Below are 72,089 nucleotides of genomic sequence, written 5' to 3'. Positions count from 1 at the left end.
ATGCCTTCTCTGAACTGCTTGTATTTCTATTTTTTTTTTTTGGTTTATTTTTCTCCATCTTATTAGGATTAGTTGTCAGAGTCTAGTAGGGTAAGTGTTAGTGTGAGGTATTCAGTATTTTGAAAGGAAAATTGGAAAATGAATCCAATGTGTATGTAAATATGTGGTACACAAAAATCTTCCCACTCTCATCCAGAACAATGCCTTGACATTACAATCACACAGAGTAAGACACAATTAGAAGAGAAGAGTTAGAAAATCTGTGAATAAATATCTGGAATGGAATATGCTCAGGAGTTCACAACCTTGGAGTAGGTAGAGGAGATTCCAAAAGTAAGGGACAGTGTAATCATTCCAAAAACATGGAGCTCTGCTGGCGTAAATACTTCTTGAGAAACTGCCTCTGAGGGTGGGCACTTGAAATATATGTTGTTGTCGGGAGCTTCAGCTTCGTTTGTAGTGAGACCATCAAATCAGCGTCTTCATCTATGTGACCTGGAGGACATGGTTTCTTATTTTCCCTGAACATGTGTCAGCAGTGCTGAATACTCTCTTTGTAGGTAAACTGTGGACACGAGGGGCTAAGTGTATCCACATGGGCCTGTGAAGCTATTTGGTCATTCTCCACTTTTCGTGGTGTTTCTTGCTGCTGTACTGGGATTTTGGTATTTGCTTCACGAAATACAAAGAATTCAACTGTTACTCTGTGCGTGAGGGGTTTCTATCACGTGTGGTGGGTCAGGGTCTGCAGGAGAATGCACCTAACAGGCTTATATCCCACATAGTTGCCCCCTTGACCATAGCAACCTGATTCTAAATATTTCCCTAAAACCTCTGCATATAACAAGATGCCTTTACATTGAAGGGACTGCTGGCTGCACCACATCAGTCACAAGCCATTTGGAAGCCAAAGGCAGATCCACATGACCACACCGCAGATGTTTTATCACACACCTGCCCACCAATACTCTAGGCCCACTCCTCAGCAGGCTCCAACTTCCTGGCATCACTGTTCTGCACAATTTTTATGAAAACCAGTCAATCAAGGCACTGACTGTTATTCTTATGATCGGCCACAGGATATCCAAAGAATCTCCAGTGCCAACTTGTCATGGGAATTTTAAAAATTTCATGATATATTGACCTAGCCATTTTTCAAGGATGAAGTTGGAGGCATTTTGGAACTATTAAATGGTGAGGAAGCTCATTTCAATGAAATATCTGGAGATCTCTCACAGGAAAGACTTCCCAAAGAGTGGCCAAAAGGTCACATGAATCCAGGAACATTGAGGTCTACAATGTGAGGTCCATGTGTGTTTTGACTCTCAACAATGGTTGCCAAGTTTTTCAAACAAAATCATGTGATATCCTGGCTGAGATTTCCAGTGCTCTGTGAATAACTACCCTGGGCCTAGATCTCAGTTTCCAAGGGCGACTCTAATGCGTGGCCTCCTAAAATTCCAACACTATTCATGGCAATACTTCTCTGAGTTCAGTAAGAGAACTCAGTCTTTATGCAGAATCCCACCAAAGTTCAAGCCAAGGTGGACCATGTAATCTCTACTAACCGCCACAAAAATGACTACAATTAAAACCAAAACACTCCCACATGGCCCTCATTTTCTTCCATACAGACACTCATCATAACCTCTGGCTGGAGGTTTCCGTGAGGGGTGCAGCCCAAGACAGTGTCCAAGATAAGCTTCCTTGCCCCTCATTTGCCTAAAGTCAGGGTGGCCTGGACACCCTTCCTGTGAACTAAGAGTGATCAAATAGGCCTGCCGTTTATTTTGCTCTGCTTCTTAAATTTGAGGCCTACTGATGGTGGGATTTAGATTCTTCATGTGAATTAGAGTCATGAGAAAACCCATTCACCTATGGGCTAGAATCTTCAGGGCTTTGAAGAACTTATTTGACCCAAAGGAGGCCTATTCTCACTTAATGGAGGTCAGGAACCTTACCAAGGAAGGAGAGAGACTTCATCCACAATGATTGCTCTTTTGGACATTTTGCTTTTGGATGCATACATGGGATCTCTCTTTAGATCCATCAGGTGCAGAGAATCTAAGCCACAGAATTACACAAGGCCAAGAGGCTGATTAAGACATATCCCTTTCCAAAGCAATTAAGCAAAGAGCCACAGTTGATGCCCCTTCATTTGCAGTTGAAAACTTTTCTTCAGGCTTCAAAAAGGGTGGCCTGAGGCAAAGACTTTCCTGACATTCAGGGCAACAGAACATTAGGTAAGGAAAAGGCCCAAAGCATGGTTTCTCCACTGAGTCTTTACTGGTCACACTGATATCTGAGTTTTCTGAGATGCTCGCCATGCCCTTCATTTAACCAATACATGGCCGTGTCACAGAGCTTGGAGTTGGTACATATCTTGGACACAAAACCATGAGCCGATTCTGGAGAGTGGCCAGAATTCAGGAAGCAAACAGTAACTTAGGAAGATAGCAGGTGTTGCCGATCCATAAGGCAAGCCGCAGTCCATTCATAAATTGGGAAGGATGAATGCTGGGAAGCTTTCTACTAGACAAGACTCATCCATTGATGCATTCTCTTTGCTAATGTCTACAACCACTGACACAGTGAGATACACAGACATAGAAACACTCGCCTTTTCATACGACTTTCTGGAAACACTGCACTCCAAACCAAACAAACAGCCTTTCAGACATATTCTCAGAGCATGAGAAAAAAACCTCAAACCCACACCCCCAGCCAGATAAGCAACTCCTTCCTCCAAGTAGGTTTGTGACTATCCGGAGTGTCCTCTGATTGATAGGCCATACTATGTTCCCCCGAAATGGCCTCTCCTATCTCACATCTGGTGTCCATGGCCAATTCTGTGAAGTTGTCAGGAGCCAGCAGTTAGCCACTGCCTTCTTTCTCAGGAAAGGCCCCTCTTAAGAGCTTTCCTGTCATTTGTCCATTCTCACATCAGTAGATACCAAGAAAGACTGACTCTGTCCTTGTTATATCAAATAAGTGAGACCACTAGGTCTGGGACTGAGACAGGCTCTAGGTGCCTGGCTTCCTGGATCCCAAGTTCAGAAAGTGCCATCAACAAAAAAGTGAGGTGAGGTAACTTCTTTCAGGAACTGAATGAGGTTACTGCCTTGGCAACCAGTTTGTCCTAACACATGCATCCAAGTGTCCCATGACATGTAGGCTGACCGTATTTCTGTGACACTTTCACAAGTTAGAATGGTATATCAACCATAGGCACCTGGGAACAGCTCTCCACACAGGCCTCATTTGGTCCATCTTCTCTAGATTAAGAAGAGAGAGGCTGATTCAGACAAAAGCCTTCATCCTGACCAGGTTGTTTGGCATGGAAGATGACTTTTGATCTCTCAGGACCTTCATACCTGCCTACATCTTCTCCAGGGATCAATTCTGCATGGACCTTTGAGGTTCTCAGCAGGTGGACAATCCCCTACTTTCCTGTATTGTAAGACCAACTCTGTCCCTGCTCTTTTGTAAATGTAGATTGAGGGAACAGTTTATGGTTAGGGTTAATTACATGTTTGTTTTGGGTTAGGAATCATTTTGCTGGATGAATAATGGTATTGGGAATCTGTGATATATATAAGAACATAGAGTTGAAAAATATGTATGAAAACAGAAAAGTAGTAAGATTTAAAGTCCATATTGGCATTGGGCCTTTGATTTGGATACTTAGCTTTGAATTACGTTCTGCAGTGATGTCTCAGATAAATTGATTATCAATGACATAGGACCTTGTACCTTGGATGATAGATTGTAGAAAAGAACATCCACTCAAACAGGGATAGTCCATAGGATTAGGAAGATAGTTGGTAGGTTTTGCAAGAAGTGTGAGTACAGGATATGGACCAAAAGTTCTTTATCAATAGGGTTTCGGTAATAGAATGAATGTCAATGTCAGCACATGTGAAGAGTCAGTCACATAGGTAAACTGGGGAAAATATGTAGGAAAGGAAACATCAATAGAGACAGTAGGAAATCAGGCAAAGTATAAAGTGAGTGATAGGATTAGACATTTTAACAGGGTTGATGTTGACTATATAATCTTCGAAGAAACAAATATGTAGTCACCAATAGGATGGACATTTGAGAGAATTAGGCAACCTAGACATCAATGTTTTTAGTAATCCATGCTCCCATTCAATTTAGGCTTTTGTACAAACATATGTGTGATCTTTGCATTTTGTATCCAAAATAGTACTGTGATAAAATGTATACGTAGATCAGGTGACATAAGTATTTTTTCCACCATTTCAGGGAGCAATATTTTGAAGATGTATAAATTAGTATTGCGGGTACAAAGAGGTGTACCCTGTGTCTATGAATATAGAGATAATGCATGAATAGATGATACTGTGAATAAATAATATAACTGATTCCACTTTAAATAATGGATTAAATTGATATCTTAAAATATATAAGAAATCTTATATTGATACACAGTCATTCATTCCTATCAGTTATACATCTAATGGTAATATGAGGGTTATGGTTTGTCATTAAGGGTGTGTGAGTTTTGCTTCAAAAGTAATTATGGAAATCGAAAATAATGTGTTTGTAAAGAAGTCTCATGAAGAGACTAGTCAAGAAACATGGAGGAATATATGTGTTCTGAAGCAGGAAGTGATTGAAAGTGAAACAAATTGATATAAATTAGCGAACTTGTTGATGGAATATATATCCCATGATGTGCATAAACTGAAGAAATAGTAATGTACCAGTGTTGAATACAAATGAACGTCAAAATACATATCATGTCCCATAGGAATCTACTTGCATTGATGTTAAACTTGGTCAGTAACTGTAGAAATATTAGGATTTGTATGCATCATTCACTGAAGTTAGTTTTCAGTACTAGGAAACAAATATGTATTTCAGGTGGATGAATATTTCTGAGAATAATCTTGTGAAAAGTTGATAATAAATCCACATACATGAACATGAATAAATTTTGGGAGTGTATAATAAGACACATATATTTCATATTTTCAAAAATCTGGAGAGAGTGTATATATATATAGATATATATATAGATATAGATATAGATATAGATATATATAGATATATAGATATATAGATATATATATAGATACATATATATACATATGCCTATATATATACACACACACACACTCACACAGACATTAAAAAGTAGCAATATATATGCCAATTGAAATTTATTATGAAATATATATAATCCACACATCCCAAAATATACTTTTTACTGAACATGGATTTATATATAATTTTGTTCAGCTAGAAAGGTCACCAATAGTTTGAATTTTCAGTTCCAACAGCATTAAGAGGAGTGATCTCTTCTCACAATTTGCATCTGCCAAGTCAGCAACCTCTCAAGTATATACATGTGATACCAGGTAGGATTCTATATGTGCATATAAAAACACATGTGCTGAATAGGCCACAGAGAAAGGGAGAGAGGAATTCACATATTTGTTAACTTTAAAAACACATGGAGAACTGTTTTAATTAAAAATTGAGTAGATTTATAATTCCTACCCTATATAATGCAAAAGGCAAGTCCAATTATACAACATGACTCCTCTGAACTGCTTGTATTTCTATTCTGTTTTGGTTATTATTCTCCATCATGTTAGGATTAGTAGTCAGAGTCTAGTGGGGTATGTGTTAGTGTCCAAAATAAGCTCTCTTACCCCTCATTTGCCTAAAGTCATAGGGGCCTGGACACCCTGCATTTGAACCAGGAGTGATAAAATAGGACTGCAGTTAATACTGCTCTGCTTCTCCATTTTGAAGCCTACTGCCTGTCAGGTATAGATTCTTTATGTGATTTGGAATAATGAGAAAACCAAGCACTTCTTTAGGGCTTTGAAGATTTCATTTGAACCAAATGATCCCTATTCTCACTTGATGTAGGTCAGGAACATAACAAAGGAAGGCAAGACACTTCATCCACCATAACTGATCTTTTTGCCATTTTGGTTTGGATGCACACATGGGATCTTTCTTTAGATCCATCAGGTGCTGAGAATCTAAGCCACAACCTCACACAGGTCCAAGAGGCTGATTAAGACACATCCATTTCCAAAGAAATTAAGCAAAGAGCCACAGGTGATGACCATTCATTTTCATTTGAAAACTGTTTTCTTCAGGCTTCACAAAGGGGTGGCCTGAGGCAAAGACCTTCCTGACATTCAGGGCAACGGAAACATAGGTAAGAGAATGGCCCAAAGCAGGGTTTCTCCACTGAGAATTTCCTGGTCACACTGATATCTGAGTTTTCTGAGATGCTCGCCATTCCTTACCGCTATCCAGTACATGGCCATGTAACAGAGCTTGGAGGTGGTACATATCTTGGACACAAAAATATGAGCCTATTCTGCAGAGTTGCCAGAATTCAGGAAGAAAACAGGAACTTAGGAAGATAGTAGGTGTTGTCCCTCCATAAGGCAAGCTGCAGTTCATTCATAAATTGGGCAGGATGAATGCTGGGAAGCTTTCTACAAGACAGGACATATCCATTGATGCATTCTCTTTTCTAATGTCTACAACCACGGACACAGTGGGATACACAGGCATAGAATCACTCACCTTGTCAAAAGACTTACTAGAAACAGTCCATTCCAAACCAAACAAACTGTCTTTCCTACCTATTCTCAGAACATGAGACAAAACCACAAACTGACAATCACACTCACAAAGGCATCTCCTTCCCGCAAGTATGTCTCTGACTATCTGGAGTGTCCTCTGTCTGTTGGGCCGTATTATGTTCCAATGAAATGTCCTGTCCTGTCTCAGATCTGTCTCCTTTGCAAACTCTGTGAAGTTCTCAGGAGCCAGCGGTGAGCCACTACCTGCTTTCTCAGGAAAGGCCCCTCTTCAGATCTGTCCTGGCATTTGGCAATCCTCACATCAGTAGATACCAAGAAATACTGACTCTGTCCTTGGTACATCCAAACAAGTGAGCCCACTGGGATTGGGACTGGGACTGGCTCTGGCAGCCTGGCATCTTGGATCCCAAGTTCAGAGAGTTACATCACCAAGGAAGTGAGGTAGGTCACTTTCTTCAGGAAATGTATGAGGTCACTACCTTGGCAATCACTTTGTTTTAACATTTGCTTCCAAGGGTCCCATGAGATAGAGGCTGCCCCTACTTTCGGTGACAATTTCACAAGATAGAATGGTATAACAAACATAGGCGCCTGGGAACATCTCCCCACACAGGACTGGTTTAGTCCATCTTCTCTACATTTAGATAGAGAGACTGATTCAGACACATCCCTTCATCCTGACAAGGGGGTTTGCCATGCAAGATGACTTTTGCTCTCTCAACTCCTTCATAGCTGCCGACGTCTTCTTCAGGGATCATTTCTGCATGGACCTTTGAGGATCTCAGCAGGTTTAAGAACCCCTACATTCCTGTATTGTAAAAGCAACTCTGTCCCTGCTCTTCTGTAAAGTTTGATTCAGGGAAGAGTGTATGGTTACGGTTAATAAAAGTTCAATTTGGGTTAAGAAACATTCTACGGCATGAATAATGGTATTGGGAACCCGTAATATTTACAAGAATGTAAAAGTGAAATATAAGAATGAAAACAGAAATCTAGGTAAGATTTGAAGCCCAGAAGGGCATTGGGCCCTTGATTGGGATACTTAGCTTTGAATTATGTTCTGCAGAAATGTCTCAGATAAATCGATGTTCAATGGCATAGGACTTTGTACCTTGAATGATGGAATGTCAAAGAGAACTTCTAGTCAAAAAGGGATAGTCGGTATTATTAGAAAGATAGTCTGTAGGTTTAGAACTAAGAGTGAGTATAGGATTTGGACCAAAAGTTCTTTTGCAATAGGGTTTCTGGTAGAGATTGAATGTAAATGTGAGCACATGTGAAGAGTCAGTCACAATGATAATCTGGAGAAAATATGTAGGAAAGCAGATATCAATAGAGACATTAGGAAATCAGGCAAATGAAAAAGTGAGTGATAAGATTAGACATTTTCAACAGGCTTGAGGTTGAATATATAATCTTAGGAAGAAACAAATATGTAGTCAAGAATAGGATTCACATTTGAGAGCATTAGGCAAACTGGACATGGAAGTTTTTAGTAATCCATGTTCACTTTCCATTTAGGTTTGGTAAAATCATAAGTGTCACCTTTGCGTTTTGTGTCCAGAATATTACTGTGGTAAAATGTATATGTAAATCAGGTGACATGTGCATTTCTTCCACCATTTCTGGGAGCAATATTTTGAAGACGTATAAATTAGTATTGGGGGTACAAAGAGGTGTATCCTGTGTCTATGAATATAGAGATAATGCATGAAAAGACCATACTGTGAATAAATAATATAACTGGTTCCACTTTAAATAATGGATTTAATTGATATCTGAAACTAAGTAAGAAATCTTATATTGATATACAATCATTCATTCCAGCTAGTTGTACATCTAATGGTAATATTAGGGTTTGGTTTATCATGACGGGTGTGTGAGTTTTGCTTCAAATGTGATAATGGAAATCGAAAATAATGAGTTTGGAAAGAAGTCTCATGAAAAGAGCAGTCAAGAAACATAGAGAAATACATGTGTTCTGAAGCAGGAAGTGACTGAAAGTGAAACAAATGCGTATAAATTAGCGAACTTGTGGATGAAATATATATCCTATGATGTGCATAAACTGAAGAAACAGTAATGTTCCAGTGTTGAATAAAAATGAATGTCAAAATACACATCATGTCCCATAGGAATCTACTAGCCTTGATATTAAACTGGGTCAGTTACTATAGAAATATTAGATTTTTTTTGGTGTTATAATAGAATTTATTTTACCACTAGCATGCCACAGAATGTTGAGGAAAGAGCAATGGATTTTTAGTTATCGCACTAATAATCTAACATTTAATGACTCTTTTGGATAGTCTAGAAATTACATAAGGCTATGTAACATATTTTTTTTAATTTAACATTCATAAAAGCTTGGAGTTTTGGTAATATTTCTACTTTTTTATTTTTAATTTTTTCAGTTGTGATTGACCTTCATTTTGTTTATTTGTATGTGGTGCTTAGAATAGAACCCAGTGTCCCACACATGCTAGAAAAGCATATTACCACTGAAACACAAACCCAGCCCCTCCACTTTTATCTTTACATCGAACATGCCTCTCCCTCATCTTTACTTACTTTCTTCCTCATTTTCCCCCTTCTCTCTCTTGCTTTTTCGTTTTCCTTTCATATCTGTTTTTCTCTCATGTCATTACAAACAGTAGTATGCTATGAAATTTAAATTTAAGACTGTTTTTTATAGTCATTGTTCTTTTCTTGAGAAAATTTAATAATTATAATCACCTGATAGATATATTAAAATAAATTTTTATACATATGTATCTATATTCATGCATATGCATTACATATTATGTATATATATATATACATACATATACATTTAAAAGTACTTTGAATAGCCTGTTAAAAATAATATAGACCAAAACTTTCTTAATTCTCAAGCCTTCCAGAATTAACATCTTACAGTGAAAATCAAATAAACATATTTAAATAAACAGGTATCATTCTTTTTATCAATACTGATAATTTAAGGTTTTATATCACATTAAGCTATAATACGGCATATTAAATCTTATGAATTAGAAAAAGTTTTTTGAATAACCTATTATTTAAGGACCATATGCACTGACATTTTAAAGGCTTTCTTGTGATTTCAATTTCTATCAATTGTGTATTAATTGCCAAATGCTTATTTTAGTACTTTTCATATTCATAATTGATATAAAGTCAATTGTTTAATTCTTCTTGTAAGTAATTACTTATTATATTAGGGACATTATTAATAATTCTAAATCTGTATAAGAAAATAGTACAAAGATATTTTCATGCAAAATTAAGAATAATTGTGTGCTCTAAATGTCTGATTGTTGATACATATAACAAAGAGCTTTTGATGAGTCTCTTCCCCAGTAAAACATAAAATGCAAAGATATTGTTGGGTATATATGTGCAAATAAAGATAAAGAAAATACACATTATCAGCTAGAAACTATTAAATAAAAGGTGAAAACAACAATCCAACACATTGTACGAATTTGTCAGATGAGGTAGTATTCTGGAAGAATAGCCTAAGACTAGACCTGGTCCATGACAAAATATTCACGAAAAAAATGAAATATGAAAAATATAGAAAATGCTATGAATTTTTCATGAAGGTAGGTGAATTATCCTTTAATCTCAATTTATGTGCATTTTCAAAAGCCAATTTCCTGGTAAAATAAATTTGTGATAGTTACAACTAAACGAAACAAAGTTTCTGCTTAGCAAAATGAATGCATCTCAACCCATTTTTTGCTGATTTCTTCTCACTCAATTTTAAACCGTTATTTATTTATTTATTTCCATTGGTTGTTCCAAACATTACAAAGCTCATGATATATCATCTTTGATACATTTGACTCAAATGGGTTATGAACTCCCATTTTTTCCACAAATATGAATTTCAGAATCACATTGGTTACACATTCACATTTTTGAATAATAGCATATTAGTGACTGTTGTATTCTGCGACCTTTCCTATCCCCCACTATCCCCCCTCCCCTCCCCTCCCATCTTCCCTCTCTACCTCATCTGCTGTTGTTCAATTCTCTCCATTGTTTCCCCCCCATTTCCCCTCAAATCCTCTTATATGTAATTTTGTGTAACATTGAGGGTCTCCTACTATTTCCATATGCTTTCCCTTCTCTCTCCCTTTCTCTCCCCCAACTCGTCTTTGTTTAATGATAAACTTTTCCTCATGCTCTTCCTCGATGTTCTGTTCTTAGTTGCTCTTTTAATATCAAAGAAGACATTTGGCATTTGTTTTTTTAAGGATTGGCTAGCTTCGCCTAGCATAATCTGCTCTAATGACATCCATTTCCATGCAAATTCTATGATTTTGTCATTTTTTAATGAAGAGTAATACTCCATTTTGTATAAAAGCCACATTTTTTTATCCATTCATTTATTGAAGGGCATCTAGGTTGGTTCCACAGTCTAGCTATTGTGAATTGTGCAGCTATGTCATTGATGTGGCAGTATCTCTACAGTACGCTCTTTTAAGATCCTCAGGAAATAGTCCGAGAAGGGTGATAGCTGGGTCAAATGGTGGATCCATTCCCAGCTTTCCCAGGTATCACCATAGTACTTTCCAAATTGGCCTCACCAATTTGCAGTCCCACCAGCAGTGTACAAGTGTACCCTTTTCCCCACATTCTCACCAACACTTATTTTGTTTGACTTCATAATGGCTGCCGATCTTACTGGAGTGAGATGGTATCATAGGGTGGTTTTGATTTGCATTTCTCTGACTGCTAGAGATAGTGAGCATTTTTTCATGTACTTGTTCATTGATTGAATGTCCTCCTCTGTGAAGTGTCTGTTCAGGTCCTTGGCCCATTTGTTGATTGGGTTATTTGTTATCTTATTGTTTAATTTTTTTGAGTTCTTTGTATATTCTGGATATTAGGGCTCTATCTGAAGTGTGAGGGGTAAAAATTTGTTCCCAGGATGTAGGCTCTCTATTTACCTCTCTTATTGTTTCTCTTGCTGAGAAAAAAAAAATTAGTTTAAGTGAGTCCCATTTGTTTATTCTTGTTATTAACTCTTTGGCTATGGGCATCCTATTAAAGAATGTGGAGCCCGACCCCACAGTATGTAGATCGTAGCCAACTTTTTCTTCTATTAGACGCAGTGTCTCTGATTTGATATCTAGCTCCTGGATCCATTTTGAGTTAACTTTTGTGCATGGTGAGAGAAAGGGATTCAGTTTCATTTTGTTGCATATGGATTTCCAATTTTCCCACCACCATTTGTTGAAGATGCTATCTTTCCTCCATTGCATGTTTTTAGCCCCTTTATCAAATATAAGAAAGTTGTAATTTTGTGGATTGGTTTCTGTGTCCTCTATTCTATACCATTGGTCCAGCTGCCTGTTTTGGTACCAGTACCACGATGTTTTTATTACTATTGCTTTGTAGTACAGTTTGAACTCTTGTATCGCTATACCTCCAGATTCACACTTCCTGCTTAGAATTGCTTTTGGTATTCAGGGTCTTTTGTTTTTCCATATGAATTTCATGATTGCTTTATCATTTCTACAATAAATGCCGTTGGGATTTTTATTGGCACCGATTTAAACCTGTAGAGAACTTTGGGTAATATCAACATTTTGATGATGTTAGTTCTGTCTATCCATGAACAAAGTACATTTTTCCATCTTCTAAGATCTTTTTCTATCTCTCTCTTTAGGGTTCTGTAGTTTTCATTATATAAATCTTTCACCTCTTTCGTTAGGATGATTCTCAAGTATCTTATATTCTTTGTGGATATAGTGAATGGAGTGGTTTTCCTCATTTCCATTTCAGAAGTTTTTCTGCTGATATACAGGAATGCCTTTGATTAATGCGTGTTGACTTTATATCTTGCCACTTTGCTGAATTCATTTATTAACTCTAGCAGTTTTTTGTAGACCCTTTTGAGTCTGTTAAATATATTATCATGTCATCTGCAAATAGCGATAATTTAATTCTTCTTTTCCTATTTTCATGTCTTTAATTTCTTTTGTCTGTCTAATTGCTCTGGCTAGTATTTCAAGAACTAAATCGAATAGAAGTGGTGATAGAGGGCATCCCTGTCTTGTTCCAGATTTTAGAGGGAATGCCTTCAGTTTTTCTCCATTTACGATGATGCTAGCCTGAGGTTTAGCATATATAGCTTTTACAATGTTGAGGTAAGTTCCTGTTATCCCTAGTTTTTCTAGTGTTTTGAACATAAAGGGAGGCTGAACTTTGTCGAATGTTTTTTCTGCATCTATCAAGATGATCATATGGTTCTTGTCTTTAAGTCTATTGATGTGGTGAATAGCATTTATGGATTTCCGTATATTGAACTAGCCTTGCATCCCTGGGATGAATCCTACTTGATCATGGTGCACAATTTTTTGATATGCTTTTGTATTACATTCACCAGGATTTTATTGAGAATTTTTGCATTCTAGTTTATTAGAGATATTGGTCTGTAGTTTTCTTTCTTTGAAGTGTTTTTGTCTGGTTTCGGGATCAGGGTGATTTTGGCCTCATAGAATGAATTTGAAAGAGCACCTTCATTTTCTATTTCTTGAAATAGCTTGAAAAGTATTGGTATTAATTCTTCTTTTAAGGTTTTGTAGAGCTCCGCTCTATACCCATCCGCTCCAGGGCTTTTTTTGGTTCGTAGTCTTTTGATGGCTTCTTGTATTTCTTCCTTTGTTATTGGTCTGTTTAAATTGTGTGTGTCTTCCTGACTCAATCTTGGCACATCGTATGACTTAAGAAATTTATTGATATCTTCACTATCTTCTATTTCATTTGAATATAGGGTTTCAAAATACTTTCTAATTATCTTCTGTATTTCTGTAGTGTCTGTTGTGATAATGCCTTTTTCATGCCGTATGTTAGTAATTTGAGTTCTCATTCTTCTTCTCTTTGTTAGCATGGCTAAGGGCCTGTCGATCTTATTTATGTTTTCAAAGAACCAACTTTTAGTTTTATCAATTTTTTCAATGTTTTTTTTGTTTCAATTTCGTTGATTTCTGCTCTAATTTTAATTATTTCTTGTCTTCTACTACATTTGCTGTTGTTTTTCTTTTCTTTTTCTAGGTTTTTGAGGTGTAGTGTGAGTTCATTTATTTTATTTTATTTTATTTTTTTGAGGAAAGAACTACAAGAAATGAATTTCCCTCTTAAAACTGCTTTCATTGTGTCCCATAGATTCCAGTATGTTGTGTCTGTATTGTCATTTGTCTATAAGAATTTTTTATATCCTCCTCTATGTCTTCTGTAACCCATTGATCATTCAGTAGAATATTGTTCATTTTTCCATATGATGTAGGATTTTTCCTTCCTTCTTTTATCATTTATTTCCAGTTTCATTCCAATATGATCAGATATGGTGCATGGTATTATCTCCAAGCCTTTATATTTACTAAGGGTTGCCCTATGGCATAATATATGAACTATCTTTGAGTAGGATCCTTGTGCTGCTGAGAAGAACGTGTATCCACTTGAGGATGGTTGATATATTCTATATATGTTGGTTAAGCCTAGGTTATTTATTGTGCTGTTGAATTCCATATTTTCTTTATTCAGTTTTTGTCTAGAGGATCTTTCTAATGGCGAGATCAGTGTGTTGAAGTCACCCGTAGTTATTGTGTTGTAGTCTATTTGACTCTTGAACTTGAGGAGAGTTTGTTTCATGAGCGTTGCAGCTCAATTGTTTGGTGCATACAAATTGATAATTGTTATGTCTTGTTGGTTGATGGTTCCTTTTAACAGTACATAGTGTCCTTCGTTATCCCTTTTTATCAGCGTAGGTTTGTAATTGATTTTATTTGATATGAGTATGGCTACTCCTGCTTGCTTCCGAGGGCCATGTGAGTGGTATGATTTATCCCAAACTTTTACTTTCAGCCTGTGTATGTCTTTACCTATCATATGAGTCTCCTGAAGGCAGCAGACTGTAGGATTTGTTTTTTTGATTCAGGTTACTAACCTATGTCTCTTGATTGGTGAGTTTATGCCATTAACATTTAAGGTTACAATTGAAATATGATTTTTACTTTCATTCATGTTTATTTATTTATTTATTTTTAGTTTGGCTAGTTTTTACTTTTTGGTTATTTTCCTCCCCCTTTACTGAGATACCTCCTGCTGTTAGTTTGGGGCACTATTTTTCAATTCCTCTTCTTCTATTATTTTGCTCAAATGCTTTGCAGTGCTGGTGTTCTTTCTGCAAATTCTTTTAGCTTTTGTTTATCGTGAAAGACACTAATTTCATTGTCAAATCCCAAACTTAATTTTGATGGATACAGTACTCTTGGTTGGAATCCATTATTTTTCAGCGTTTGAAATACATTGTTCCAGGATCTACTCGTTTTCAAAGTTTGTGATGAAAAATCAGTCGTTAACCTAATTGGTTTACCCCAGAATGTAATCTGCCTCATTTCTCTTTTAGCTTTTAATATTCTCTCCTTGTTCTGTATGTTAGCTATCTTGATAATTCTATGTCTTGGAGTTGGTCTATTATGGTTTTGAATGTTTGAGGTCATGTAGGCTTCAAGGATTTGGCAATCCATTCCATCTTTTATCTCTGGGAAATTTTCTAGAATTATTTCATTTAATATGTTGTCCATTCCTTTGGTTTGAATCTCTATGCCTTCTTCTATCCTGATGACTCTCAAATTTGTTTTTCTATGACATCCCATATCTCTTAAATAAATTGCTCATGGGATATAAGCATCTTTTCTGTGTTGACTATATTCTATTCAAGTTGATAAACTTTGTCTTCATTATCTGATCTTCTGACTTCTACTTAATCTAGTCTATTTACAATATTCTCGTTTGAGTTTTTAATGTGGTTTATATTTTTCTGCATTCCTAGGATTACTGTTTGATTTTTTTAAGAACTCTGTCTTTTGGTAAAGCTTGTTCTTTGCCATTTGAATTTGTTTGTTTAATTCATTTTCAAAATATTCTTTTATTGCTTGGACTTGCTGCCTCATGTCTTCTCTAATATTTCTTTCCATCTGAGTTAGGGATCCATTGAGTTTTTTCCCTATCCCTGTTTCTGATGATTCTAGGTCCTCCTGTAGAATTAAGTTGTCCGGCATTATTTGTACACCTTTTTCCCTTGTTTTTTCATGAAGTTCACATTACTTTCCAGCTCGGTTTGATTGCTGTGTTTCTGCTCTCTTCTATATATTTGTTTTGGTTTTATATATCTCTATTGTAGCTCCTTTGTGTTGGTAGACTGTGCATGCTAAAGTGGATTCCACTGGGAAGGAATTCCGACAGCCGAGCTCCAGTGATGTCACCTCTCTGCTATGGTGGGCCCCAGGCTCTTTGCCCGGGTGTTCGCATGGGGGTGTGGGACTGTACTGTCTCTGTTTGTTTTCAGCTCCTGGTCGCGGGTGTGCAGGCGGTCACAAGCTGTCCAGTCACGCAGTCAGCGGGTGGGCTGTCATTGGCGGTTGTGCGATCTCTAGCCACCCATTAGGGCGGGCATATGGCAGGTGATTGGTCGCTGGTGGGCAGGCGGTCTCCAGCGGTCCAGTCGCACCTGCAGCGGGCCGGCTGTTGCCGGCGGGCGAGCGTTCTCCAGGCGCCCAGTCACGCGGGCCTGGCCTCTAGTCCCCTGGTTTCTCGTGCTAGTCCTGGTTTCTCCTGCTACACCAGTTTTCCCCTGAGTAATGCCCTCGGCAGCTCAAACTGTACTCTGGCCTGCCGTTTATTGGGTGTGGATTGTGTCTATTGGGAACCCCAGCACTCTATTGTTTTTTTTTTTCCGTTTGCCCCTTCCCCATCGCTGGCTAGACAGATTTTGTTTTCACCACTGATGGGAGGGGGAGTTGAAGGTCAGGTGCCTCTAGTTTCCCCCCCCCATCTCTATTCAGGCTCTCTCTGATAATCCCTCCCCTGGAAAGCTTAGGAAAGATTTTATGCAAATATCCTACTGTATGGGAGATGAGCGGAAAACACACAACTGTTTTATTGTTGCAATCTGTCGGAGAGTGGCGGTGGTTACTTCAGCTCTCCAAGATGGTTGCCGTTGGTTTCCTTGATGGAGTTTCCGTTGTGGGGGATAGAACTGTAGCGCTTCCTTCCCTGACTGAGATCCCGAACTCCGCCTGGGGCTCAGTGGGGGGTCAGCCGGCAGGATTCCACAGAATCAGCAGCAACGTTTCTCCCTGGATGCTAGTCGCTTCTCGGTGGTGCCCCGACGTAGGTAGCCACGGGGCGGGCCGCACGGATCAGTAAGCCCAGATCTCCGGTTGCATATTTGGCTCGCGTTTGAGACTCAATTACCGGACCTCGTTGGTGGAAATCATTCTTTTAGGTTTCGGTGCACACCCATTTTTCTGTAAGATCCTAACAAGATAGTCTTTTGTCATTCTAACTCGTTATTCACCTGCAATGTGGCGTGGTTCACTGGGTGTGATGCACTCTATTCGCGGCCAACTTGCAATGTCGAAATATTAGGTTTTGTATGCACCATTTACTGAAGATAGTTTTCAGTACTAGGCAACCAATATGTATTTCAGGTTGATGAATATTTCTGAGAATTATCTTTTGAAAAGTTGATTATAAATCCACATTCATGATATGAATGAATTTGGGGAGTGCACAATAAGGCACATATATTTCATATTTTGAAAAATCTTGAGAGTATATATATATATATATATATATATATATATATATATATACACAGAGAGACATTACAATGTAGCATTATGTATGCCAACCGAAATTTATTGTGAAATACATATCATCCAGAGATCCAAAAATATTAATCTTACTGAACATGGATTTATGTATAATGTTGTTCAAATAGGAGGCTCAGCCATAGGTTGAATTTTCAGTTTCAACAGCGTTTAGGAGGAGTGATATCTTCTCACAATTTGTATCTGCCAAGTCAGCCACCTCACAAAAATGTACTTGTGATACTAGGTAGGATTCATTATATGCATATAAAAATACATTTGCTGACTAGGCTACAGAGAAAGGGAGACATAAATTCACATGTTTGTTAACTTTAAAAACACATGGAGAACTATTTCAACAAAAAAATTGACAAGATTTATAACTCCTACCCTATATAATGCAAAAGGCAAGTCCAAGAATACAAACATGCCTCCTCTTAACTGCTTGTATTTCTATTCTGATTGGGTTATTATTTTCCATGATATTACGATTAGTAGTCAGAGTCTAGTAGGGTAGGGGTTAGTGTCAGGGATTCAGTATTTCAAATGGAAAATTGGAAAATGAATCCAATGTGTATGCAAATATGTGCTACACAAAAATGTTCCCACTCTCATCAAGAACTATGGCTTGACATTACTTTTGCCCCAAGTAAGACACAATTAGAGGAGAAGTGTTAGAAAATCTGTAAATACATATCTGGAATGGAATATGCTCAGTAGTTCACAACACTGGAGGTGGTAGAGGAGTTCCCAAAAGTAAGGGATAGGGTAAACACTCCACAAACATGGAGCTCTGCAGGCCTAAAGACTTCTTGAAGAACTGCCTCTGAGGTTGGGCACCTGAAAAATATGTTGTTTTCTGGAGCTTTAGCTTCATTTGTAGTGAGACCATCAAAGCTGGGTCTACATCTATGTGACCTGGAGGACATGGTTTCTTATTTTCCAGTGAAGATGAGGCAGCAGTGCTGAATTTGCTCTTTGTAGGTAAACTGTGACCACTGGGGACTAAGTGTCTCCCCATGTGGACTGTGAAGCCATTTGGTCATCCTCCACTTTTGGTGGTGTTTCTTGCTGCTGCACTGGGAGTTTGCTATTTGATTCAAAAATACAAGGAGTTCTAGTGGGTCACAGTGCTGGAGGGAGTTCTGTCACATGTGGTGGGTCAGTTTCTGCAGGAGAATGCACCAAACATACTTCTAGCCCACATATATTGCCCCATTGACCATAGCAACTTGATTCTGAACATTGCCCTGAAATCTCTCAGTATTACAAGATGCCTTTATATAGAAGGGACTGCTTGCTGCACCATGTCAGTCACAAGCCATTTGGAAGCCAATGGAAGATCCACAGGCCCCACCACAGATGTTTTATCACACACCTGACCACCACGGCTCTAGGCCCACTACTCAGCAGGCTCCAACTTATTGGCATCTCTGTTCTACACGATTTTCATGAAACCGAGTCAATCAAAGCACTGTCTGGTATACTCATGATCAGCAACAGGACATCCAAAGGTCCTCCATTGCCACCTGGTCATGGGAATTTCAAAAATTTTATGGTATTTTTGTAGCCATTTTTCAATGATGATGTTGGAGGCACTGTGGGTTAAAATTCACTCCAGAACCATTAAATGTAGAGGAAGCACATTTCAATGAAAGCTTTGGAGAATTCTCACAGGCAAGGCTTCTCAAAAAGTGGCCAAATGGTCACATGAAGCCAGTCCCATTGAGGTCTACAATGAGGTCCATGTGTGTTTCGACTCTCAAATATGTCTGACAAGTCTTTCAGAATAAAATCACGTGATATCTTGGCTGTGATTCCCAGTGCTCTGTTGAAAGCCACCCTGCACATAGATCTCAGTTTTCAAGGGGGACTCTCATGCATGGCCTCTGAAAATCCCAACACAATTCATGGCAATAATTCTCTGAGTTCAGTTCCAGAACTCAGTCTCTAAGGGGGATCACACCAGACTTCATGTAAAGGTGGACCCAGTCATCTCTTCCAAACACCAAACAAATGGCCACAATTAAAACCAAAACACTCCCACATGGCCCTCATGATCTTTCATATAGACACTCATCATAACCTCTGGCTGGATGTTTCCATGAGGGGCGAAACCCAAGACAGTCTCCAAAATAATCTCCCTTGCCCCTTAATCGCCTAAAATCAGGGTTGCCTGGACACACTTCCTGTGAACTAGGAGTGATCAAATAGGCCTGCTGTTAATACTTCTCTGCTTCTCCAATTTGAGGCCTACTGACTGTGGGGTTTATTTTTTTATGTGAATTGGAGTCATTATAAAACCCAAGCAAATATCGGCTAGCTTCTGCAGGGCTTTGAAGAAATCATTTGACCCAAATTATCCCTATTCTCACTTGATGGAGGTCAGGAACCTAAAAGAGGAAGGGGAGAGACTTCATCCACAATGACTGCTCTTTTGGCCATTTTGGTTTTGAATGCACACATGGGATCATTCTTAAGATACATCAGGTGGTGAGAATCTAAGCCATTGCCTCAAACAGGGCCAAGAGGCTGATTCAGACACATCCCTTTTCAAAGCAATTAACTAAAGAGCCACAGGTGATGCCCATTCATTTCCATTTGAAACCTGTTTTCTTCAGGCTTCACAAAGCGGTGGCCTGAAACAAAGACCTTCCTGACATTCAGGGCAACAGAACAATAGGTAAGCAAAGCAGGGTTTCTCCACTGAGACTTTATTGGTCACACTGATATCTGAGTTTTCTGAGATGCTCGCCATTCCCTTCAGCTATCCAGTACATGGCCATGTAACAGGGTTTGGAAGTGGTACATATATTGGACACAAAACCATGAGCCTATTCTGTAGAGTGGCCAGAATTCAGGAAGAACGCACGAACTTTGGAAGATAGCGCGTGTTGCCCATCGATAAGGCAAGCCAAAATCCATTCATCAATTTGGCAGAATAAATGATGGGAAGCTTTCTACTAGACAGGACACATCAATTGATGCATTATCTTTTCTAATGTCTATAACCATGGACACAGTGGGATACACAGACATAGAAACACTCGCCTTATCAAATGACTTACTAGAAACAGTTCACTCAAAACCAAACAAACCGCCTTTTCTATCTATTCTCAGAACATGAGGCAAATCCACAAACACACAGCGACACCCACAGAGGCACCTCTTTCCCCAAAGTAGGTCTGTGACTATCCAGAGTGTCCTCTGACTGGTGGGCCATAGTATGTTCCCCCGAAATGGCCTGTCCTGTCTCAGATCTGGTCTCTTTAACCAACTCTGTGAAGATGTCAGGAGCCACTGGTGAACCACTATCTGCTTTCTCAGGAAAGGCCCCTCTTTAGAGCTTTTCTGGCTTTTGGCCATTCTCATATCAGTAGGTACCAAGAAAGACTGACTCTGTCCTTGGTATATCCAAACAAGTGAGACCACTGGGACTGGGACTGGGACAGGCTCTGGGTGCCTGTCTTCCTGCATCCCAAGTTCTTAGAGTTCCATCACCAAGGGAGTGAGGTGAGGTCACTTCCTTCAGGAACTGAATGAGGTCACTGCCTTAGCAACAACTTTGTCCTAACAGTTGCTTCCAAGGGTCCCATGAGATGGAGGCTGCCCCTACGTCCTGTGACACTTTCACAAGTTAGAATGTATATCAACCATAGGCACCCGGGACCAGCTCTCCAAACAGGACTGTTTGAGTCCATATTCTAATGGGTGGCACTAGAGCAGATTATGCTTAGTGAATCTAGCCAATCCCTAAAAAACAAATACCAAATGTCTTCTTTGATATAATGAGAGCAACTAAGAATAGAGCAGGGAGGAAGAGCAGGAAGAAAAGATTAACATTAAACAGAGACATGAGGTGGGAGGGAAAGAGAGAGAAAAGGGGAATTGCATGGAAATGGAGGGAGACCCTCATTGTTATACTAAATTACATATTAGAGGTTGTGAATGGAATGGGAAAATAAACAAGGTGAGAAATAAATTACAGTAGATGGGGTGGACAGAGAAGATGGGAGGGGAGGGGAGGGGGGATAGTAGAGGATAGGAACGGTAGCAGAATACAACAATTACTAGTATGGAATTATGTAAAAATGTGGATGTGTAACCGATGTGATTCTTCAATCTGTATCTGGGGTAAAAATGGGAGTTCATAAATCACTTGAAGCTAATGTATGCTAATGTATGAATATGTTATGTCAAAAGATTTGTAAGGTTTTGAACAACCAATAATAAAAAAAAGAACAGAGAGGCTGATTCAGTAACAACCTTTCATCCTGACCAGGTTGTTTGCCATGGAAGTTGACTTTTGCTCTCTCAGGTCCTTCAGTGGTGCCTATATCTTCTCCAGGGATCACTTCTGCATGAAACTTTGAGTTTTTCAACAGGTGGAAGATTCCCTACATTCCTCTATTTTAGGACCAACACTGTCCCTGCTCTTCTGTAAAGTTAGATTGAGGGAACAGTGTATCGTTTCGCTTAATAACAGGTTTGATTTGGGTTAGGAATCATTCTGCTTGATGAATAATGGTATTGGAAACCTGTGATATTTATAAGAATATATAGGTGAAATATAAGTATGAAAACAGAAATCTAGGTAAGATTGGAATCCCACAAGGGCATTGCGCTCTTGATTGGGATACTTAGCTTTGATACATGTTCTGCATAGATGTTTCAGATAAATCAATAATCAATGGCATAGGACCTTGTACCTTGGATGATTGAATGTAGAAGGGAGTATCCACTCAAACTGGGATAGTCGGTAGGATTAGGAAGATATTCTGTAGGTTTCAGAAGAAGAGTGAGTACAGGAATTGTAACAAAAGTTCTTTAGCAATAGGGTATCACATAGACAGTGAATGTAAATGTCAGCACATGTGAAGTGTTAGTCAAAATTGTGAACTGGTGAAAATATTTAGGAAAGCAGACATCAATAGAGACATTAGGAAATCAGGGAAAGTATAAAGTGAGTGATAGGATTAGACATTTGCAAAAGGGCTGAGGTTGAATATATAGTCTTAGGAAGAAACAAATATGTTGTCATAAATAGGATTGACATTTGAGAGCATTAGGCAACCTGGACATGAATGTTTTTAGTAATCCATGCTCACTTTCCATTTAGGCTTTGGTACAATCATAAGTGTGACCTCTGCTTTTTGTGTCCAGAATATTACTGTGATAAATGCATACGTAGATCAGGTGACATGAGTATTTCTTCCACCATTTCTGGGAGCAACATTTTGAAGACGAATAAATTAGTATTGGGGTTACAAATAGATGTACCCTGTGTCTATGAATGTAGAGCTAATGCATGAATAGACCATACTGTGAATAAATAATATAATTGTTTCCAACTTTAAATAAAGGATTGAATTGATATCTGAATATATACAGAAAATCTTATATTGATATACAATTATTCATTCCAACCAGTAATACATCTAATGGTAATATTAGGGTTATGTTTTATCATGAAGAGTGTGTGAGTTTTGCTTCAAAATGATTATGGAAATCAAAAATAATGTGTTTGAAATGAAGTCTCATGAAAAGACCAGTCAAGAAACCTGGAGGAATACATGTGTTCTGAATCAGTAAATGATTGAAAGTGAATCAAATGCCTATAAATTTGTGAACTTATGGATGAAATATATGTCCTATGATGTTCGTAAACTGTAGAAATTCTATTGTACCAGTGTTGAATAAAATGAACTTCAAAATACACATCATGTTTCATAGGAATCTACTTGCATTGATGTTAAACAGGGTCAGTTAATGTAGAAATATTAGGATTGTATGCACCATTCACTGAAGTTAGTTTTCAGTAATAGGAAACAAATATGTATTTCAGGTGGATGAATATTTCTGAGAATAATCTTGTGAAATGTTGATTATAAATCCACATACATGAACATGAATGAATTTAGGTAGTGTATATAAGACACATATATTTATGAACATGAATGAATTTAGGTAGTGTATATAAGACACATATATTTTATATTTGGAAAAATTTGGAGAGTATATATATATATATATATATATATATATATATATATATATTAAAAAACACACACAGACAATAAAATGTAGCAATATATATGCTAATCGAAATTCTTCATGAAATGTACATCAGCCACAGATGCAAAAATATTTATTTTACCGAACATCGATTTATGTATAATGTTGTTCTACTAGGAGGCTCACCCATAGGTTGAATTTTCAGTTCCAACAGAGTTTAGGAGGAGTGATCTCTTCTCACAATTTGTATTTGCCAAGTCAGACACCTCAGAAGAATATACGTGTGATACCAGGTAAGATTCTATATGTGCATATAAAAATGCATGTGCTTAATTGGCTACAGAGAAAGGGAGACAGGTATTCACATATTTGTTAACTTTAAAAACATGTGGAGAACTATTTCAGTTAAAAATTAGCTAGATTTATAACACCTACCCTATATCATTCAAAAGGCAAGTCCAACTATACACCATGCATCCTCTGTACTGCTTGTATTTTCATTCTGTTTGGATTATTTTTCTCCATCATATTAGGATTAGTAGTCAGAGTCTAGTAGGTTATGGTTTAGTGTCAGGTGTCCGGGCCGGCTGGACACTTCAACATGGGCGTTGAACCTTGTTGGGGAGGAATGAAGGGACAAGAGTGATGAGAGAAGACAGCAAGACAACAGTTCTGATCATGCTGAAAACTTTTATAGTTCTCAGAGTGTATTTATATGCTGCGGATGAGAAAGCTCTCTTATCGGCAGTTGCTGGATGTCTTCACAGGGTGAGATAACCTCAGGATATTTTAGGAAGACGGATAGCCGCAGGATGTCTCAGGGTGATAGATGGCTGTGGGATGTCTCCCAGGCAGGAAATCTCACAGGGGTCTATTTCTTGTAAGTGAAAGGCTATTCTTTGAAGGAGAACTTCCTTCTAGCCCCTGACATCTTCCCCCTTTCTTATATAAAATATTTGACCATACCTTACAGGCCAATGTTTTAGGGGGTTATAGAGGCTCTGTTTCTCTAACAGGCCTTAGAATATCTCCTGATCTGATCGAGCACGTTTACTAGGAGATTTCGTGGTGGCCTAGGCATGTTTTTTAAGGAGACGGCTTTGAGGGGGAAGCATGCCAACTGCCATGCACCAGAGCATGTCACTCAGAAGACTTGGGTTTTGGGAAACATGGATCCATCCTCCTGCAGTCCTTCCTGCACCCTCTGTTATTATGGCCTAACGTCCTCACTCCATGGGTGCGTCCTCCCCCAAACAGAGGGGCCCATGGAGGACGAACCCTTATGGCAAGGGCAGAAGATGGTTGGTCAGAGCTGTTACTTAGAGTTTTATATAAGAAAGCGAGATCTGTGGGCATGTAACCTTAAGAAATAAGCTTGTGAGGAGGGTAGAACATCCTTTTAAATGTTGGCAGCACGGTCTTCCATATCCAGGCGATGATAGTGGACCTGTAGGGGCTTAGAGGCCAAAATATTAATCTGTTCTTTAATAAATTGTAACAGCCTGTTTATAATGCAGGGTCCTAGGGACACCATTAAAAGTAAACCCAACAAAGGGCCTAATAGGGGAAGAAGATAGGGCAGAAATCCATTAAGCCCAGTCCAGAGGGGATTTTCAAATATTTCCCTTCGTCTCTTTTCTAGATCTTCTTGAAGCTGCTTAATTTTAGTGCATACTATGCTAGAATTATTGGCATAAATGCAGCATCGTTCCCCTAAGGCCAAGCAAATACCTCCCTGGTTAGCTGTCAGCAAATTTAAGCCTCGTCTTTTTTGAAGGAACACTTCTGCCAGGGAGTCTATTTGGTCCTGCAAATCTTTAATGGTTCATGATAGAGTTTTTATCAGTTGTTACTGATAGAGTTTATAATTTGTTGAGACAGGCGATGGTAAGAGTGAATAGACGTGCCTAAGCCAGTGTACCTGTGCCCACAGGAACTGTTATTCCAAGGCTGGCAGATTGTTGGCTGCATCTGAAAAAGAATAAATTTTGTCCTCATGAGGAGTCCCTCTGTCCCTGTTTTGAGGTAAGTCATTAACCTGTTTAACCAGGAGTTCTGGTAACCATCTTGGGGCTGTTTGATCTTGGTCCAAAACATAAGCTGAGCCTCCTCCCCAGATGAGGACAGGATCTGGGCCTTTTTATTTATTTGTAAGGGGATTGTGTCACATAACAGGTGGGAGAACAGAATTGGACGAGGGATGGCAGTGTCTGTCTGCTGCCGAATGGCCTTCATTGTCTAGGGTAAGAAAAATAAGGGCAAATAATGCATTGTTAAGGTGATGCCTGGGTGTGGTAAATACAAGGGAAGAAGCCTTAAGGAGGGTTAGCCAAGATTTTAAGGTAAGGTGGGCAAGTTCCACAATGCCTTGGCCCTGAGGGTTGTATGGAATTCCAGGAGTATGACAAATTTGCAAGGTAGCACAAAACTGTTTAAACTTGGCAATGGTATATGTAGGATAAATATCTGTTTTAATATGTATTGGTTTACCCATAACAGAAAAGGCTGAAACAAGATGAGAAAGGACATCTTTGGTAGCCAATCCAGAATGTGGTGATGCAAAAATAAAGCCACTGAAGGTATCTACAGAAATGTGTATATATATTTGGCTATTACAAATTCAAGAAAATGAGTAACATCCATTTGCCCAAACTGATCGGGCAGTAATCCTCAGGGGTTAACTCCCAAGTGTTGAATGGGGAGGGAGACAGCACAACTAGGGCATGCTTTTACTATTTCTCGTGCCTGTTGCCTGGTAATTTTACAAAGTAATCAAAGGCTCTGGAAATTTAAATGGTGTAGATTGTGTAACTCCGTGGCCTTTTGAATGGAGCCAACAAAAATTGGAAAGATGGAACGAGTTGCTGCATCAGCTTGGGCATTAAATTGAATTAGAGGGCTGGAAAGATCAGAGTGTGCCCTTATGTGTCCTAAGAAAAATGGGTGTTGTCTGACCTGAATTAGCTGCTGAAGCTGGTGAAACAGAAAGGCCGCATTGTTAGAAGCCTTAATGGGGGGTGAAATCACCAGCAGGTGCACAGAATGAGCAATGTAGGCACTGTCTTTATAAATATTAACAGGATTATAAAAAATGTTATAAAAACTTGTGTTATGTCAAACAATTCCACAAACTGTGGTGACTGATAGACAGTATCAAAGGTGGTAGGCTGGTTATTGACAACAAAGACTGCTCGGCCATTACAGGAACCGTCTGCAAAGACAGTAAGGGCTTGAGGAATGGGAGCATTTTGAGTAATTTCAGGAAAAGTAAATGGATGTAACTGGACAAAATGTAAAGGGGGGTCATTGGGGAGGTGGTGATCAATTGTTCCCAAAAGCCTGATAGGGAAATACCTCATTCATCCCTTGTCTCTAGTAAAAATTGGGTTTGGTCCTTAGTATATGGAATAAAAATATTATCAGGGTCTTTGCCAAAATGTTGTAGAGAAATCAAATGACCTTTAAAAATAATAGAAGCTACCTGAGCAAGATAAACAGTAATAACCTTCGAGGATGTGGTGGGTAAATGGACCCAAAACAAGGGGGAGTCTTTATTTTTAAAATGTGGATCTCGCTGCCAAAATATTCCTGTGGGTGTATGAGGAGTGTGTAAAATAACCAGAACCAGAGGAAGGTTATAAGAAATTTGCATAACAAATTGTTGGGCAATGGCTTCTGTGACTTGGCTTAATGCCTGTCATGCCTTGGGAGTAAGATTTTGAGGGGAGGAGGGGTGGGAATTACCTCTCAAAATATCATTAAGGGTCAAAAGTACACAAGTGCATAATTTTAAATATGTTATTAGCCATTGAATATGCCTCAGTAATTTCTGAAAATCTTTAAGGGTGTGAAGATGGTCCACACGTAGTTGTATTTTAGAAATTTGGATCTGATTTCTGTAGAATTTTAAGGCCCAAACTTTTATAAGAGTCCTGTGTTTGAACCTTATTAGGAGCTATCTGTAGTCCCAAGGTAGTGAGGATTTTGTAAAAGTCCAAGTAACAATTATTAAGATCATGGGTATTAGGTGCAACAATTAACAAATCATCCATATAATGTAAAATATAAATTTGTGGCCCTCGCTCTCTCACAGGGTCTACTTCTTGAGCAACGTATTTTTGGCAAAGATTAGGGATGTTGGCCATACCTTGGGGAAGAACCTTCCATTGAAGTCTCTGCATAGGGCCCTGAATATTAATGCAAGAAAGACTAAAGGCAAAATAGGGTCTATCCACAGGATGCAAAGGAATGGTAAAAAAGCAATCTTTTAAGTCCATAACCATTTTACAATAGTTTTTGGAAATAGCCACTGGTGTGGGAATGTCTGGCTGTAGTGCTCCCATTGGGAGTATAACTTTATTAATGGCACACAAATCTTGTAAAAGGCGCCACTTGCCTGATTTTTTCTTGATAACAAAAATAGGAGTGTACGATGGTGAGGTTGAGGGCTCTACATGGCGGGCTGCCAGCTGTTCCTTCACTAACATGGAGGCAGCCTCCAAATTTTCTTTGGTAAGGGGCCACTGATCCACCCACACAAGAGTCTGAGTCTCCCAAATAATTTTATCTCCATGGGAACAGGAGGGTCAGGAACCGACACTAAAAATCCAAATATCCAAGTCCATATGTATTTTTTTTTATGGGTTGTATAGGCTCCACCAGTCCTTGTCTCAGCCTCCCAAGGCCTGTACCAGGGACAAAATTCATACGGAGCATTTGATGAGTCACCATGGAATTGGGACTGGCAAGAATAACTTCTATTTGACTCAAAATATCTCCAGCCCATAGGTAAACAGGGAGGTCAGGAACAACGAAAGAAGTGACAGTTCCCTTATTACCCTCTTTATCAGTCCAGCTAAGAGCAGTAGAGCTGACCAGAGGATTTTTTGACTTTCCTATCCCTTTAAGGTCAGTCAAGGATGGGGTGAGGGGCCAACCTGATCGCCAATATTTTTGAGAAATAATTGTTGCATCAGCTCCAGTAACTACAATTGCTTGGTATTCCTTTCCTTCAATAAGTAAGGTAAGGGTGCGTCTAATATGAGAAATGGGATGAACCCAATATACCTCAGAGGAGCCCAAGGAGGCAGTCCCCCACAGTAGGTTTGGGAGGTGGAAATGCCCCTTAATCTAAGGGAAGAAGTATTAATTGTGCAAGACTTTTTCCTCCTGGGATGGCCGCAACTCTATTAATAACTGTGGCCAGTATTTTTATTTCTCCAGTGAAATCATTATCATTAATGCCAGGGAAGACCTGAACACCTTGTAAGGTAGTAGAGGCTCTTCCAAGAATAAGGGCACACGTATGAGATGGAGGGGCACCCATAATTCCAGTTGGTATTATCTGGGGCCCTTGCATTGAGTCTAATATTGTATCAGTGGTGGCACAGAGGTCCAATCCTGCACTGCCTGGAGTGGGTAGTTGGAGGGAGCCAATTGTGGAGAAGGATTTTGAGGTAGGTTGGGAGTTTGGGAGGGAACAAACCTCATTGCCCCAGGGAGTTTCCTGAGAAGTAGGAAGAAATAGGCTGTCTGAGGGCATTTGTCATTGATCTACACACACTGGCCCAGTGATGACCTTTACCATATCAAGGACAAAGTGTAGCTGGGGTCGGTTTAGCTCCAGTTTGAGGAGACACTATTCTTACTCTTTGTTTGCCTGTCGGACACCTGCGTGCAAAATGGCCTGGTTGTTTACAAGTAAAGCAAGTACTTGAGCCAGTATTGTAAAAGGCCTTGGTAAATGCGGCACTAATTTGAGACCCATGGCATGGGCTGCACCCACGCCTGCACAGATTCTAAGAAAGTCAGAAAGTTTCCCTTTATCCTTATGATGTCGAAGAACATCCTGATATGCCGGGTTGACATTTTCAAAGGCAAGATGTTTTACAAAGGTGCTTTCGCTTTCGCTTGGTCCAAGCAAGCATTCCACAGCTAGGTAAAGCCGGGGAACAAAGTCGCTATAAGGCTCGTCGGGCCCTTGTCGAGTTCTTGCCAGGGAAGTGATAGCCGAGGCCCTTTCAGGGAGGCGTCTCCAAGCAACTAAGCCAGCCATCTAAATCTGCGCAAAAAGTCCAGCAGGGAAACGTGCCCGTTTAGTTTTAGTGTCAAAAGTTGCATTGCCCACTAGCTTAACATAAGTCCAGGATTTAGAGGAGGCCTTTGTTAATTTTTTTTGAGTATTTTCTGACAGGGCTCTTTGAAATCTGCATTCCATAGCAGGAAGTCTCCGGCACTGAGGGCAGCTAGGTCTAAAAATTTCCAATCATTGGGAGTAAGAAATTGTGTGCTGCAGCTTTCTAATAAAGCCAACATATAGGGCACAGTGGGGCCATAGTGAGCACAAGCCTTTTTAAGTTTTTCAAGAAAATGGAGGCTAAATTTTTTGTAGACACTCTGGGTTCCTTCCTGCCTAGGGGTGAACTCCTCATCCTCTAAGTCCTGATCTCCTTGATCCATTTCCCCCGCTTCCTCCTCTTTTTCCTCTTCTAAGTCTTTGACCTCAGCCTGGGCAGGCTTATCTATCTGACTGGTGGTGACTGGAAGGCGAGCACAGGCCGATGGAGCGGCTTCGCCTTTGTATTAGACCACTGTGGGCCAGCTTGTGTTGACTCCATTCCTAAGGCTAATGAAGAGAGCTCAGAGTCAAGGGATCTTTATTCTTTTAAAAATTGGATCTGTTCCCGTCCATGTTGGAGAGACTCTCTCAAGGGAGCCAGGTTAGGCAAGGGAAGTGGGGAAAAAATATCTGGGGGGACATTTGGCCCCTGAAGGGCCAGAGCACAAAAGGCAGGAGGGATATAGGAGGGAGGGGAATGTGTAAGTCCTATAGTCTGTGGCAGGGTCCTGAGAGGTGGAGAGTCTTCTGAATGGTAGCGAGCTGCTTCCTTCTCCAAGGTAGCCTCCTCCCCAGGGGTCAATGTTTCTCTGGGATTTAAAACTGCATAAAGGCGGTTGGAAACCATTGGAGCCTTATTCATCAGGGTGGGATTTTGAGGAAGATCAGGAAGGTCCCAGGGTCCTGGGGAGACTAAGAAGGGTCTATGTCTATACTAACTGATGGTCATGCCGAGAAGGGACGAGAGGTCTTTTGCATAGTCTCTTCCCCAATCCTGACAAGTATTAAGGTACCATTGTCAAAGGGTGAACTTTTAAGAATTTCACTAATTTATTTCCAGAAAGAAAAGGTAGGAACAGGCACATTTTCTGGGCCAAAGGATTCATAATAATCTTTTAAAATGTCTCCTACTCTAAGCCATCTTTTACCATCAATGGTACCTTCAAGGGGAAACCATGGAAAAAATTCTTCGATGTATGAAAAGAAAAATATTAAGTCATTTTTTTTAACATGAGCCCCCCATGTATTTAAGGATTCCTTGTGGCCTGACAAAAACAAATCATGTGACGAAACTGCTTGTCCCATGGTGGGTCACTCACTGTGCGTCATCCCCACTCTCCTCCTGGATCTGTCTCTCAGTGGTGTCTGCTGAGGCAATCGCGAGCTCCACTTGTCCAAATCTTCCAGGAGGACAGGGTTCCCCCTCAGTCAAAGGCTCGAGCCCCAGTCGTTGGGCGCCAGTTGTCCTGGCCTGCAGGACACATCAACGTGGGTAGCAAACCTAGATGGGGAGGAATGAAGGGACAAGAGACACGAGAGATGACAGCAAGACAAAAGTTCTGATCAAGCTGCAAACTTTTATTGTTCACACAGAGGAATTTATATGCTGGAGATTTGAAAGCTCTCTTATCAGCAGTTCCTGGATGTCTCCACAAGGTGAGATAACCTCAGCATATTTCAGGAAGACAGATGGCCACAGGATGTCTCAGGAACACAGATGACTACAGGATGTCTCCCAGACAGGATGTCTCCCTGGGGGCTGTTTCTTGTAAGTGTCAGGCTATTCTTTGAAGGAGAATTCCTTCTACCCCTTACAGTCAGGGATTCAGTATTTCAAATGGAAAATTGGAGAAAGAATCCAATGTGTATGCAAATATGTGCTACCCAAAAATCTTCCCACTCTCATCCAGAACAATGCCTTGACATTACCTTCACCCCAAGTAAGACACAATTAGAGGAGAAGAGTTAGAAAATCTGTGAATACACATCAAGAATGGAAAATGCTCAGGAGTTCACAACCTTGGAGGTGGTAGAGGAGTTTCCAAATGTAAGGGAGAGAGTAAAACTCCACAAACATGGAGCTCTGCTAGACTAAAGACTTTTTGAGAAACTGCCTCTGAGGTTGGGCACTTGAAATATATGTTGTTGTCAGGAGCTTTAGCTCCCTTTGTAGTGAGACCATCAAGCTGGGTCTGCATGTATGTGACCTGGAGGACATGGTTTCTTATTTTCCAAAGGACATGAGGCAGCAGTGCTGAATTCTCTCTTTGTAGGTAAACTGTTGTCACTGAGTGCTAAGTGTCTTCCAGTTTGGAAGCCATTTGCTCATCCTCCACTTTTTGTTGTGTTTCTTGCAGCTGCACTGGGAGTTTGGTATTTGCTTCATGAAATACGAAGAGTTCAACTGGGACACAGTACTGGAGGGAGTTCTGTCACATGTGATGGGTAAGGGTCTGCGGGAGAATGCACCAACCAGGCTTCTATCCCACATAGCTTGCCCCCTTCACCATAGCAATCTGATTCTAAACATTGCACTGAAACCTCTCCATATAACAACATACCTTTACATACAAGGGTCTGGGGGCTGCACCATGTCAGTCACAAACCATTTGAAAGCCAATGGCAGATCCACATCACCCAACCACAAATGTTTTAACACACACCTTCACACCACTTCTCTAGGCCGACTACTCAGCAGGGTCCAAATTACTGCCATCTCTGTTCTACACCATTTTCATGAAACCCAATCAAACAGGCACTGTCTGGTATACTCGTGATCATCAATAGAACATCCAAAGATTCTACAGTGCAAAGTGGTCATGGGAATTTCAAAAATTTCATGGTAATTATCAGACATTTTTCAAGGATGAAGTTGGAGGCACTGTGGGTTTCAATTCATTCAGGAACCATTAAATGGAGAGGAAGCTCATTTCATTGAAAATTCTGGAGAATTCTAACAGGCAAGGCTTCCCAAAGACAGGCAAAAAGGTCACATAAAGCCAGGCGTTTGAGGTCTACAATGTGTGGTCCATGTGTTTTTTGACTTGCAACTATGGCTGCCAATTCTTTAAGAATAAAATTATGTGATATTCTTCCTGAGATTCCCAGTGCTCTGTGGAAAGCCACCCTGGGCCTAGATCTCAGTTTCCAAGGGCAACTCTCATGTGTGGCATCCTAAAATCCCAACACAATACATGGCAATACTTCTTTGAGGTCCATTCCAAAACTCAGTCTCTAAGGGGAATCACACCAGTGTTCAAGACCAGGTGGACCCATCATCTTTTCCAACAGCCACAAAAATGACCACAATTAAAACCAAAACACTTCCACATGGCCCTCATCTTCTTTCATATCGACACTCATCATAACCTCAGGCTGTAGTTTTTCATGAGGGGCACAGCCAAGGACAGTATCCAAAATAAGGTCCCTTGCCCACATTTGCCTAAAGTCAATGTGGCTGGGAAACCCTTCTAGTGAACCAGGAGTGATCAAAGAGGCCTGCCCTTAATACTGCTCTGATTCTCCATTTTGAGGCCTAATGAATGTGGGGTTTAGATTCTTTATGTTAATTGGAGTCATGAGAAACCTATGAACGTATGATCTAGTCTCTGGAGGGCTTTGAAGAACTCATTTGACCCAAAGGATCCCTATTCTCATAGATGGACGTCAGGAACCTTACAGAGGAAGGTGAGAGACTTCATCCACAATGACTGCTCTTTTGGCTCTTTTGGGTTTGGATGCAAACGTGGGATGCTTCTTTAGATCCATCAGGTGCTAAGAATCTAAGCCATAGCCTCACACAGGGCCAAGAGGCTGATTCAGACACATCCCTTTCCAAAGCAATTAAGCAAGGAGCCACAGATGATGCCCATTCATTTCCATTTGAAAACTCTTTTCTTCAGGCTTCCCAAAGGGGTGGCCTGAGGCAAAAAACTTCCTGACATTCAGAGCAACAGAACAATAGGTAATTAAAAGTACCAAAGCAGGTTTTCTTCACTGAGACTTGTCAGAAGCCAGTGGTGAGCCACTATCTGTTTTCTCATACAAGCCCCCTCTTCAGAGCTTTCCTGGCATATGGCCATTCTCACATCTGTAGGTACCAAGATAGGCTGACTCTGTCCTTGGTAATTCAAAACTAGTGACACCACTGGGAGTGGGACTGGGACTGGCTCTGTGTGCCTGGCTTCCTGGATGCCAATTTCCATCACCGAGGAAGTGAGGTGAGGTCACTTCCTTCAGGATCTGAATGAGGTCACTGCCTTGGCAACCACTTTGTCGTAACAGTTGCTTCCAAGGGTCCCATGAGATGGAGGCTTCCCCTACTTAATGTGACAATTTCACAAGTTAAAATGGTATATCAACCATTGGACCCCGGGAACAGCTCTCCATACAGGCCTGATTTGGTCCATCTTCTCTACATTACGAAGAGAGAAGCTGATTAAGACACAACCCTACATCCTGACCAGGTTGTTTGCCATTGAAGATTACTTGTGGTCTCTCAGGTCCTTCATAGCTGCCTACATATTCTCCAGGGATACTTTCAGCATGGACCTTTGAAGTTCTCAGCAGGTAGAGGATCCCTACATTTCAGTATTATAAGACCACCTCTGTCCCTGCTCTTCTGTAAAGTAAGATTGAGGGAACACTGTATGTTTAGGGTTAATAACAGGTTCAATTTGAATTAGGAATCATTTTCTGGATGAATAATGGTATTGGCAACCTGTGAAATTTATAAGAATATAGAGGTGAACTGTGTGTATGAAAATAGAAATCCAAGTAAGATTGGAAGCCCAGAAGTGCATTGGGCCCTTGATTGTGATACTGAGCATTGAATTACATTCTGCACAGATGTCTCAGATAAATTGATATACAATGGCATAGGACATTATACCTTGGATGATTGAATGTAGAAGCGAACATCCGGTCAAAAAGGGATAGTCAGTAGGAATAGGAAGATAGTAGGTAGGTATAGGAAGAAGGGTGAGTGTATGATTTGGAACAAAATTTCTTTAGCAACAGGGTTTCGGATAGAAAATGAATTTAAATGTCAGCACATGTGAAGAGTCTGTCACAATGATGAAGTGGGAAAAATATGTAGGTAAGCAGATATCAATAGAGACATTATGAAATCAGGGTTGAGTTTGAATATGCAATCTTAGGAAGAAACAAATATGTAGTCATCAATAGGATTGACATTTGAGAGCATAAGTAATCTTGGACATGGATGATTTTAGTAATCCATGTTAATTTTCCATTTTGGCTTTGGTACAATCATAAATGTGAACTTTGAATTTAGTGTCCAGAATATTTCTGTGAATAAATGTATATGTAGATCAGGTGACATGAGTATTTCTTCCACCATTTCTGGGAGAAATATTGTCTGACTACTTCTGATTGATAGGTACAGATTCTTTATGTGAATTGGAATCATGAGAAACCCAAGCACCTCTTCAGGGATTGAAGAACTCATATGACCCAAAGGATCCCTATTCTCAATTGATGGAGGTCAGGAATCTAACAGAGGAAGGGAAGATACTTCATCCAAAATGACTGAACTTTTTGCCATTTTGGTTTTGGATGCACACATGGGATCTTTCTTTAGATCCATCAGGTGCTGAGAATCTAAGTCACAGCCTCACACAGGGCCAAGATGCTGATTCAGACACATCCCTTTCCAAAGAAATTTAGCAAAGAGCCATAGGTGATGCCCATTCATTTCCATTTGAAAACTGTTTTCTTCAGGCTTTACAAAGGGTTAGCCTGAATTAAAGAACTTCCTGACATTCAGGGCAACAGAAAAATAGGTAAGCAAAAGGCCCAAAGCAGGGTTTCTGCACTGAGACTTTCCTGGTCACACTGTCCCTGCTCTTCTGTAAAGTTAGATTGAGGGAACAGTGTATGGTTAGGGTTAATAACACGTTCGATTTGGGTTAGGAATCATTCTGCAGGATGAATATTCGTACTGGGAATCTGCAATAATTACAAGAATATATAGGTAAAATAAAAGTATGAAAACAGAAATCTAGGCAAGATTTGAAGCTCAGATGGGCATTGGGCCCTTGAGTGGGTTACTTAGCTTTGAATTATGTTCTGCACAGATGTCTCAGATAAATCGATATACAATGACATAGGACCTTGTACCTTGGATGATTGAAAGTTGAAGAGAACATCCAGTCACAAAGGGAAAGTCCGTAGGTTTAGGACGATAGTCTCTAGGTTTAGAAACAACAATGAGTATAGGATTTGGACCAAACGTTCTTTAGCAATTGGTTTTCAATAAGAGAGTGAATGTAAATATCAGCACATGTGAAGAGTCAGACACAATGATGAAATGGGGAAAATATGTAGGAAAGCAGATATCAATAGAGACATTAACAAATCAGGCAATGTATAAAGTGAGGGATAGGATTAGACATTTTCAACAGGGTTGAGTTTGAATATATAATCTTAGAAAGAAACAAATACATAGGATTTATCAATAGGATTTACATTTTAGTGCATTAAGCAACCGGGACATGGATATTTTTAGTAATCCATGCTCACTTTCCTTTTAGGCTTTGCTACAATCATAAGAGTGACTTTTGCTTTCTGTGTCCAGAATATTACTGTGTTAAAATTTATATGTAGATCAGGTGACATGAGCATTTCTTCCACCATTACTGGGAGCAATATTTTGAAGACGTATAAATATTGGGGGAACAAAGTGGAGTACCCTGTGTCAATGGATATAGAAATAATGTATGAATAGACGATACTGTGAATAAATAATATAACTGGTTCTAACTTTAAATAGTGGATTGATTTGATATCTGAAAATATACTGGAAATCTTAAACTGATATTCATACATTCACTACAACCAGGTATACATCTAACGGTAATATTAGGGTTATGGTTTATCATGAAGAGTGTGTGAGTTTTGCTTCAAATATGATTATGAAAATCAAAAATAATGTGTTTGGAAAGAAGTCTCATGACAAGACCAGTCAAGAACACTGGAGGAATATATGTGTTCTGAAGCAGGAGGTGATTGAAATTGAAACAAATGCCTATAAATTTGTGAACTTGTGGATGAAAGATATATCATATGATGTGCATAAACTGAAGAAATAGTAATGTACCACTGTTTAATAAAAATGAACCGCAAAATACACATCATGTCCCATAGGAAAATGCTTGCATTGATGTTGAACTTGGTTTTACTGTAGAAATATTAGGATTTGTGTGCACCATTCACTGAAGTTAGTCTTCAGTACTAGGAAACAAATCTGTATTTAAGGTGGATGAATATTTCTGAGAATAATCTTGTGAAAAGTTGATCATAAATCCACATACATAAATATGAATGATTTTAAGGAGTGTATAATAAGATTCATATATTTCATATTTTGAAAAATTTGGAGAGTATATATATATATATATATATATATATATATATATATATATATATAAATAAATATATATATATACACACACACACACACACACACACAGAGACAGACATTTAAACTAGCAATATATTTGCCAATTGAAATTCATCATGAAATATGTAACATCCACAGGTGCAAAAATATTGATTTCACTGAAAATGGATCTATATATAATGTTGTTCTAATAACAAGCTCACCCATAGGTTGAATTCTCAATTCCAACAGTGTTTAAGAGGAGTGATCTCTTCTCATAACTTGTACATGCCTAGTCAGCAACCTCACAAAAATGTACGTTTGATAACAGGTAGGATTCTATATGTGCATATAAAAATACATGTGCTGAATAGTCTACAGAGAAAGGAGACACCAATTTGTTGAGAGCCACAGCTTAAGGGGTCCCATCAAACTTCCAGTTACCAGCAACATTCCCCTGCGAGATGATTATTGGCTCACAGCGGCCCCAGCAACATCTAGCTGATTGGCTCCTCTGTGGTGATGCACAATGGAGATGCTCATTGAGCTTTTTCCCCGCTCTTTCCGACTGCCAGCTGATGATTGGCTCACAGCAGCCCCAGCAACATCAAGCTGATTGGCTCCTCTGCGATGATGCACATTGGGCAGTTTCCCTGCCCTTTCAGACCACAGAGCTGCTCATTGTGGGACTTTTTTGGCTCCACCCACCTGACCCAGCCATATGGCCTCAAGAGCAGGAGGATTGTGGGAGGTGGAGAGGCTTGTGGGTGTGACAGAAACTTTGCAAGGAAGCCAGTGGTGGCAGTTGGGCTCTGAGGGTTTTTCCTAAGGAGCTGTTTTGCTTGGCGTGTGTGGTTCTAAAAATAAACTTTGTTTCTTTTGAAAAGTCGCTCTTGAATCGTGCCCAGCCAGACTGCAGCATTTGGTAGCTCGCACGGGGAGCCACTGAGGGTAAGTGATAAGGTAAACTGCTAGCCCCTGAGGGAAGGGTGAGAGGATCGGTAGCCATTTTAAGATTCCTCTTTTGTTTTGCTTCACTTTTGTTGCCTGTCCATGGAGATGAGTGAGATGGATGAAAAACCGCTCACATCTGAGAAAAAAATTATTTACTTCTGAGGAACAGATAGGGAGAAAGGACGGATGCACATGTCAGTAGGATATAAAGGCTATAATGACTTTTTGTTGTTCCCTTTTTATTTTATTCTGTCTCGGTTTTGTTTGGCATCGTCTTGTTGGGTTGTATTATAGTAGAAATACAGGATCAGAAATTAGTAAAAAAACAAACTGAAAGAGTGTTAAGTAAATTGTTAGAGGAAGGAGGCACCTCAGTAAAGTCAAGAACAGTCAGGGCATACGTTGATACAATACAAAAATGTAGCCCATGGATTTTTAAGGAGTTGTTAAATATACCATAATGGAACCATCATGGTGAAGATTTAAAAGGGGGCAAAAGAACAGCCCAGGGACTCTGACAGTTGGCACATTGCCATTGAGGACGTTTATATCTGGTTTGCTTAGTCCAAAGACTTCAGATCAGACAAAGATAGAGGAACAAAGCTTAGGTCAGAAAAAGCCATCAGGGGCAAAGTTACAAAAGGAGACTGCTACTAACAACTTTCAATAACTAGAGGGCGTAAGTGTCCAAGCAACAGCGCCTCCTCTACAGGAGACTGTTACTAACACCTTTCTATCACCAGAGTATGTAAATGTCCAAATAACAAGGCCACCTCCATATGCTAGGAGGCCCCCAAACTCCGCAGTTGATAGTTCGGTTCCTGAGACAGGATCTCAAGTATTAACATGCCCTGTATTTGAGGTAGGAGGGCAGCGAATTCACCATGCTTTAAATTTCAAAATAGTGAAGCAGCTAAAAGGGTCTGTAACAACCTATGGTCCTCAAGTACCCTTCATTGTAAGCTTGGTCGAATCCATTAACAACTTGAATATGATGCCAGTAGATTGGGCTAATATGTGTAAAGCTGTGCTAAATGGAGGTCAATACCTTTTATGGAAGGTTGCCAATGAGGAATTTTGCAAGGAGACGGCTAGGTGAAATGCAGAAGCTGGTTATCCTCAGAGAAATCTAGATATGTTGTTAGGAAAGAGACCTTATGAGGACCAGCAGCAACAAATTGCATATGATCCTGGCGTATACGCACAAATTGCTGCAGAGGCGGTTAGGGCATGGAAGACTTTACAAGGACATGTAGGTTTACAAGGTCAATTATCTAAGGTAATACAAGGAGCTAATGAATCTTACACTGAATTTGTAGATAGGCTTATTCAAACAGCTACCAGAGTTTTGGGGAATACAGAACAAGCAATGCCATTAATAAAAAACTGGCTTATGACCAAGCGAATCGTAGGTGCAGAGATATCACTAGACCATGGAAACATGAAGATTTAAACACATATATTAAATTATGTAAAGACATTAATGAATAAGAGGAAGTCATGGCAGCTGCAGTAAAACAGGCTTTAGATGCCAGAGACATCAATGAACAAGGGCAATTTGTGGCAGCTGCATTAAACAGGCTTTAGATGCAAGGCCAGGAACATGCTACAATTGTGAACAAACAGGACATTTTAAAAGGAATTGCTCCATAGGAAGAGGGTTTAACAAAAATAGGTACCAAAGGAGTAGAATACTGGGTATTTGCCCACGATGCCGTAGAGGGAGACATTGGGCTAATGAATGCCGTTCTCAAACCACCATAGAGGGTACTTCATTATCAAAAACGAACAAGGACTAGCTGTTTATCCACGATATCATGGAGAAAGGCACCGGGCTCCATTGCCAAAAAATGGACAGGGGAGCCCAATGCTCTGGGGCCCAAAACCACAAATATACGGAGCACTGGAGGAACCCAGCAACCCCATCAGTGTAGTGCCCAGGACACATTGTGCATCAGACGCCTCATCAGACAAATCAGAGGGAGCGCAGGGTTAGACATCTGCACCTCCGTCAGATCAGTACTAACTGTAGAGATGGGGGTTCAAATCATTCACACATGGTGAAAGGACCTCTTCTCAAAGGAACAGTAGGCTTATTATTGGGACGCAGCTCTTCTAATCTAAAAGGACTTATGATAAGTCCTTGGGTAATTGATCCCGATTATGAAGGTGAAATAAAATTTATAGCCAGTTCTCCAAAGGACATATCAGTAATTTCACCAGGAGATAGAATAGCACAGTTACTAATAATACTCAGTCTGCATGATAAATTTTCCAGTCGTGCTGTAGAAAGAGGTTCCAAGGGATTAGGCTCCACAGGTGTAGATTTGGTTATGCTTTCTTTAAATTTAGATTCTCGCCCCAGGCTAAAACTAAATATTCAAAGACATGAATTCAATGGGCTACTTGATACAGGTGCAGATGTTAGCATTGTCTCTCATCAAGAATGGCCAAAACATTGGCCATTACAACAATACACTCAAACACTTTGAGACCTAGGAGTTGCAACTAATCCCCATAGAAGTGCAATGGTATTGGATTGGAAGGATCCTGAAGAATGTGAAGGAACTATACAGCCATATGTATTGGATAATCTTCCCGTAAATTTATTGGGATGAGATGTCCTAGATCAATTAGGTTTGACATTAACAAATAACATCAATCAAAATGTACACACTATTATGGCTAGAGAAGGTTTTAGGAAAGGAAAAAGATTAGAAAAACAAGAACAAGGTATAGCAGCGCCAATACAAATAGACCAAGCAACAGACAGACATGGGTTGGATTTTCAGAAAGGGCCACTGAGACAATAAAAATTACTTGGAAATCAGAAAGACCAGTATGGCTTCTTCAGTGGACCCTGACTAAAGAAAAGATACAAGCAGCCCAGTTCCTGGTCAAACAACAATTAGCGGAAGAACATATACAACCTTCTGTATCTCCCCATTATACTTTCATTTCTGTCATCAAAAAGAAATCTGGTAAATGGAGATTATTGCAAGATTTAAGAGCCATTAATAATGAGATGGTTATTTTGGGACCTGCTCAATCAAGGATTCCTCAATTGTCTGCTTTGCCAAAAACTTGGTATGTTTTAGATATACATATTAAAGATTGTTTTTTTTTCATTTCCAATTCTTCTTGAGGATAGTCCAAGTTTTGCATTTACTATCCCTGCACTGAATCATGAAGGTCCTGATCAGAGGTATGAGTGGAAAGTACTCCCTCAAGGGATGGCTAACAGCCCAACTATTTGTCATATTTATGTTAACAAAGTAATCCAGCCACTTAGAAATCAAAATCCTGAACTACAAATATTTCACAATATGGATGATGTGTTATTAGCACACAAGTTAAAAACCCATTGCTAGAATGTTATGCCACACTTACAAACTTATTAAAAAATTATAATCTAGGGATATCAATTGATAAAATACAATTAAATTTTCCAATTAATTATTTAGGAGTTCTATTATCCTCAACCATGGTCAGTCCACCAAAAATTCAAATACGAGTAGATCAACTCAAATCAATTAATGACTTTCAGAAGTTATTAGGAGACATTAATTGGATAAGGCCTTATCTAGGTATACCAACAGGACAGTTGGGACCTATATTTGATATCCTAAAAGGTCCATCTGATCCAAATTTACCCAGAATGTTTACGCCTGAAGCAATAAAGGCATTAAAAATCATTGAAACATATATGGGAAATATGCATTTGGATAGATTTGATAAAATAATGCCTTTATTATTTATTGTACTACCAACAAAAAATATTCCTACAGGAGTATTTTGGCAAGAAGGTCCATTATTATGGATACATTTATCTTATTCTTCTAACACTATTATTACTAGGTATCCTGAGGCTGAGGGACAATTAAGACTCATAGGAATAAAAGCAGCAAAGGGAGTGTTTGGAATTTCTCCCAATAAAATTATTACTCCATACACTATGAATCAAATTGATGAATTAGCTAATGAGTTAAATACTTGGGCAATAATCATGTGTAAATCTAATGTTTTATTTGATAACCACTTACCATCTAATCTTTTATTGTCTTTTGGGTCATTGCATCCTGTAATTTTTCCAAAAATTACAAGAAAACTCCTATCATGAATGCTCCAAATATATTCACTGATGGGTCAAATAATGGTACAGCAGCAATAGTTACACCTGATCAAATTTTTACATTTTTAGCACCCCAAAAATCAGCTCAAAAGGTAGAGCTTAATGCAGTATTATAAGCTTTTGTGATGTTTAAAGATTCTGTGTTTAATTTATTTTCCAATAGTCAGTATATAGTTAATGCTATAGTATCTCTTGAAGATGCTGGTAGGATTTCCCCTTCCTCTACTGTTTTCTCTTTCCTTTCCAGTATACAAAGTCTAATCTGGGACAGAAAATATCCATTCTTAATAGGACATATCTGGGCACATACAGGATTGCCTGGAGCCCTTAGTTTGGGCAATGATTTAGCAGGTAAAACTACACATGACATACATACATATTTTCTGTACACTAGAAGAAGTTATAAATTTTCATAAAAAGTTCATTATCAATGCTAATACTTTACAAAAGCATTTTAAAATAACTAAGGAACAAGCTAGACAAATAATAAAACAATGTCAAAATTGTGTGACCATTTTACCACATTTTAATCTTAGAGTCAATCGTAGAGGATTGATACCTTACCATATATGGCAGATGGATGTCACACACTTGCCAGAATTTGGAAAATTAAAATATTTGCATGTTACAGTTGATACTTCTTCTGGATTTTTGATGGGCTCCCTTCATGGGGGAAAAAAACTAAAGATGTTATAGCTCATTGCTTACAAAATTTTGCCACTGTGGTCATTCCAAAGCAGTTAAAAACTGATAATGCCCCCGGTTATACTTCTACCTCTTTTAAACCATTTTGCTCATCATTTGGCATTACTCATATATCAGGAAACCCATACAATCCACAGGGACAAGCCATAGTTGAAAGAGCACATCACACTATTAAAATGTACTCATTAAAGTAAGAAGACAGAATTGGGAAGGGATATAAATTCCCCAAAGATAAACTTAAAATAACCCTTTTTACTCTAAACTTTTTAAATTTGGATTTTCAGGACTTAGTGCTGCAGAAAGGCATAAGTGTCCAAAAAATGTGTATAAGCCCGAGGTACTTTGGAAGGATATTCTAACAGGACAATGGAAAGGTCCTGACCCATTAATTTTCTGGAGTTGGAGGTCTGTTTGTGGGTTTCCACAGGAAGAACAGCAGCCGATTTGGATTCCAGAGAGATTAACTAAGATCCCGACCCAGTGATTGCCTGGAGTCGGGGGTCTGTTTATGTGTTTCCACAGGGAGAACAGCAGCCGATTTGGATTCCAGAGAGATTAACTGAAGCGATTTCGATAGACCAAAATAAGATGATTTGGCTCAAATCCATAACAGCTGATATCCAAAACTCCAGTTTGGCTATCCTTACATCTGCGACAGAACAGGGATGCTTTTTTCAATATCTATTTTATTATTGCCCTTTCTCAAATCATGAAGTTCTCTTTTGTTTTTTTGAGCTCATACAGACCTAGGTTAATGTTTTGCTTATCAGTTCTATTTTTTGACTGTAGAGTTTTTAAACATTGCAATGATGATTTCACATGTAAAATGTTATAAGGCCTTTACTATTATATTATGTGTTGTATGTATTTATTATGTGTGCACACTTGTGTTTTGTGTTATATATTTGAATGTGCGTATGTCCATATATCACATATGATGAGTGCTAATGAAATAATATATCCATTTTTTTTATTCACGTGAATTAAATTGTTTAATTTAAATTGGGTAAACAACTGTTCAGGATTGTTTTAATATGTGAAAAAATAGGAGGTTAACAGACGTGTTTGTTTACTTTCACTTTTCCTTTTCATTATATTTAATTATTCTCTTCAAGATAACGTAAATTGTTAAGAAAATTGTTTTCTTTTAGTGCCTTCAGGAATGTTACAGAATTTTTTCTTTAGCCATTATTGCCAGAATTCCTATCTTCATCCCAGTGCCGGTGAAGACAAAGATAAAATCAATCTACAGATTCTGCAATAGCCATCACTGAACTGCTTGTAGAACTTGCCTGGATTATGTATCACTTGTATGCATTGTGAACTCACTTGTATGCATTGTGAACTATCTGCTGGTGCAGCGAATTGTGGCAGTGTTGGGGTACTTATGCTGATGCTGTCATCAGTGATAGAATTTTTCCAATAGGAGCCATCAATTGACTTTTTGTATCTTCCCTATTCTCACTTGATAGAGGTCAGGAAACTTACAGAGGGAGGTGAAAGACTTCATCAGCAATGACTGCTCTTTTGGCAATTTTGGTTTTGGATGCACACATGGGATTTTTCTTTAGATCTATCAGGTTCTGAGAATCAAAGCCACAACCTCACACAGGGCCAAGAGGCTGATTCAGACACATCCCTTTCCAAAGTAATTAAGCAAAGAGCCACAGGTGATGCCCATTCATTTTAATTTGAAAACTGTTTTCTTCAGGCTCCACAAAGGGGTGGCCTGAGGCAAAGACATTCCTAACATTCAGGGCAAGGGAACCATAGGTAAGCAAATTGCCCAAAGCAGGGTTTCTCCACTGAGACTTTTCTGGTTACACTGATCTCTGAGGTTTCTGAGATGTTCCCATTCCCTTCAGCTATCCAGTACATGGCTATGTCACAGAGTTTGGAGGTGGTACATATCTTGGACACAAAACCATGTGCCTATTCTGGAGAGAGGCCAGAAATCAGGAGGTGAACAGGAACTTAGGAAGATAGTAGGTGTTGTCTATCCATAAGGCAAGCCGCAGTCCATTCATAAAAAGGGCAGAATAAATGCCTGGAAGCTTCCTACTAGTCAGGACACCTCCATTGATGTATTCGCTTTTCTAATAACTACAACCACGGACACAGTGGATACACAGACATAGAAAAACTCGCCTTCTCAAATGACTTACTAGAAACAGTCGACTCCAAACCAAACAAACAACCTTTGCTACCTATTCTCAGAACATGAGACAAAACCACGAACTCACACCCACACCCACTAAGGCACCTCATTCCCACAACAAGGTCTGTGACTATCCGGAGTGTCCTCTGACTGGTGGACCATACTATGTTCCCCCAAAATGGCCTGTCCTTTATCAGATCAGGTCCCTTTTGCCAACTCTGTTAAGTTGTCAGGAGCCAGCAATGAGCCACTACCTGCTTCCTCAGGAAAGGCCCCTCTTCAGAGTTCTCCTAGCATTTGGTCATCCTCACATCAGGAGGTAACAAGAAAGACTGACTCTGTCCTTGGAAAATTCAAACAAGTGTGCCCACTGGGAATGGGACTGGCACTGGCTCTGGGTGGCTGGCTTCCTGGATCCCAAGTTCAGAGAGTTCCATCACCAAGGAAGTGAGGTAGGTCACTTCCTTCAGGAACTGAATGAGGTCAATACCTTGGCAACCACTTTGTCCTAACAGTTGTTTACAAGGGTCCCATGAGATGGAGGCTGCCCCTACTTTCTCTGACTCAGTCATAAGTTAGAATGGTATATCAACCACAGGCACCATGGAACAGCTCTCCACACAGGCCTGGTTTTGTCCATCTTCTCTACATTAAGAACAGAGCGACTGATTCAGACACAATACTTCATCCTGACCGGTTTTTTTGCCATGGAAGATGATTTTGTGCTCTCAGATCCTTCATAGCTGCCTAAGTCTTCTCCAGGGATCATTTCTGCATGGACCTTTGAGGATTTCAGCAGGTGGAAAATCCCCTACATACCTGTATTGTAAGACCAACTCTGTCCCTGCTCTACTGTAAAGATAGATTGATGGAACAGTGTATGCTTAGGGTTAATAACAAGTTTGATTTGGCTTAGGAATCATTCTGTGCAATGAATAATGGTTTTGGGAACCTACGATATTTACAAGAATATATAGGTGAAATATAAGTATGAACACAGAAATCTAGGTAAGATTTGACGCCCAGAAGTGCATTGGGCCCTTGATTGAAATACTCAGCTTTGAATTATATTCTGCACAGATGTCTCAGATAAATTGATATACAATGGCATAGGACCTTGTACCTTGGATGATTGAATGTCAAAAAGAACATCCAGTCAGAAAGATAGTCAGTAGGATTAGGAAGATATTCATAGGTTTAGAAAGCAGAGTGAGTATAGGATTTGAACCAAACGTTCTATAACAGTAGGGTTTCGGGTAGAGAATGAATGTAAATATCAACACATGTGAAGAGCCAGTCACATTGATGAACTCTGGAAAGTATGTAGGAAACCATATATCAATAGAGACATTAGGAAATCAGGCAAAGTATAAAGTACGTGATAGGATCAGGCATTTTCAACAGTGTTGAGGTTGAATATATAATCTTAGGAAGAAACAAATATGTAGTCACCAATAAAATTGACATTTGATAGCATTAGGCAACCTGGACATAGATGTTTTTAGTAATCCATACTCACTTTCCATTTAGACTTCGGTACAAACATAAGTGTGACCTTTGCATTTTGTGAAAGAAGTCTCATGAAAAGACCAGTCATGAAACCCTGTGGAAAACATGTTTTCTGAATTAGGAAGTGATGAAAAGTAAAACAAAATGCCTATAAATTTCTGAACTAGTGAATTAAATATATATCCTATCATGTGCATTAACTGAAGAAAAAGAAATGTACCAGTATTGAATAAAAATGAATGACAAAATACACATCACGTCCCATAGGAATCTACTTGCATTGATATAAAACTGTGTCAGTTACTGCAGAAATATTAGGATTTGTATGCACCATTTACTGTTAGTTTTCAGTAATAGGAATCAAATATGTAGTTCAGGTGGATGAATATTTCTCAGAATAATCTTGTGAAAAGTTGATTATTAATCCACATACATGAATATGAATGAATTTACGGAGTGTATAATAAGACACATATATTTCATATTTTGAAAAATCTGTAGAGTGTGTGTGTATATATATATAAACATACACACACACACACACACACACACACACACGCACGCACACAAACAGACATTAAAAAGTAGCAATATATCCCAATTGAAATTCACCACGAAATATATGTCATCCACAGATCCAAATAAATTTGTTTTACTGAACATGGATTCATGTATAATTTTATTGTACTAGGAAGCTCATCAATAGTTTGAATTTTCAGTTTCAACAGCGTTTAGGAGGAGTGATCTCTTCTCACAATTTGTGTCTGCCAAGTCAGCCACCTCACAAGAATGTACGTGTGGTACCAGGTAGGATTCTATATGTGCATATAAAAATACATGTGCTGAATAGGATACAGAGAAAGGTAGACAGGAATTCACATATTTGTTAACTTTAAAAACACATGGAGAACCATTTCAACAAAAAATTGACTAGATTTATAACTCCTACCCTATATAATGCAAAAGGCAATTCCAATGATACACCATTCCTCCTCTGAACTGCTTGTATTTCTATTCTGTTTGGATTAATTTTCTCCATCATATTAGAATTAGTAGTCAGAGTCTAGTTGGCATGGGTTTGTGTCAGGGATTCAGTATTTTGAATGAAAATTTGGAAAATGATTCCAATGTTTATGCAAATATATGCTACAAAAGTATCTTCCCACTCTCATCCATAACAATGCCTTGAGATTACCTTGGCCCCAAGTTAGACACAATTAGAGGAGAAGAGTTAGAAAATCTGTGAATACATATCTGGAATCAAATATGCTCACGAGTTCACAAACTTGGAGGTGGTAGAGGAGATTCCAAAAGTAAGGGACAGGGTAAACACTCCACAAACATGGAGCTCTGCTGGACTAAAGACTTCTTGAGGAACTGCCTCTGAGGTTGGGCACTTGAAATATATGTTGTAGTCAGGAGATTCAGCTTCCTTTGTAGTGAGACCATCAAATCTGGGTATGCTTCTATGTGACCTGGAATACATGATTTCTTATTTTCCAATAAACATGAGGAAGCTGTATTTAATTTTCTGTTTGTAGGTAAACTGTGGCCACTGGGGGCTAATTGTTTACTCTTGTGGACTCTGAAGCCATTTGGTCATCCTCCAGTTTTCCTGGTGTTGCTTGCTGCTGCACTGGGAGTTTCGTATTTGCTTCACGAATTACAAGGAATTCACCTGGGACAAAGTGCTGCAGGGAGTTCTGTCACCTGTGGTGAGTCAGGGTCTGCAGAAGAATGTACCAACCAGGCTTCTATTCCACATAGCTTGCCTCCTTGACCATAGCAACCGGATTCTGAACATTGGCCTGAAACCTCTCCATATAACAAGATACCTTTACATAGAAGCGTCTGCTGGATGCATCATGTCAGTCACAAGCCAATTGGAAGCCAATGGCAGATCCACATGGCCCCACCACAGATGTTTTTTTATCACACACCTGCCCATCACTGCACTAGGCCCACTACTCAGCAGGGTCCAACTTCCTGGAATCTCTGTTATACACCATTTTCATGAAACTCAGTCAATCAAGTCACTGTCCTGCATAATCATGTTCAGCAACAGGACAACCAAAGTTTCTCCAGTGCCATCTGGTCATGGGAATTTCAAAAATCTCATGGTATTTATCTAGCAATTTTTCAAGGATGAAGTTGGCAGCATGTGGGTTTCAATTTATTCAGGGACCATTAAATGTTGTGGAAGTTCATTTCAAATGAAGTTCTGGAGAACTCTCACAGGCAAGGTTTCCCAAAGATTGGCCAAAGGGTCACATAAATCCAGGCCCATTGAGGTCTACAATGTAACGTCCATGTGTGTTTTGACTCTCAACTAAGACTGCCAAGTCGTTAAGAATAAAATCATGTGATATCAAGCCTGAGATTCCCAGTGGTCTCTGGAAAGCCACCCTGGGCCTAGATCTCAGTTTCCAAGGGTGACTCTCATGCTTGGCCTTCTGAAATCCCAACTCAATTCATGGCAATACTTCTCTAAGTTCAGTTCCTGTACTCAGTCTCTAAGGGAATCACACCAGAGTTCAAACTCAGGTGGACTCAGTCATCCCTTTCAACTGCCACAAAAATAACCACAATTAATACCAAAACACTCCCACATGGCCCTCACCTTCTTCCATATAGACACTCATCATAACCTCTGACTGTAGATTTCCATGAGGAATGCAGCCCAAGACAGTGTCCAAAATACGCTTTCTTGCCCCTCATTTACCTAAATTCTGAGTGACCTGGACACCCTTCCTGTAAACCAGGACTGATCAAATAGGCCTGCCGTTAATACTGATCCACTTCTCAAATTTGAGACCTACTGACTGTGGGGTTTAGATTCTTTATGTGAATTGGAGTCATGAGAAAACCCAACCACCTATGTGCTAGCCTCTGCAGGGAATTGAAGAACTCATTTGACCTAAAGGATCCCTATTCTCACTTGATTGATGTCAGAAACCTTACAGAGGAAGGCGAAAGACTTCATCCACAATGACTGCTCTTTTGCTATTTTGGTTTTGGATGCACACATGGGATCTTTCTTTAGATCCATCAGTTGCTGAGAATCTAAGCTACAGCCTAACACAGGGCCAAGACGCTGATTCAGACACATCTCTTTGCAAAGCAATTAAGCAAAGAGCCACAGCTGATGCCCATTCTTTTTTATTTGAAAAAGGTTTTCTTCAGACTTCACAAAGCGTTTTCCTTAGGCAAAGACCTTCCTGACATTCAGGGAAACAGAACAATAGGTAAGCAAAAGGCCCAAAGCAGGGTTTCTCCAATGAGACTTTACAGGTCACACTGGTATGTGAGTTTTCTGAGATGCTCGCCATTCACTTCAGTTATTCAGTACATGGCCATGTCACAGAGCATGGAGGTGGTACATATCTTGGATACAAAACCATAAGCCTATTATGGAGAGTGACCAGATTTCTGGAAGAAAACAGGAACTTAGGAAGATCGTAGGTGTTGCCCATCATTATGGCAAGCCGCATTCTATTTATAAATTGGGCAGCATGAATGCTGGTAAGCTTTCTAAAAGACAGGACACATCCATTGATGCTTTCTCTTTTCTAATATCTACAATCACGGACACAGTGGGATACAGCGACACAGAAACACTCGCATTGTCAAATGACTTACTAGAAACAATTCCCCCCAAACCAAACAAACCTCATTTCCTACCTCTTCTCAGAACATGAGCCAAAACCACAAACCCACACCCACACCCACAAAGGCACCTCTTTCCTCCAAGTAGGTTGTGACTATTTGGAGTGTCCTCTGACTGTGGGCCATTCTAGGTTCCCCCAAAATGGCCTGTCCTGTCTCAGATTTTGTGTCCTTTGCCAAGTCTCTGAAGTTGTCAGGAGCCAGCAGTGAGCCACTACCTGTTTTCTCAGGAAAGGCCCCTCTTCAGAGTTTTCCTGCCATTTGGCCATCCTAACATCAATAGGTACCAAGAAAGACTGACTCTGTCCTTGGGAAATTCAAAAAGTAAAACCACTGAGACTGGGACTGGGGCTGTCAATGTTTGACTGGCTTCCTGGATGGCAAGTTCACAGAGTTCCATCACCAAGGAAGTGAGGTGAGGTCACTTCCGTCAGGAACTGAATGAGTTCACTGCCTTGGCAACCAATCTGTCCTAAGAGTTGCTTCCAAGCTTCCCATGAGATGGAGGCTGCCCCTGCTTCCTGTGACCCTTTCACAAGTTAGAATGGTATATCACCCATAGGCACCCAGGAGCAGCTCTCCACACAGGTATCATTTGGTCCATCTTCTCTACATTAAGAATGGAGAGGCTGATTCAGACAGAACCCTTCACCCTGACCAGGTTGTTTTCCATGGAAGATGACTTTTGCACTCTCAGGTCCTTCAGAGTTGCCTACATCTTCTCCAGAGATTATATCTGCATGGACCTTTGAGGTTATCAGCAGGTGGAAGATTCCCTATATTCCTGTATTGTAACACCAACTCTGTCCCTGCTCTTCTGTAACGTTAGATTGAGGGAACCATGTATGGTTAGGGTTAATAACATGTTTGATTTGGGTTAGGAATCATTATGCTGAATAAATAATGGTATTGGGAACCTGCAATATGTATAAAAATATATAGGTGAAATATATGTATAAAAACAGAAATCTAAGTAACATTTGAAGCCCAGAAGGGCACTGGGCCCTTGATTGGGATACTTAGCTTTGAAAAAATTGATATACAATGGCATAGGAGCTTGTACTTTGGATCATAGAATGTAGAAGAGAACATCCAGTCAAAAAGGATAGTCGGTAGTGAAAGGTTAATAAAATAGGTACTTGTCACTTACTGTTTTTCTGTATGCTTAACAAAACACTGTTGAAATCTTGAGAACTGTTTGCTAATCTTGTTCCCAGAATGTGCTGTCCCCAACTGCCAAAGTGTAGAATGTACTCCCTCACCCGGTTGCATGCAAACTGACCACTCGCCCTGACCCATCAGTATACTTCCCTCCCTGCCCTCTCCAAGGAAAATATATATGTTCTGCTTAAACTGTTCTCAGGGCTCTCTGCTCTATTCAAGTGAGCTCCGAGCCCCAGCATGCTGGACCCAGAATAAACCCTTTGCTGTTGGATAAGACAGTCTGTTAGTGGTCTCTTCCTTCCATGCTCACCCGACCTTTACATATGGAGATTCCACCGAGTTTTGGCAGCGGCGGACAAAAGACCCTAACGGGTTCCTCTTGGGTTAAGTAAGGCGCCTCTTTCTTGTTTCAGTGTTAAGGTTAGTGCTGGGCAAAATGGCTGTCGATGAAGAGCGTGAGTTCTCTCCGATGGTGGCTGACAGACGTGTCACAGAGCCACAGGCCACGTCCCTGGGGAACTTCCCAAAGACTCGGGAAATCGAGGAACAATAGTCTCCTCGACTCAGTAATATTTTGTATCTGATTCGGAATTGCCAGCCCATTGGGTTTTGCTGGCTACTCAGTCCTGGTGTCAGTTTTGGATGTCCATTGAATGTCTTTATTGTCTTGTCTTGTCTGTGTCGTGTGTCTTGCATTCACTCTTTGTGTATCTTTCATTATGGGACACAGCACTTCAATGCCCCTGTCCCTGACCCTTGATCACTGGACCAAAGTCCGCTTAAGGGCTCAGAATCTTTCTTTTTTAGTTAAACGCTGGACCTTTAAGAATCTCTGTGCCTCAGAATGGCCCACCTTTGAATTTGGATGGCCCCTAGAAGGATCTTTCTACTTCCCACTAATTTAAGAAGTCAGAGATATTGTCTTTCACCCGGGCACACATAGCCATCCGGATCAACAGCCATATATCTTAACTTTGCTGGACCTCTGCAAATCTCCTCCTCAATGGGTGAAGCCTTTCTTTGTCCCTTCCCCTGCTCCTACTCCTTCCCCCATTATCTCTCAAACCCTCTGCTCCTCCTCCTCCTCCACCCTTTGTAATCCCTGAGTCAAAAGATTTGACTCTTCTGGACTCTCTTCCCCCTTATTATACCCTGCCTTCGTCCCCCAACCACCAACACCCTCTAAGTGATTCCCCTGCAGCTGACTCAGCCTCTCTACCACTGGAGGAATATAAGCTGGCCCAGCGCCCTCCAGATAACTCCCCCGCAGCACACACAGCCCCTCCTCCGCAGGAGGAAGCTAGCCCAGCTAAGGAAACTTGATGGTGGTGAATGATTGAAAACCCTGGAACTCCTGTGATGCTCCCACTATGTCTCTACAGACCATTGATTGACGAAGGCCATGGGGGGAAAATGCAAGCCTACAAATATTGGCCTTTCTCCTCTTCCGACCTATATAACTGGAAATATAACAATCCCCCTTTTTCCGAGGACCCCACAGGGCTCACAGGTCTGGTTGAGTCATTGATATTTTCACATTTGCCTACTTGGGATGACTGTCAACAATTCCTAGGGACTCTCTTCACGACAGAGGAACAAAAGAGAATCTTCCTGGAAGCTATAAAAAAATGTCCTCCGACCAGATTGGAGAGTGATACATCTTCCCAACTTAATCAAAGCTGGTTTTCCTTTGAAACAACCCAACTGGGACACCAACACCATTGAAGTTAGAAAGCATCTGTCCACTTATCGCCAGGTTCTAATAGTGGGCATCCGAGTGGCCACTAGGCGACCAACTAATTTGGCCAAGGTAATAGAGATTATTCAAAGGCCTGATGAATCTCCCTCTATGTTTCTAGAGAGAATTATGGAGGCAAGTAAGAGATATACTCCTTTCGATACTCAGGCAGAGGATCAAAAGGCATCTGTCATGATGGCCTTTATTGGGCAAGCTGCCCTGGATATTAAAAGAAAGTTACAATGCTTAGATGGATTACAAGATATGACTTTGAGAGATTTAGTCAGAGAAGCCAAGAAAATATACCTTAAGAGAGAAACTGAGGAAGAGAATGAAGCAAAGTGAGGATAAAAGAAACAAAAGACAGAATAAGGCGTTGACTAAGGTCCTGGTCACAACAACAAAAGGGCCAGAAATTAAGAAACAGGGAGACAGGAAGGGATACCTGGTCCCATGCCAGAGGCCACCCCTGGCCTCAGATCAATGTACCTACTGTACAAAAAAAAGGACACTGGGCCAAAGAGTGCACTAGAGAGGGACAGCCACGCCAGTCAGCCATTCTGACTCTGGAGGATGACTATGAAAGTCGGGGCTCAGATCTCCTCCCCGAGTTCAGGGTAACTTTTGAAGTGGAGGGTACCCCAGTAATCTTTGAAGTGGATAAAGGGGCAATATACTCATCCCTAGTGTCACATTGGGCGCTCTATCAAATAAAAGGTCTCTAGTTCAAGGGGCTAATGACAGTAAATATCGGGCTTGGACAACTAAGAGGATCATGGACCTGGGGAAAGGAAAAATCCATCACTCCTTCCTAGTAATCCCAGAATTCCTAGGCCCATTGATGGGCAGAGATCTGCTCACCAAGTACCGGGCCAAAATAACTTTTAACCCTGAAGGCCCCCAAGTGGAATTTCTATATCCTTCACTAAAAACTCCTATAGTCACAGCTCTAAATATGTCAGTAGAAAATGCACATCAACTCACTCACCTTGGTTCAAAGAAACTGCAGGTATTTCTGAAGTATCAAGAACAGAGTTTTCCACTAACTGACTCACAGCAAAAAGAAATAACTAAATGGGTAAAAAAAGCCTGTCGAGTCCATCAATTGGTAAATGCTTACCCTTCCAAGCTTCCTGCAGGAAAGCACCTACGAGGAACCAGACCAGGACAATTCTGGGCAGTTGACTTTACTGAAATTAAGCCAGCAAGGTATGGACATAAATATCTTCTAGTCTTTGTAGATACATTTTTAGGATGGATTGAAGCCTTCCCCACTAAAAGAAAAAAAAAAAAGAAACAGTGCAAATGGTGGTCAAGCAGATCCTGAAAGACATTTTTCAAAGATACGGCCTGCCACAGGTAATACGGTCTGATAATGCACCGGTGTTCGTGGCCCAAGTAAGTCAGGGGTTAGCCAGGAACCTGGGGATTCATTGGAAGTTTTATTGAGCTTACAGACCCTAGAGTTCAGGACAGGTAGAAAGAATGAATAGAACCATTAAAGAGACCTCAACAAAATTAAGCTTAGAGACCAGCATAAGTGATTGGACTATGCTCATGCCTTATACAATGTTTCGTGCAAGAAATACGCCCTCTGTTTCTTTGAGTAACCACACCCCCTGTGAATACCTAGGGTGCCTCTCCTCCAGTAATGGACCAAAGCCCAACTCTAAGACCTAACGATCCCTTTCACACCCCCTTGCTTGACAGACTTAAAGCTCTTGAAAGATCTCAGTGATACCTGTGGAAAAAGCTGGCCACTGCCTACCAAACTGGGGACGAGGGGACTCCACATCGATATCAAGTAAGAGATTCATCTACATAAGATGATATCAGGTGTCATCCCTGGAACCCCACTGGAAAGGACCATACCAGGTGGTACTTATAACATCTACAGTGGTAAAGGTAGACGGAATCACTTCCTGGATCCATGCCTCTCATCTCAAGCCTGCGCCCTGTTCACACTCTGGCTGGAAACTGGAAAAGACTGGTAACACTTTCAAATTGCATATTCACCATGTGGATAAGCCTATAGACTCTCCCCTCAGCCACAAGTAGTCCTAACCCTCATCAGCCCGTTCAGCAGCGTTGGCTGATCACAAATTCTACTGGAAAAGAAGTATAATCTATCTCGCATACAGCCCACTTAGGGACCTGGTGACCATCTCTCCACCCAGACATTTGTCAGCTGGCTATAGGTCTTTCCTAATGGGATATCCCTGATGAAGAGGATCCCACTAAAATTCCATTAAATCCCTTCCTTACCATAGATAATGGAAACAAACATTATGGATGTAGGGACTCACGAGCCAGATGCAGGTTGGCTAGCCTAGATTACTGTGTTTACCCGGCCGACTGTCAAAGCCATAAACAGCCATGGCTATGTGGGGGAAAAGCCGACTTCTTCTGTAAGTCATGGGGATGTGAGCATACAGGGGCTGCCTGATGGAACCCAAACTCCGCATTAAATTCAGTACACAGCATTGGCCATATTACGAATTAGAAAACAAAAACTGATGGCAACCAGAGGGGACTCTAGATCCTCAAATCCTGTGTGACCTTTTTAACATTTGCTGGTGCTCAAAAGGGTAAAAGGAGATTCCACTATGTAGAGGCCTTTTCCCTTCTTCGCTCACATCCTGAACTATGCTTATCCAATAGATCCTCACCTTCAGCCTTCTGCTCCAGAGTCTCTGCTGTCACTCCCACCTCAGCAACCTGATTTCTCCACTACAATTATTAGATCAAAAATCCAAATCTCTGCTGGTTCTCAGACCATTGCCCCCTTGCTGACGTAGCAGGTACTGAGGTACCCCTCCACCCACTCACTCCTCTCTTCTCCTGTCAGTGCCCGCACCGGGTCCCACCAGGTCCTCTTACCAACTAACCCAAAGCTCAAACCAGCTGAGGAGAGCCCTCAGACCCATATCCAAGATGTAATAAAAATGGCCTTTAAAGTTGCTTTGTCATCACTGAAAACAGTTTACTAAGAATTTAAAGTCCCTAACATGTGTTTTGGGATACTCACAACCATCTTCTTCTTTGCTCTACCTGTTCTACTGCTCAAATATTTGTTGCTAGGAAAATTCCAAACCACTTTCCAATTATTTTTTTACATCTCTCTTTTCTCATTCTCAGATACTCTGAGCTGCTCTCAGCCCCACCTTCTCCGTCTTTCCCCTCTGTACCAGGCCCACAGAAAAGTCTTTAACTGACCTTCTCCAGAAGTCTTCACCATGGCTGACTTTAGGACTTTCAGCAAAAGAGTCCCTATAAAAAAGTTCAATGTAGTTAAACTTCCTATTTTCATGTTGCCGTGTTCTACTTGGCCACTGGCTAAAAAAATTAGCACTCCTAATCAAGACACCCCCTTACTAGTTTTTCACAAAAATATGTGAACAAGGCCTCTGGCCTTGACATGGGGCTTCACAGAGATGGCTACATTTCTAAGTTAACGAAGTTAGCAACTGGGCTCCGTGGTAACAGCTGGCAATGGGAAAATAAGAAAGGGAAGAAAAAGCTCTTTCCCTCCCAGGTGTCCTTGAAAAGTTAACTTGCCCAGAACCGAGGAAAAAACAGAAAAAAACCTGCTTTTTTCAACTTCTGCAGACTGTGAACTTCTGAGCCCCTTCCATTACATGTTGGGTACAAAATTCTGAAACTACCTAAACTTGGGTTTCAGAGGATTACTTGATTACAACAGATTCAATGCCCTCTGAATCTGGTTGCCACAAAATAGGACTGTTTCCCTGTCTTCAGTGCTATCTTAGGTGAGTTGCCTTGTCCGTCCCTACTACAGCATGATTCTATATACTTAAACATTGTTAATGTTTTCATGAAATGGTCAACAGATGTGATTAATTGTGTAATCGTGCAGATGTTTCCCAGAGTGCTCTATCACAATGCAGGTTCATTTGAAGATCAAATAGGGGGGCATTCAACCCGGTTCCACTGAAAATATATATCCCTCAACTTAGCCATCATATTAGGAATAGAAATTGCTGCACTGGTGGCCACGGGAACCACTGCCTTTGTCCATGGGACTCAACAAATGACCCAACAAATGACAGCAATAGACCAAAACTAAGATATTAGAAACCTCCATCAGAGCTTTGCATGAGTCTTTTACCTCTCTCTCTGAAGTTGTTTTTCAGACCACTCGAGGGTTGGACCTCCTTGTCATGAGAGAAGGGGCCTCTGTGCTGCATTGAGAGAAGAAAGTTGTTTGTATGCCGAGCATACTGGAGTTGTAATAAAATCTAAGAGTAAATTAAAAAGATTCCTTGAAAAGCATCAAAGAGACAGAGAGGCCCAAAAAAGGTGGTTTGAGTCTTGGTTCACACAGTCTTCCTGGTTAACTATGTTTTTATCAACCCCGGCCGGTCCAATAATAATCCTCATATTATTGCTAACTATTAAACCCTGTTTTCTCAACCACGTAATTTCTTTTCTCCAGGCTCAAATTGGACGAGTTAAACTTATGGTAATACCCCACTAGTATACATAGAATGTGACACCCCCCAATGATCATTTTTATGATTAAAAGTAGCCAGAAGAAGAAGTGGGGAATAAAAGGTTAATAAAATAGGTACTTGTCACTTCCTGTTTTTCTGTATGCTTAACAAAACACTGTTGAAATCTTGAGAAATGCTTGCAAATCTTGTTCCCAGTATGTGCTGTCCCCAACTGCCCAACTGCAGAATGTGCTCCCTCACCCAGTTGCACGCAAATCGCCCACTCGCCCTGATCCATCAATAAACTTCCCTCCCTGCCCTCTCCAGGTAAAGTATATAAGCTCTACTTAAGCGATTCTCAGGGCTATCTGCTCTATTCAAGTGAGCTCTGAGCACCAGCATGCTGGACACTCAATAAACCCTTTGCTGTTGCATGAGATAGTCTGTTGGTGGTTTCCTCCTGCGAAGCTCGCCCGACATTTACTATAATGATTGAAAGTAGAAGAGAACATCCAGTCAAAAAGGGATTGTTGATAGAAATAGGAAGATAGTATGTTTAGGAAGAAGTGTGAGTATAGGATTTGGAACAAAAGTTCGTTAGCTACAGGGTTTCAGTTACAGAGTGATTGTTAAAGTCAGCACAGGTGAAGAGTCAGTCACAATGATGAACTGGGGAAAACATGAAGTAAAGCAGATATAAATAGAGACATTACAAAATAAGGCAAAGTATAAAGTGAGTGATAGGATTAGACATTTTGAACAGGGTTGAGTTTGAATACATAATTTAGGAAGAAACAAATATGTAGTCACCAATAGGATTGATATTTGAGAGCATTAGGCAAATTTCAGGTGGATGAATATTTCTGAGAATAATCTTGTGAATAGTTGATTATAAATCCACATACATGAACATGAATGAATTTAGGGAGTGTACATAAGACACATATATTTCATATTTAGAAAAATCTGGAGAGTACACACAGACAAAAAAAGTAGCAATATATGTCAATCAAAATTCATCATAAAATATATATCATCCACAGATCCAAAAATATTCATTTTACTGAACATGGATTTATGTATAATGTTGTTCAACTAGGAAGCTCACCCATTGTTTCAATATTCAGTACCAACAGGGTTTAGTAGGAGTGATCTCGTCTCACAATTTGTATCTGCCAAGTAAGCCAAATCACAAGAACAAACGTGTGGTACCAGGTAGGATTGTATATGTCCATATTAAAACACACATGCTGAATAGGCTACAGAGAAAGGGAGACAGGAATTCACATGTTTGTTAACTTTAAAAATACATGGAGAACTATTTCAACAAACAATTGACTAGATTTATAACTCCTACTCTGTATCATGCAGAAGGGAAGTCCAACTATACACCGTGCCTCCTCTGAACTACTTGTATTTCTATTCTGTTTGGGTTATTTTTCTCCATCATATTAGGATTAGTAGTCAGAGTCTGGTAGGGTATGGGTTAGTGTCAGGGATTCAGTATTTTGAATGGAAAACAGGAAATTGAATCCAATGTGTATGCAAACATATGCTACAGAAAAATCTTTCCACTCTCATCCAGAACAATGCCTTGACATTACCTTCGCCTCAAGAAAAACACAATTAGAGTAGAAGAGTAAAAAATTTGTGAATACCTATCTGGATTGGAAAATGCTCCCGATTTCACATCATTGGAGTTGGTAGAGGAGTTTCTAAAAGTAATGGACAGGGTAAACACTCCACAAACCTCGAGCTCTGCTGGCCTAAATATTTTTGAGGATCTGCCTCTGAGGTTGAGCACTTGAAATATATGCTGTTGTCAGGAGCTTTAGCTTACTTTGTAGTGAGACCATCAAAGCTGGGTCTGCATCTATGTGATCTGGATGACATGGTTACTTACTTTCCAATGAAATCAGGCAACAGTGCTGAATTCTCTCTTTGTAGGTAAACTGTGGCCTCTGAGGGCTAATTGTCTCTTCATGTGGACTGTGAAGCCATTTGGCCATCCTCTAATTTTCGTGGTGTTTTTGCTGCTGCTCTGGGAGTTTGGTATTTGCTTCACAAAATACGAGTTCAAATGGGACACAGTACTGGAGGAGTTCTGTCAGGTGTGGGGGGAAGGGTCTGGAGGAGAATGCACCAAACAGTATTTTATCCCACGTAGCTTGGCCCCTTGACAATAGCAACATGATTCAGAACATTGCCCTGAAACCTCTCCATATAACAAGATTCCTTTACATATAAGGGTCTGCTGGCTACACCATGTCAGTCACAAGCCATTTGGAATCCAATGGTAGATCCTCATGGCCCTACCACTGATGTTTTATCAAACAACTGCACACCATTGCTCTGGGCCCCTACTCAGCAGGATCCAACTTACTGGCATCTCTGTTCTAAACCATTTTCATGAAACCCAGTAAATCAAGGTACTGTCTGGTATACTCATGATCAGCAACAAGACATCCAAAAGTTTTCCAGTGCCACCTGGTCATGGGAATTTCAAAAATTTCATGGTATTTATCTAACCATTTTTCAAAGATGAAGTTGGAGTCACTGTGGGTTTCAATTCATTCAGGAATCATTAAATGGTGAGGAAGCTCATTTCAATGATAGCTCTAAAGAACTCTCACAGGCAAGGCTTCTGAAAGAGTGCCCAAAGAGGCCACATAAAGCCAGGCCCATTGAGGTCTACAAGGTGAGGCCCATGTGTGTTTTGACTCTCAACTCAGCCTGCCAAGTCTTTAATAATAAAATCATGTTATATAATGGCGGAGATTCCCAGTGCTCTGTGGAAAGCCACCCTGGGCCTAGATCTCAGTTTCCAATGGCGACTCTCATGCATGGCCTACTAAAATTCCAACAAAATTCATGGCAATATTTCTCTGACTTTAGTTCCACAACTCAGTCTCTAAGGGGAATCACACCAGAGTTCAAGCCCAGGTGGACACAGTCATTTTTTCCAACCGACACACAAATGACCAAAATTATAACCAAAACACCTCCACATGACACTAATCCTCTTCCATGTAGAGACTCATCCTCACCTCTGGCGAAGGTTTCTATGAGGGGCGCAGCCGAAGACAGTTTCCAAAATAAGCTCGCTTGCCCCTCATTTGCCTAAAGTCAGGGTGGCCTGGACACCCTTCCTGTGAACCAGGAGTGACAAAATAAGCATGCCTTTAATACTGCTCTGTTTCTCCAATTTGAGCCCTACTGATTTTCAGATATAGATTCTTTATTTCATTTGGAGTCATGTGAAAACCCAAGCACCACTGCAGGGCTTGGAAGAACTCATTTCATCCAAAGAATCCCTATTCTCACTTGATAGAGGTCATGAACCTAACAGAGGAAGGCAAGTGACTTCATCCACAATGACTGATCTTTTTGCAATTATGGTTTTGGATGGACACAAGCGATCATTCTTTAGATCCATCAGGAGCTGAGAATCTAAGTCACAGCCACACATAAGACCAAAAGGCTAATTCAGCCACATCCCTTACCAAAGCAATTAAGCAAAGAGCCACAGATGATGCCCATTCATTTCCATTTCAAAACTGTTTTCCTCAGGCTTCACAGAGGGGTGGCCTGAGGCAAAGGCCTTCCAGACATTCAGGGCAACAGAAAAATAGTTAAGCAAAAGATCCAAAGTAGGGTCTCTCCTCTGAGACTTTCCTGGTCACACTGATATTTGACATTCAGGGCAACAGAACAATAGTTAAGCAAAAGATCCAAAGTAGGGTCTCTCCTCTGAGACTTTCCTGGTCACACTGATATCTGAGTTTTCTGAGAATCTCGCCATTCTCTTAAGCTATCCAGTACATGGCCATGTCACAGGGCTTGGAGGTGGTACATATCTTGGAAACAAAACCATGAGCCAATTCTGGAGAATGGCCAGAATTCAGGAAGAAAACAGGAACTTAGGTAGATAGCAGGTGTTGCCCATGGATAAGACAGGTTGCATTCCATTCATTAATTGGCCAGGATGAATTATGGGAAGATTTATACTAGACTAGACATATATTAATGCATTATCTTTTCAAATGTCTACAACAACGGACACAGTGAAATACACAGACATAGGAACACTAGTCTGGTCAAACGACTTACTAGAAATAGTCCACTGCAAACGAAAAAACCGACTTTCCTACCTATTCTCAGAACATGAGACAGAACCACAAACACACACCCACTCCCACAAAGGCACCTCATTCCCTCAAGTAGGTCTGTGACTATCCAAAGTGTTCTCTGACTTGTGGGCCATACTATCTTCTCCCAAAATGGCCTGTCCTCTATCAGATCTGGTTTCCTTGGCCAACTCTGTTAAGGTGTCAGGAAAAAGTGGTGAGCCACTACCTGCTTTCTCAGGAAAGGTCCCTCTTCAGAGCTCTCCTCCATTTGTCCTTCCTCACATCAGTAGGTACCAAAAAAGACTGACTCTGTCCTTGTTAAATCCAACCAAGTGAGCCCACTGATACTGGGACTGGGACTGCTTCTGGGTGCCTGACTTCTTGGATACCAAGTTCAGAGAGTTCCATCACCAAGAAAATGAGGTATGTCACTTTCTTTGGAACTGAATGAGGTCACTGTCTTGGCAAACACTTTGTCCTAAGAGTTGCTTCCAAGGGTCCCATGAGATGGAGCCGGCCTCTACTTCTTGTGACACTTTCACTAGTTAGAATGGTATATCAACCAGAGGAACCTGGGAACAGCTCTTCACCCAGGCCTGGTATTGTCCATCTTCTCTACAATAAGAAGAGAGAGGCTGACTCAGACACATCCCTTCATCCTGACCAGGTTGTTTGCCATGGAAGATGACTTTTGCTCTCTCAGGTCCTTTATACCTGCCTAAATCTTCTCCAGGTATCATTTCTGAATGGACCTTTGAGGTTCTCGCAGGTGGAAGGTACCCTAATTTCCTGTATTGTAAGAACAACTCTTTCCCTGCTCTTCTGTAAAATGAGATTGAGGGAACAGTGTAGGTTTCGAGTTAATAACATGTTCGATTTCAGTTAGGAATCATTCTGTGAGATGAATAATGGTATTGGGTACCTACGATATTTATAAGAATATAGAGTTGAAATAAATGTACAAAAACAGAAATCTAAGTAAGATTTGAAGGCCAGAAATCATTCGGCCCTTGACTGGGATACTTAGCTTTTAATTATGTTCTGCAAAGATGTCTCAGATAATTCAATAATAAATGGCATAGGACCTTGTACCTTGGATGATTGAATGTAGAAGAGAACATCCAGTCAAAAAGGGATAGTAGGTAGGATTAAGAAGATAGTCGGTAGGTTTAGGAAGAAGAGTGAGTATAGGATTTGTATCAAAAGTTCTTTCCTAATAGGGTTTTGGTTAGAGGGTGAATGTTAATGTCAGCACATATGAAGAGTGAGTCACTATGATGAGCTTGGGAAAATATGTAGAAAAGCAGATATCAATAGAGACATTATGAAATCATGCAAAGTATAAAATGAGTGATAGGATTAGACATTTTCTACAAGGTTGAGTTTCAATATATAATCTTATGAAGAAACAAATATGTCGTCACCAATAGGATTGACATTTGAGAGCATTAGGCATCCTGGACATGGATGTTTTAGTAATCCATGTACAATTTCCCTTTTGGCTTTGGTACAGTCTTAAGTGTGACCTTCACATTTTTAGTTCCGAATATTACTGTGATAAAATGTTTATGTAGATCAGGTGACATGAGTATTTCTACCACCTTTTCTGGGAGCAATATATTGAAGACATAAAATTAGTTTTGGGGGTACAAAGAGGTGTACCCTGTGTCTATGAATATAGAGATAAAGCATGAATAGACCATAATGTGAATAAATAATATAAGTTGTTCCAAATTTAAATTATGTATTGAACTGATATCTGAAAAATTACAGGAAATCTTATATTGATATACAATCATTCATTCCGACCAATTATACATCAAATGGTAATATTAGTGTTTTGGTTTATCATGAAGAGTGTGTGAGTTTTGCTTCAATAGTGATTATGGAAATTGAAAATAATGTGTTTGGAAAGAATTCTCATGAAAAGACCAGTCAAGAAACCCTGATAATACATGTGTTCTGAAGCAATAAGTGATTAAAGTTGAAACAAATGCCTATAAATTTGTGAACTTGTGGATGAAATGTATATCCTATGATGTGCAAACCCTGAAGTAATAGTAATGTACCAGTGTTGAATACAAATGAACGTCAAATTACATATCATGTGCCATAGGAATCTACTTGCATTGATGTTAGACTGGGTTAGTTACTGTAGAATTATTAGGATTTGTATGCACCATTCACTGAAGTTAGTTTTCAGTACTAGGAAACAAACATGTATTTCAGTTAAATGAATATGTCTGAGAATAATCTTGTGAAAAGTTGATTATAAATCCAAGTACATGAACATGAATGAATTAAGAGAGTGTATATAAGACACATATTTCATATTTTGAAAAATCTACAGAGTGTATGTATATATACAAAAAAAAAACACAAATAGACATTAAAAAGTAGCAATATATATGCCAAACAAAATTCATCATTAAATATATATCATCCACAGATGCAAAAATATTTATTTTACTGAACATGAGCTTATGTATAATGTTGTTCTACTAGGAAGCTTGTAGGTTGAATTTTCAGTTCCAACAGCGTTTAAGAGGAGTGAACTCTTCTCACAATTTGTATCTGCCAAGTCAGCCACCTCCCAAAAATGTACATGTGATACCTGGTAGGATTCTATATATGTATATAAATATACATGGGTGAAATGGCTACAGAGAATTGGAAACAAGAATTCACATATCTGTTAACTTTAAAAACACATGGAGAACTATTTCAATTAAAAATTGACTAGATTTATAACTCCTACCTTATATAATGCAAAAGGCAAGTCCAAATATACAACATGCCTCCTCTGAACTGCTTGTATTTATATTTGTTTGGGTTATTTTTCTCCTTTTTATTAGGTTGAGTAGTCTGAGCCTAATAGGTTCGGGTTAGTGTCAGGGATTCACTATTTCAATAGGAAAATTGAAAAATGAATCCAATGTGTATGCAAATATGTGCTGCATAAATATCCTTCCACTCTCATCCAGAGCAATGCCTTGTCAATACCTTTGCCCCAATTAAGACACAATTGGAGGAGAAGAGTTAGAAAATCAGTGAATACATATCTGGAATGGAAATGCTCAGGAGTTCACAATCTTGGAGGTGGTAGAGGAGTTTCCAAAAGTAAGGGACTGGGTTAACACTCCACAAACATGGAGCTCTTCTGGCCTAAAAAATTTTGAGAAACTTTCTGTGAGGTTGGGCACTTGAAAAATATGTTGTTGTCAGGAGATTTGACTTCTTTGCGTGAGACCATCAAAGCTGGGTCTGCATTTATGTGACCTGGAGGACATGGCTTCTTATATTCCAATAAAGATGAGCAGCAGTGCTGCATTATCTCTTTGTAGGTAAACTGTGACCACTGGGGACTAAGTTTCTCCCCATGTGGACTGTGAAGCCATTTGGTCCTGGTCCACTTTTTGTCGTGTTTTTGCTACTGCACTCGGAGTTTGGTATTTGCTTCATGACATACAAGGAGCTAAACTGGGACACAATGCTGGAGGGAGTTCTGTCACGTGTGGTGTGCCAGGGTATGCAGGAGAATGCACCAACCAGGCTTCTATCCCTCATAGCTTGCCCCATTGCCCCCTTGTCCATATCAACCTAATTCTGAACATTGCCCTGAAACCTCTCCATATAACAAGATGCCTTTACATATAAGGGTCTGCTGGCTGCACCATGTAAGTAACATGCCATTTGGAATACAATGGTAGATCCTCATGACCCTACCACTGGTGATTTATCACACACCTGCCCAAAACTGCTCTAGGCCCACTACTCAGCAGGCTCTAACTTACTGGCATCTCTGTACTACACCATTTTCATGAAACCCAGTCAATCAAGGCACTGTCTGGTATACTCTTGATCAGCAATAGGACATCCAAAGGTTCTCCAGTGCCACCTGGTCATGGGAATTTCAAAATTTTCATGGTATTTATCTAGCCATTTTTCAAGGATGAATTTGGAGGCACTGTGGCTTTCAATTCATTCAGTAACCATTAAATGTTGAGGAAGCTCAATTCAATAAAAGCTCTGGAGAACTCTCACAGGCAAGGCTTCTGAAAGAGTGCCAAAATGGTCACATGATGCCAGGCCCATTAAAGTCTACAATGTGAGGCCTATGTATTTTTCGACTCTCAAATATGGCTGCCATGTCTTTGAGAATAAAATCATGTGATATCCTGGCAGAGATTCCCAGTGCTCTGTGGAAAGCCACCCTGGCCCTAGATCTCAGTTTACAAGGGTGACTCACATGCGTGGCCTCCTAAAATCCAAACAAAATTCATGGCAATACTTCTCTGAGTTCAGTTTCACAACTCAGTCTCTAAGGGGAATCACACCAAAGTTCAAGCCCAAGTGGACCCAGTCATTTCTTCCAACCGCCAAACAAATGGCCAAAATTAAAACCAAAACATTCCCACATGGCCCTCATCTTCTTCCATATAGTCACTCATCGTAACCTCTGGCTGGAGTTTTCCATCAGGGGCACAGCCCAAGACTGTGTCCAAAAAAAGCTCGCTTGCCCCTCATTTGACTAAAGTCAGGGTGGCCTTGACAGCCCTCCTGTGAACCAGAAGTGATCAAATAAGCCTGCCGTTAATACTGCTCTGTTTCTACAATTTGAGGCCTACTGACTTTCAGGTATAGATTCTGTATGTGATTTGGAGTCATGCGAAAACCCAAGCACCTCATCAGGGCTTTGAAGAACTCATTTGACCCAAAGAATCCCTATTCACACTTGATGGAGGTCAGGAACCTAACAGAGGAAGACGAGAGACTTCATCCACAATGACTGATTTTTTGCCATTATAGTTTTGGACGCACACATGGGATCATTCTTTATATCCATCATGTGCTGAGAATCTAAATCACAGCCACAAAGAAGGCCAAGAGGCTAATTCAGCCACATCCATTTCCAAAGCAATTAAGCAAAGAGCCACAGGTGATGCCTATTCATTTCCATTTCAAAACTATATTCTTCAGGCTTCACAACGGGGTGCCCTGAAGCAAAGACCTTCCAGATATTCAGTGTAACAAAACAGTACTTAAGCAAAAGGTCCAAAGCAGGGTCTCTCCACTGAGAGTTTCTTGGTCACACTGATATCTGAGTTTTCTGAGATGCTCGCCATTCTTTTCAGCTATCCAGTACATGACCATGTCACAGAGCTTGGAGGTGGTACATATCGTGGACACAAAACCATGAGCCTATTCTGGAGACTGGCCAGAATAGAGGAAGAAAACATTAACTTGGGAAGATAGCAGGTGTTTCCCTTCGATAAGACAAGCTGCAGTTCATTCATATATTGGGCAGGATGAATTTTGGGAATATTTATACTTTAAAGGACACATTCATTAATGCATTTTCTTTTCTAATGTTTACAACAACGGACACAGTGGAATACACAGACATGGAAATACTTGCCTTGTCAAACGACTTACTAGAACAGTCCACTGAAAACCAAAAACAAAAAAAAACAACAAAAAAAACGCCTTTCCTACCTATTCTCAGAACATGAGACAGAACCACAAAGCCATACCCACTCCCACAAAGGCAGCTCCTTCCCCCAAGTATGTCTGTGATTAGAAGGAGTGTCCTATGACTGCTGAGCCATACTATGTTCTCCCAAAATGGCCTGTCCTCTTTCAGATCTGGTTTCCATGGCCAACTCTGTGAAGTTGTCAGGAAAAAGTGGTGAGCCACTACCTGCTTTCTCAGGAAAGGTCCCTCTTCAGAGCTCTTCTGGCATTTGGCCATCCTCACATCAGTAGGTACCAAGAAAGATTGATTTTGTCCTTGGAAAATCCAAACAAGCGAGTCCACTGGGACTGGAACTGGGACTGCCTCTGGGTGCCTGGAATCTTGGATACCAAGTTCAGAGAGTTCCATCACCAAATAATGAGGTATGTCACTTTCTTTGGAACTGAATGAGGTCACTGCCTTGGCAACCACTTTTTCCTAACAGTTGCTTCCAAGGGTCCCATGAGATGGAGCCGGCCCCTACTTCCTGTGACACTTTCACAAGTTAGAATGAAATATCAACGATAGGCACCCAGGAACAGCTCTACACACAGGTCTGGTTTTGTCAGTCTTCTCTACAATAAGAAGAGAGAGGCTGATTAAGACACATCCCTTCATCCTGACCAGGTGTTTTGCCATGGAAGATGAGTTTTGCTCACTCAGGTCCTTTATACCTGCCTACAACTTGTCCAGGTATCATTTCTGCATGGACCTTTGAGGTTCTCAGCAGGTGGACTGTCCCCTTCTTTCCTGTATTGTAAGAACAACTCTGTCCCTGCTCTTCTGTAAAATGAGATTGAGGGAACAGTGTATGTTTCGGGTTAATAACAGGTTCGATTTGTGTTAGGAATCATTCTGTGTGATGAATAATAGTGTTGGGGACCTTCGATATTTAAAAGAATATGGAGGTTAAATATAAGTATGAGAACAGAAATCTAGGTATGATTTGAAGCCCAGAAGGGCATTGAGCCCTTGATTGGGATAATTAGCTTTGAATTATGTTCTGCAAAGATGTCTCAGTTAATTCAATACACAATGGCATAGGACTTTGTACCTTGGATGATTGAATATAGAAGAGAACATCCAGTCAAAAAGGGATAGTCAGTAAGATTATGAAGCTAGTCGGTAGGTTTAGGAAGAAGAGTGAGTATTTGATTTGGACAAAAGTTCTTTAACAATAGGGTTTCGGTTAGAGAGTAAATGTAAATGTCAGCACATATGAAGAGTCAGTCACTATGATGAGCTAGGAAAAATGTAGAAAAGCAGATATCAATAGAGACATTATGAAATCAGGCAAAGTATAAAGTGAGTGATAGGATTAGACATTTTCAACAGGGTTGAGTTTGAATACATAATCTTTTGAAGAAAAAAATATGTAGTCACCAATAGGATTGACAGTTAAGAGCATTAGGCAACCTGGACATAGATGTTTTTAGTAATCCATGTTCACTTTTCATTTAGTCCTTCGTGCAATCATAACCGTGACCATTACATTATTTGTCCAGAATATTACTGTGAAAAAATGTATATGTAGATCAGGTGACATGAGTATTTCGTCCACCATTTCTGGAAACAATATATTGAAGACGTAAAATTAGTATTGGGGGTACAAAGAGGTGCACCCTGTGTCTATGAATATAGAGATAAAGCATGAATAGACAATACTGTGAATAAATAATATAACTTGTTCAAACATTAAATAATGGATTGAACTGATATCTGGAAAATTACAGGAAATCTTATATTGATATACAATCATTCATTCCCACCAATTATACATCTAATGGTAATATTAGTGTTTTGGTTTATCATGAACAGTGTGTGAGTTTTGCTTCAAAAGTGATTATGGAAATCGAAAATAATATGTTTGGAAAGAAGTCTCATGAAAAGACCTTTCAGGAAACCTGGAGGAATGCATATATTGTAAAGCAGGAAGCGATTGAAATTCAATCAAATGCCTATAAATTTGCTAATTTGTGGATGAAATATATATCCTATGATGTGCATAAACTCATGAAATAGTAATGTACCATTGTTGAATAAAAATGAACGTCAAAATACACATCATGTCCCATAGGAATCTACTGGCATTGATTTTAAACTGTAGAAATATTAGGATTCTCGTGCATTATTCACCGAATTTAGTTATCTCTTTTTTTAAATTTTTATATATGGTTGTTCAAAACATTACATAGTTCTTGATAAATAATATTTCACACTTTGATTTATGTGGGTTATGAACTCCCATTTTTGCCCCGTATACAGATTGCAGAATCACATCAGTTACACATCCATTGATTCATATATTGCCATACTAGTGTCTGTTGTATTCTGCTGCCTTTCCTATCCTCTACTATCCCCCCTCCCCTCCAGTCTTCTCCCCTCTTCTCTCTCTACCCCCAATACAGTAATAAATTTCTCCCCCTTGTATTATTTTTCCCTTTCCCCTCACTTCCTCTTGTATGTAATTTTGTATAACCCTGAGGTTCTCCTTCCATTTTCATGCAGTTTCTCTTCTCTCTCCCTTTCCCTTCCACCTCTCATCCCTGTTTAATGTTAATCTTCTTCTCATGCTCCTCGTCCCTACTCTGTTCTTAGTTACTCTCCTTATATCAAAGAAGACATTTGGCATTTGTTTTTTAGGGATTGGCTAGCTTCACTTAGCATAATCTGTTCTAATGCCATCCATTTCCCTGAAAATTCTATGATTCTGTCATTTTTTAATGCCGAGTAATACTCCATTGTGTATAAATGCCACATTTTTTTCATTCATTCTTCTATTGAAGGGCATCTAGGTTGGTTCCACAGTCTTGCTATTGTGAATTGTGCTGCTATGAACATCGATGTAGCAGTGTCCCTGTAGCATGCTCTTTTTAGGTCTTTAGGTTTTAGACCGAGAAGGGGAATAACTGGGTCAAATGGTGGTTCCGTTCCCAGCTTTCCAAGAAATCTCCATACTGCTTTCCCATTTGCCTGCACCAATTTGCAGTCCCACCAGAAATATACAAGTGTACCTGTTTCCCCAGATCCTCGCCAGCACTTGTGATTGTTTGACTTCATAATGGCTGCCAATCTTACTGGAGTGAGATGGTATCTTAGGGTGGTTTTGATTCACATTTCTCTGACTGCTGGAGATGGTGACCATTTTTTCATGTACTTGTTGATTGATTTTATGTCCTCCTCTGAGAAGTGTCTGTTCAGGTTCTTGGCCCATTTGTTGTTTGGGTTATTTGTTATCTTATTGACTAATTTTTTGAGTTCTTTGTATACTCTGGATATTAGTGCTCTATATGAAGTGTTAGGAGGAAAGATTTGTTTCCAGGATGTGGGCTCCCTATTTTCCTCTCTTACTGTTTCTTTTGCTGAGAAAAAACCTTTTTAGTTTGAGTAAGTCCCATGTGTTGATTCTAGTTATTAACGCTTGTGCTATGGGTGTCCTATTGAGGAATTTGGAGGCGACCCCACAGTATGTAGATCGTAGCCAACTTTGTCTTCTATCAGATACCATGTCTGACTTGATATCAAGCTCCTTGATCCATTTTGAGTTAACTTTTGTGCATGGCGAGAGAAAGGGATTCAGTTTCTTTTTGTTACATATGGATTTCCAGGTTTCCCAGCACCATTTGTTGAAGATGCTATCATTCATCCATTGCATGCTTTTAGCCCCTTTATCAAATGTAAGATAGTTGTATTTTTTGGATTGGTTTCTGTGTCCTTTATTCTGTACCATTGGTCCACCCACCTGTTTTGGTACCAGTACCATGCTATTTTTGTTACTATTGTTCTGCAGTATAGTTTGAAGTCTGGTATCCCTATACCGACTGATTCACACTTCCTGCTTAGTGTTGTTTTTGCTATTCTGGGTCTTTTATTTTTCCATATGAATTTCATGATTGCTTTCTCTATTTCTACAAGAAATGCCGTTGGGTTTTGATTGGCATTGCACTAAACCTATAGAGAACTTTTAGTAATATCGCCATTTTGATGATGTTAGTTCTGTCTATCTATGAACAGAGTACATTTTTACATCTTCTAATATCTTCCTCTATTTTTCTCTTTAGGTTTCTGTAGTTTTCCTTGTATAAAACTTGCACCTCTTTTGTTAGGTTGATTCCCAATTATTTTTTTTTTAGTATATTGCGAATGGAGTGGTTGTCCTCATTTCCGTTTCAGAGGATTTGTCACTGATATTCAGGAATGTCTTTGATTTATGAGTGTTGATTTTATATCCTGCCACTTTGCTGAATTCATTTATTTGCTCTATTAGTTTCTTTGTAGACCCTTTTGGGTCTGCTAGGAATAGAATCATGTCATCTGCAATAGTGATAATTTAAGTTCTTCTTTTCCTATTTATATGCCTTTAATTTCTTTCATCTCTCTAATTGCTCTGGCCAGTGTTTCGAGAACTATGTTGAACAGAAGTGGTGAAAGAGGGCATACCTGTCTTGTTCCAGATTTTAGGGGGAATGCCTTCAATTTTTCTCCATTCAGAAGTATGCTAGCCTGAGACTTAGCATAGATTGCTTTTACAATATTGAGGTATGTTCCTGTTATCCCTAGTTTTTCTAGAATTTTGAACATAAAGGGATGCTGTATTTTGTCGAATGCTTTTTCTGCATCTATCGAGATGATCATATGGTTCTTATTTTTAAGTCTATTGATGTGATGAATAACATTTATTGATTTCTGTATATTGAACCAGCCTTGCATCCCACGGATGAATCCTACTTGATCATAGTGCACAATTTTTTTGATATGCTTTTGTATCTGATTTGCCAGAATTTAATTGAGGATTTTTGCCTCTAGGCTCATTAGAGATATTGGTCTGTAGTTTTCATTCTTTGAAGTGTCTTTGTCTGGTGTAGGAATCAGAGTGATGTTGACCTCATAGAATGAATTTGGAAGTTCTCCCTCTTTTTCAATTTCCTGAAATAGCTTGAAAAGTATTGGTATTAGTTCCCCTTTAAAGGTTTTGTAAAACTCTGCTGTATACCCATCAGGTCCTGGGCTTTTCTTACTTGGTAGTGTTTTGATGGTTTTTTCTATTTCCTCAATTGATATTGGTCTGTTTAGGTTGTCTATATCCTCCTGACTCAATCTGGGCAGATCATATGACTTAAGAAATTTATCGATGCCTTCACTGTCTTCTATTTT

This window comes from Callospermophilus lateralis, unplaced genomic scaffold, assembly GCF_048772815.1.
Source record: "Callospermophilus lateralis isolate mCalLat2 unplaced genomic scaffold, mCalLat2.hap1 Scaffold_905, whole genome shotgun sequence".
Classification (NCBI taxonomy): Eukaryota; Metazoa; Chordata; class Mammalia; order Rodentia; family Sciuridae; genus Callospermophilus; species Callospermophilus lateralis.
Note: the sequence above shows the minus strand (reverse complement) of the source record.